The following is a 72,089-nucleotide window of genomic DNA, read 5'->3' as shown; positions in this document are numbered from 1 at the left end:
CATAGATAAAAAAAAAAGACAGGAAAGGAATGCGTTGCTGAGAGCATATAAAACGAAGCACAGTACATTCGAAAAGATATCATTCAGAATGAAGAGCGTGTGCATTCAGGTAAGGGTGGGTTCACACTAGCGTTATGCCATTCCGTTATAGGTTCCGTTTATAACGGAATATAACGGAATGGCCAGATGGAATGCAAAACGGAAGCCTTTGAGAGGCATTCCATTTTGCTCCATCCTAATGGGCAAGCATAACGGATCCGTCTGGTTTCCGTTATGCAGGACGGAAAAACAAAGTCCTGTCGACAAAAATTGTCCCTTATCAGGGCAGATGGTGTTTAAACACACATAGTGTTATAGGGAAAAGACAGTGGCTTGTTGAGACCAAAAATTTGGTTACAACGGGGTCAGATCCGTTATACTTGCCCATAAACTCCTATTAGGATGGAGCAAACTGGAATGCCTCTTAAAGGCTTCCGTTTTGCATTCCGTCTGGCCATTCCGTTAGTTTCCGTTTATGACGGAATATATAATGAAATGGCATAACGCTAGTGTGAACCCACACTAATACTGACTGGGATTGTTCCTGGATTGAAGATTGATGTGGTGTTCCCATCTGGGGGGTCATATGTATGCCATACGTGTCTGATAGGAGTGAGTCCTAGATGTGGGACCTGCACCTATGTCCAGAACGGGACCTGGAAATGAAGATGGATCAAGTTGCAAATGCATGGCGGCTTGCTCTCTCCCTTCACCAACAAGGACTTCTGAAAATAGCCTAGCCCGCTCACTTGATTATTTTTACAAATCCCATAGCAGTGAATGGAGAGGACACCGTGCAGTGTGATGTGCGCTTCGTTCAATGGGGGCCCCATACTGGAGATAGGATATATGAGGGTGGTCTGTGCTCAGATCTATCATATAAAGAATTTTTGCTTTTTCCATGACACCTGTAGCTTCAAAATATTTTAACAAAATGAAGGTCAGCATACAGAGAAAGACAGCTCTAAAGAGGATCTGTCGCCACTTCTGACGTGTTTGCTTTAGTAAGCAATGTTTTTATCCCATAAAAAAGCAATTCTATGTGTGTTTTGTCATAGCACCACATCGTGCCAATTACCACTTATCCCTCCGAGAAATGTAAGAATAAACTGACGATTATGTTTGTACATGCACTATTAGCACTTTATATATTTTTAACCAATCATGACACAGTGATTATATTTTTGTAGTAATATATCATGTATTTGATTGGATTGGAATTCAATTATTAGATTTTGTGCAGGAAGTTATATGGAAGAAGATAAAGAACTAGCTGACTGCCTCAATGAATACTTCTGTTCAGTCTTTACGAAGGAAAATGAAGGAAAAGGACCTCAGTTAGGAAAGAAGACTAATGAATCTTTTGATGCATGTGTCTTTACAGAGGAAGAGGTTCTAAGTCAGCTGTCTAAAATCAATACAAATAAGTCACAGGGGCCTGATGGGATACACCCAAAGCTATTAAAAGAGCTCAGCGGTGAACTAGCAAAACCATTAACAGATTTATTTAACCAATCACTGGCAACAGGAGTCGTCCCAGAAGATTGGAAATTAGCAAATGTTGTGCCGATTCACAAGAAAGGTAGTAGGGAGGAATCGGGCAACTATAGGCCAGTAAGCCTGACATCAATAGTGGGGAAATTAATGGAAACCATACTTAAGGAGAGGATTGTGGAACATCTAAAATCCCATGGATTGAAAGATGAAAAACAGCATGGGTTTACTTCAGGGAGATCATGTCAAACTAATCTTAATGATTTTTTTGACTGGGTGACTAAAACAATAGATGGCGGAGGTGCAGTAGACATCGCTTATCTAGACTTCAGTAAGGCTTTCGATACTGTCCCACACAGAAGGCTTATCAATAAATTGCAGTCTTTGGGCGTGGACTCCCATATTGTTGAATGGATTAGGCAGTGGCTGAGGGACAGGCAACAGAGGGTTGTAGTCAATGGAGTATATTCAGACCAAGGTCTTGTTACCAGTGGGGTACCTCAGGGATCTGTTCTGGGACCCATATTGTTTAATATCTTTATCAGCGAAATTTTAGAAGGCCTCGATGGTAAGGTGTGTCTTTTTGCTGATGACACAAAGATTTGTAACAGGGTTAATGTTCCTGGAGGGATACACCAAATGGAAAAGGATTTAGGAAAACTAGAGGAATGGTCAAAAATCTGGCAACTAAAATTTAATTTGGATAAGTGCAAAATAATGCACCTGGGGCGTAAAAACCCAAGAGCAGAATATAAAATCAGTGATACAGTCCTAACCTCAGTATCTGAGGAAAGGGATTTAGGGGTCATTATTTCAGAAGACTTAAAGGTAGGCAGACAATGTCATAGAGCAGAAGGAAATGCTAGCAGAATGCTTGGGTGTATAGGGAGAGGCATTACCAGTATAAAGAGGGAGGTGCTCATGCCGCTCTACAGAGCACTAGTGAGACCTCATTTGGAGTATTGTGCGCAGTACTGGAGACCATATCTCCAGAAGGATATTGATACTTTGGAGAGAGTTCAGAGAAGAGCTACTAAACTGGTACATGGATTGCAGGATAAAACTTACCAGGAAAGATTAAAGGACCTTAACATGTATAGCTTGGAAGAAAGACGAGACAGAGGGGATATGATAGAAACTTTTAAATACATAAAGGGAATCAACAAGGTAAAAGAGGAGAGAATATTTAAAAGAAGAAAAACTGCTACAAGAGGACATAGTTTTAAATTAGAGGGGCAAAGGTTTAAAAGTAATATCAGGAAGTATTACTTTACTGAGAGAGTAGTGGATGCATGGAATAGCCTTCCTGCAGAGGTGGTAGCTGCAAATACAGTGAAGGAGTTTAAGCATGCATGGGATAGGCATAAGGCCATCCTTCATATAAGATAGGGCCAGGGGCTATCCATAGTATTCAGTATATTGGGCAGACTAGATGGGCCAAATGGTTCTTATCTGCCGACACATTCTATGTTTCTATATATCTTTATTACATTAATTAGTGTTGATTGCGCTTCACCTATATATACCCTGCCATTTGCCTCTGTTGTATGCTTGAAAATGGCTGCATGGATCAGCGGAAACGTTGCTGACGTTGGGTGAATAAAACCTTGCTGCCTTCTTCCTATTTATATGTAAAGTGACGACTGGGTGTTACCAGCTGGAGGTGCCTTCCGTACATTCACCACGGAAAGTGCCAAGCTGTATAGGGCATAGTTGTCAGATTATTCATACATTTCCATACAAGGAATTAAATGCACCAAAACTGTTATTTCATGGAGAAAATGGAAATTTACTAATACAGTAGAGCTGACAGGTCCTCCTTAAAGAGGTTGTGTCACCAAACATGTTCTCAATTTTTCAAACCAGCACCTGGATCTGAATACTTCTGTAATTGCATGTAATTAAAAATTCAGTATAGCCAGCGAGCCATTCAATAAATTGTATCTGTATAGCGCCACCTGCTGTTTGTTCTTTTCCTTCTTTCTTGTCCACTTTACTGAGCTAGTCGAATGTGCTCAGTTTAAATCTCCATCTGCCACCGGCCATATGCTCTGGTAGAAGGTGTGGCAGTTACAGGGAGAGAGCTGCAGCAGAAAGGACACACCCCATAGCCTGCCAGGTTGAAGATAATCTAGCAGAACAATTTGAGCAATGAATGGCAAGATCTATTGATCCGTTTTTATCTTTTTTTAGAAAGGTATTGTCATATTGTAATTTTTATTTTTTGCATCAATCATGACATAACCCCTTTGAGTACTCCTTTAGGTCAGTAATACAACCATATGTTTCATAAATAAGTAGAAGGAAAAAGCGGCACTCACCGAATCTTCACAAATTGTAGCTTTGTTACAGGTTAAAACACAGCGTATGTGGGTCACAATTGCAGCAACGTCAGGCAGCAGCCGTTTTGCGCTAAAATCGCGCTTTGCCAAGCCCACTATGACATGGAAGGGGAGCGCCATAAATTCCTGTCTCCTCCCCACACGTCACAGCCAGACAGGTGTATCAATCATGCCTACGGATCACCTCTACAAGTAAATAAAAGCATTAAAATCATACAAAGAAAGCAAGATCGTTTTTGTCATTAAAACCTAATCCTCCTATAGCATCGGTTTTAATTAGCCATTCGGCCTTTCTCTGCAACACAATACGTTTCCTATCTCCACCTCTCACAGGTAGGTTAACCCTCTCGATGCCTGCACATTTCAACACCTCTTTATTACCTTGATGTACATCTTTAACATGTTCTATAAGGCACCGATACCTGTTACAATCGATCTTTTATGTTCTCTAAATCGCACATATAAAGCTCTGTGAGTTTTACCAATATAAAATCTCTCACAGAGACAAAAAATCGCGTAAACTACATATGTTCATTTGCAGTTGATAAATTGTCGAACTGTCTGTGTTATTTGTCCCATCTGAATATGTATCCCTATATGCGTAGAGTTGCACATTGCACAGTGTTCGCATTAGAAATTTCCCACAGGACGCCATTTGTCCCGCCAGGTGTTACCTGTATCAGGGAGATTCGTATTAGTGACAATGTCACCTATAGTTTTGGCACGTTTAAAGCTAACAATCTGCTTATTTCTAGTTTTTTCAATCAGTTGTTCATCTCTCTGTAACATATGCCAATTGCTTAAGATCACATTTTTGATGGTCTGGGCCATGGGAGAATATTCAAATGTGAACACTGTCCTAGTAGTATCTGGGAGTGCCTCATCATGGTGCGTTTTTTTCTTCTTTTTACATAAATTATTATTTAATCTGCGTATACATGCCCTATCATAAGCTTTGTCAATGATGGAAGATGGATAACCACGTTGCACGAGTCTAATTTTCAGATCCCTGCTCTGTTGTTCAAAATTCTGTATCATTTTTAATAATCCTGGCAAGTCGTACGGATTGGCCGTAAGGGACTGCTGCAGTTAGGTGTGGAGGGTGGAAACTGTTATAATGTAAGAGGGAATTAGTTGAGGTGGATTTCCTATATGTAGTTGTATCAATATCGTCATTAATTACTCTGACTTGCACATCTAGGAATTCAATAGTGTGTTCTTCTATTTTGCTTGTGAAACTCATATTCATGTTGTTATCATTCAAGTATTTCACAAACAAATTGAATTGATCTCGATCTCCTGCCCTTATAATGAACACATCATCGATGTATCTAAAAAAGATTTTGATGTACTGCACAAAGGGGTTATTGGTTGTGAATATATATTTCTCTTCAAACTGCGCCAAAAACAAATTGGCGAAAGTACAAGAGACTGGTGTCCCCATGGCCGTCCCTGATGTTTGATTGTACCATTGTTTGTTAAACATGAAAGTATTGTGCTTCAATACGAAGGACAATGCCTCAGCGACAAACTCAACGTGGGATGCATCTCTCCCTGTCTTTCTCAATAGATCACAAATATTCTCTACTCCTAAATCTTGAGTAATCCTTGTATACAGGCTCTCCACGTCGATTGGTACTAAAAAGTAACCTTTCTGCTATGCAATATCCTTCAATGCTTCCAAAAGAAATCGCTGGTATCCTCTAAAAACGAGGGGACGCCTTTTAATAATGGGTGCAATAGCCAGTCCAAGTACTGAGATAGCGGTTCGGTAAGGGATCCGATACCTGCAACTATCGGACACCCTGGCGGATCTACCGAAGGACAATGCCTCAGCGACAAACTCAACGTGGGATGCATCTCTCCCTGTCTTTCTCAATAGATCACAAATAATCTCTACTCCTAAATCTTGAGGAATCCTTGTATACAGGCTCTCCACGTCGATTGGTACTAAAAAGTAACCTTTCTGCCATGCAATATCCTTCAATGCTTCCAAAAAATCTCTGGTATCCTCTAAAAACGAGGGGACGCCTTTTAATAATGGGTGCAATAGCCAGTCCAAGTACTGAGATAGCGGTTCGGTAAGGGATCCGATACCTGCAACTATCGGACGCCCTGGCGGATCTACCAGCGATTTATGGATTTTAGACCTGTAATACCAAACTGGTTTCACAGGATAGAGAGGAAACAATTTTTCTGCCGTCTTTTCAGACATGACTTTTTGTACAACATATTTCCACAACAAGGATCGATTTTTAAGGGAGAGTATACATTTCTATCCCCGAGCTGTCATTCGGCTTCTCTAATGTATTGATTTTTATCCAGAACCACTATTTTTTCACCCTTGTCTGTTGGTTTCACTATAATATCGGACATCTTTGAAAGTCATTGAAGAGACAACTTTTCCCCTTTGGTGAGATTAGATGACACTGTAGGGTATTGTAAAGCTTAAGGCTAGATCTACACAACGACATTTGTCGTACGACAATAAGTTGCGCGACAGATAGGGCACAACTACACTGCAACATTTGTCGAGCAACATTTTGTTGCACCAATGTCGCGTATTTTTATAATGGCAGTCTATGGTGTCGCACTGCAACATGAGACATGCTGCGACTGTGACAGTCACAGAAAAATCCATCTCGAATGGATTTTCCGCCACTGTCGCATCGCAGTCGCAGCATGTCGCATGTTGCAGTGCGGCACCATAGACTGCCATTATAAAAATTGTTGCGCGACATTGGTGCAACAAAATGTCATGCGACAAATGTCGTTGTGTAGACCTAGTTGTGTAGATCTTTGATAACCTGTCTTTGAAATAGATCTAAGCTACTACCAGCCGACAAAGGTGGAGTGTAAGTGGATCTGATGCCCTTTGTGAATTTATCTTGTTCGTGGGTACTATCTGATGATGTGTTCATATTACAACCCTGTAGCTCAAGTAAAGTCGTAACTACCTCTTTATCTATTAGTTCAATGTCTTTATTGAAATGAAAGCCCAAAGGACCAATTCTACTAGGATTCTCTAACTCTACGGGTCTCTTAGCTGAATCTGGTATATTCCTAAAGTGATTATAAAGATTTCGCTTCCTAAAACCTCTAAACAAATCCACCTCAAACTGTTATTTGTCGAAAACATTCACTAGACTATAATTAAGTCCTTTTGACAAAAATTACAGGCTATCTGCGTCTAGCTCTCGATCACTGAGATTCACGACATTGAAACCCACAGATAAGTCTGCAAAAGACTCCCCATTAAGTCTAAACGTCGCCATCCCACTTGTTTCCTTTTGTAGCTGCTTCTTAGAGGCATTCTTATTTGTCCGGCCTCTTCTAGTACTCCGCCTAAAAGGGCCGCATTCACTTCTGACATGCGCTCCGTTGATGTTATATTATCTCGACTATGAGATTTATTCATTGTGTCCTCTGGAGCACTCGAATCGGCATCTGTTGTCCAACCTTCTTGATTTTTCTTTCTGTTTGGCCGTTTTCTTCTTTGTGATCTCTTTTCTATCTTCCAATCAAGACCTTACCATTCTCATAATAATTTTTATCTCGTAAAAACTAATCTTTCTTTATTTCTTTAATTTCAGCTTGAACCGGAATTAATTGTTTTTCCAATTTATTTAAAAATGTTTGAAATTGGTTGTCTGTCTTTCTTGTTTTAAGTTCATTTTTAGATTTATTTATTTCTATGAGCACTTCATCATATTCCTTCATATTACGTTCCACTGTTCTAGGAAGGTGGAATCATCCTGAAACTGAGAGATTTCTTTATAGACTCTGAGTCCCCGTGGCCATATGTTTAGTTGGAAATTATACACTTTTAGAAGATACATTATATATCTTATTTTATTTTACAAATTTACACTAGTTCAGTCTTATAATTAATACTCGCATCTGGAGTGACTTCTTAAGTTGACAGTGGTAATTACAGCGAGTTCAATGCATGACTGGATCAGTCTATATGGATTCTGGAGGTTTCCTATTCATGCAGTTACCTCTGTCGATAAAGTGCTTTTAATTTACATGTAAACCATACAAGAGGCGTCATGTCATATAGATAAGGCTGCTATCTCTGCTCACAACAAGCTATAACTTTTCTGAAGGTCGCTCAATACTTTGACTTGAGACTGATGTAGACAGCCCATATGCCGTACATTCATGTTTACCACCATAAGACTGAGAGTCCCATAGTGAAAATGCAGAGCGTACGTATCGACAAAGCAGAGTTACAATATGCAAACTGTCTTCTCTTTATACAGGTGAAACTCGAAAAATTTGAATATCGTGCAAAAATCCATTTATTTCAGTAATGCACATGAAAAGGAATTGCATTAATGCAGCTTAAAATTAGAATTTTGTGAAAAGGTTCAATATTTTAGTCAGCTAATTAATCCATACCCCCTGAGCAAAGGGTGCCTGAGATTGTGACTTTGGGGGTTTCATAAGCTATAAGCCATAATCATCCAAATTATAACACATAAAGGATTGAAATATCTTGCTTTGCATGTAATGAGGCTATCTCATATATTAGTTTCACATTTTAAGTTGCATTACTGAAGTAAATTAACTTTGCACAATATTTCACCTGTATGAAACACAAATTTCAATAGTTTTATGCTAAAACATACTTACCGACCTCTGAATCCCAGATCATGAGATATTTGTAAGCTCCACCCTTGTCAGAGAAGAGTGAATTTCCCCAAATTATTTTCACGTCTGATTCGGTCATATCGGGAGTCAGATTTCATTTGGTCGGGATAAATTTGATCGGAATCAAAACTGCCCCAATTTCCTGGAAGAGTCGTGTATGATACTCCTGAGGTCTCCTAGGACTCTATCCAACCCTTTTTAAGCTCTTTAACCTCTTAGAGACTGATTTGGACCTAGTATTTTTTTTATTTTTTCATCATATTCAAAGAACTATACCTTTTTTTCCATCAATGTAGCCATCTGAGGGATTTTATTTTTTTATTTTTTTGAAGAACAAGTTGTAGTTTTTAATAGCACCATTGTCGGGATTCGAACCCGTGACCAGCCACATCCCAGGCGGTAGCCCTGCTTACTAGGCTACCGTCCTCTCTGGACATTACTCCCTGAAACCTATTATGTAACCTCAGTCTTGCCAAGCCTTGCTCATCACCCTTGATTCCCCACACCTGGTACTTCCCTATATAAGTCCAGCCCCTTGCACTCTAGCTTGCTGATTATTGAGCTCCTGAGCCTTGATCAAGCTTCTCCTCATCTGCTGCTTCTGCTACTACTGAAAGTCCACTGCTGACCAGGAATTGCCTACCGACTACTCTTCTGCATGTCCCTACCTACTGAACTGCTACCACCGTTGCCATCCGGATTGTCTGACCACCCTTACTGCCGCCTGCCCTGGCCCACCGCCTGCCTACCGACTACTCTTCTGCTTGTCCCTACCTACTACCTGCCTGAGGTCCTTGCCACTGGGCTCCACTCCTACCTCCAGCCAGCGGTCCTCTGACTCAGGTGAGCCTGTAGGATTGTTACAGAATAATCAGCCCCACTATGGAGTCCGCAATGGCCACTCTGCGTAAGCAGGTCTCCGAACTTCAAGAATTTGGTACTACATATCAGGAGAAATTTGCCTAGCTCCAAGGCGTAGTCCAAAGCCAACAGAGGGAGATTATTGAACTACAGAGGCAACTCCTGGACGTCCGCGGCGCACCCGCAGACACCCGCATGCCACTCCCATCAAGATTCAGCGGCGACAGACACCAGTATCGGGGGTTTCTAAACCAATGCCGCATCTATTTTCAGATGTACCCGGCCCCCTTCACCACCGAGAAAAAGAAGGTGCTATTCGTGGTCAATCTCCTGACGGATGAAGCATTAGCATGGGCATCACCATACATGGAGACTAACAGTCAGCTCCTGGACAACCTAAACAACTTCATCACCGCCATGAGCCAAGTCTTCGATGACCCCAACCGCTGTGCGACAGCCGAGGCGCGACTACATGGTCTGCGGCAAGGGAGACGCTCCGTCGCCGAATACACCGCCGAGTTTCGACGTTGGGTCACGGACACCACCTGGAACCCAGTGGCACAGAGAAGCCAATTCCGGCGAGGCCTGTCAGAATTAATAAAGGACGAACTTGCCAGAGTTGAGGCCCCGGACGATCTGGATGACTTCAGTTATGCATCCGGATAGATCAAAGACTCTCCGAGAGGAAGAAAGAAAGACTCTGGTCCTCGGACCACAGACCCACTTACTCCTTCTCTTCCACCGCCCAGCGTGACCCCCAGTCAGTAACTGAACCTATGCAGGTCGACGCTCTACGTAGGTCTCTATCCACAGCTGAGAAGGAGAGAAGGCTGGCCGAAAACCTCTGCCTCTACTGTGGGGAGCCGGGTCATTTTGCCATCAAATGTCCTCATAAGATCCGAAAGACTATTGCCGTCACGGAGCTAAAGGAGCAACCACAGACTCCAACCCCGCCAGCAGCCCTTGAAAATAACAACACGGCGGCTCATGGATCCCACTTCATCGTCCCCATCCTCATCGACATTGAGGGGCGACAACTCCCCTGTTCAGCGATGTTAGACTCCGGGGCGGGAGGCAACTTCATGGACCTAACCTTCGCCCGCGAAAAGAACATTCCACTGACAATCAAGGCAGCCCCCGTTGACCTGGAAACCGTCGACGGATCCCCACTCTCCTCGGGGCCGGCCACTCACGAGACCACCGAACTACAACTCCTCATAGAACCAGATCACCGTGAAAAGATCCACTTCTCTCTGATCGCCTCCCCGAAGTTCCCAGTGATCTTGGGCATCCCATGGTTGGCCACCCACAACCCCTCGGTGGACTGGGAAACCCGCTGCATACGATTCCCATCCGAGTTCTGCACGCTAAATTGCTCCCACAAACCCGTCCTTCCACCCGAAGACACCACCATCTCAAAACTATCCGTCAAGGATCTGCTACCCCCTCAATACCGCAAGTTCCAGGATGTCTGCGACAAGAAAAACGCAGACAAGCTGCCACCACACCGACCCTACGACTGCCCTATAGAACTGTTGCCCGGGGCCGAAATACCCTTTGGCAGTATCTACTCCCTCTCAGAGCCTGAACTCAAGGCTCTGAAAGAGTACCTGGAAGAGGACCTGAGGAAGGGGTTCATCCGGCCCTCCACCTCCCCCGCGGGAGCCCCCTTTTTCTTCGTAGAGAAAAAAGACTCCTCCTTGCGTCCTTGCATAGACTACAGAAAGCTTAATGACATAACCGTAAAAAACCGGTACCCGCTCCCACTGATTTCCGAACTCCTTGAGAGACTCCGGGAAGCGAAGATCTTCACCAAACTCGACCTTCGAGGGGCCTACAACCTCGTCCGAATCCGCCCTGGGGACGAATGGAAGACCGCCTTCCGGACACGTTATGGTCATTTCGAGTACCTGGTCATGCCTTTCGGACTCTGCAATGCTCCCGCCACCTTCCAGCACTTCATTAACGACGTCCTCAGGGACATGCTGGATCTGTTTGTAGTCGTTTACCTGGATGACATCTTGATCTTCTCTGAAGACCTCGAGCAGCACCGCGAACACGTCCGCAGGGTACTGCAGAGACTCAGACAGAACTCTCTCTATATCAAGCTAGAGAAATGTGAGTTTTAGCGAACCACCACTCAGTTCCTCGGATACATCATCTCCCCAGAGGGCCTAAGTATGGACCCGGGGAAGGTCCAAGCTGTGATGAACTGGCCCGTTCCGAAAAACGAGAAGGAGATACAAAGATTCATTGGCTTCGCCAACTTCTATCGGAAGTTTATCCGGAACTTCTCCAAGGTCATAGCACCAATCACCCAACTCACCAAGAATGCAGTCCCCTTCTCCTGGACACCCGAGGCCCAGGAGGCCTTCACCAAGTTGAAACTCCTTTTCACTTCTGCCCCAATCCTAATCCACCCGAACCCCGAGCTCCCATTTACAGTCGAAGTGGATGCATCAGACTCTGCGGTGGGGGCAGTTTTGTCACAACGGACAGGGGAGAGGATGCTATTACACCCGTGCGCATATTTCTCCCGCCAGATGTCCCCCTCCGAGAAGAACTATGACATCGGGAACAAAGAACTACTGGCGATCAAAGATGCCTTCTCCGAGTGGAGACACCTGCTGGAGGGAGCCACCAACCCCATAATCGTACTAACTGACCACAAGAACCTCGAGTTCATCCGCAGCGCTAAGAGACTCTCAGCCAGACAGGCCAGATGGAGCCTATTCTTTTCCCGCTTAAACTATCTCATCACCTATCGCCCTGGATCAAAAAACGGCAAGGCTGACGCCCTCTCCAGAATGTTTTCCGAGCCCTCACAGAGTAACAAGGGCCAAAATAACATCTTACCCGAGAGAAGGGTCGTAGGGGCCACCTACTCTAAAGAACTCCTGGGCACAATCAAAGAAGGATACGAAAATGACCCCTTCCTCGCCCACCCCACAGGGAATGTCAGCCTTACGTTTAAGAACGGTCATTGGTTTCATCAGGACCTACAACTATATGTACCAGAAATCGCACGGCTCGAAGTGCTCAAACTCAACCATGACTCCAAGCTGGCCGGCCATTTTGGCACAAGAAAGACCCAGGAGCTTCTCTCCCGCTCCTTCTGGTGGCCAACATACAAGGAGGACATCAAGAGGTACATCTCCTCGTGCGCGGTCTGTGCCCGCAATAAGACTCCTCGTTCCTCCCCCGTGGGTCTGTTACAACCCCTCCCTATTCCCTCCCGCCCCTGGGGCTCGATCTCCATGGACTTTGTGGTAGACCTTCCTCCTTCAAAAGGGATGAACACTATCCTGGTCGTGGTCGACCGTCTCACCAAGATGGCCCATTTCATCCCCTACAAAGGCATACCCACCGCCAAACAGACGGCCGATCTAATTCTCAGAGAGGTCTTCAGGCTGCATGGGATCCCGGTCGACGTGGTCTCCGACCGAGGCGTACAATTTGCCTCAAAGTTCTGGAAGAACTTCTGCCTGGCGCTCGGGGTTAAAGTGAACCTATCCTCCGCTTTCCACCCTCAGTCAAACGGGCAGACTGAGAGAACTAATCAGACCCTAGAGCAGTACCTACGCTGTTTCAGCTCCCACCTGCAGGATGACTGGCTTGACCATCTCCCCACGGCCGAGTTCGCCTACAACAATGCTGAGCATAGCTCAACCAAGCACAGCCCCTTCTTTGCTAACACAGGCTCGCACCCGGTGTTCATTCCCCACCTGCCCGTCGCCTCCACCCTCCCAGCAGTGGCCGAACGCCTAACAACCCTACAGGAGGCACAAAAGAACATTATAGACAACCTCCAGCTCGTCCAGATGCGTTTTAAACAGGGAGCAGACAGACGTCGCAAACCCACCCCGGGCTTCCATGTGGGAGACAAGGTGTGGCTGTCCACCAGGAACCTCAGATTGAAGGTCCCCTCCAAAAAGTTGGCCCAAAGATACATGGGTCCGTTTCGGATCACCGCACAAATCAACGAGGTCACGTTCCGGCTCGACCTTCCAGACTCCATTAGGGTGCACCCTGTCTTCCATTGCTCACTCCTCAAGCCATACGTGGAGAACACCTTCACAGGCCGCCACTCGCCCCCTCCACCACCCGTAAGGGTACAGGGTGAAGAAGAATACGTTGTCGCAAAGATCCTCGACTCCAGGATCCACCGGGGAAGACTACAATACCTAATTGGGTGGGAGGGTTACCTTCCCAAGGATAACTCCTGGGAGCCAGAAGAAAATGTCCACGCCCCCAGACTGGTAAAAGAGTTCCACCAACGGCACCCCGGTAAGCCTGCCCCTGCGGTGCCCGGAGGTCACCTTGGAAGGGGGGGAGTACTGTCGGGATTCGAACCCGTGACCAGCCACATCCCAGGCGGTAGCCCTGCTTACTAGGCTACCGTCCTCTCTGGACATTAATCCCTGAAACCTATTATGTAACCTCAGTCTTGCCAAGCCTTGCTCATCACCCTTGATTCCCCACACCTGGTACTTCCCTATATAAGTCCAGCCCCTTGCACTCTAGCTTGCTGATTATTGAGCTCCTGAGCCTTGATCAAGCTTCTCCTCATCTGCTGCTTCTGCTACTACTGAAAGTCCACTGCTGACCAGGAATTGCCTACCGACTACTCTTCTGCTTGTCCCTACCTACTGAACTGCTACCACCGTCGCCATCCGGATTGTCTGACCACGCTTACTGCCGCCTGCCCTGACCCACCGCCTGCCTACCGACTACTCTTCTGCTTGTCCCTACCTACTACCTGCCTGCGGTCCTTGCCACTGGGCTCCACTCCTACCTCCAGCCAGCGGTCCTCTGACTCAGGTGAGCCTGTAGGATTGTTACAACCATTTTGGGGTACACAGAATTTACTCATGGGATGGGAAAAACAGCAATACTGCCACCATCATTTTTGAGACGTTCTTTTTTCAGCATAAATTACACTGCAACTTTATTCTCTGGATCAGTATGATTACACCAATAACAAATACATATATATATTTTTTTTTCTTTTACTACTTTTGCACAACAAAACCCCTTTAAAAAATTGTTTTTGCATCATCACACCCCAAGACCAATAACTATTTACCGTATATTCTACAGAGAAGTAGGTGGGCTTGATTTTTGTAGTTTACATTGATATCATTTTGGGGTACATAAAACTTTTTGATTGCTTTTAATTCAGTTTTTTGTTGACAAACACCAATTTTTTTTTGTTTTTTCATTCATTTTATTTTTCTTACAACATTCACCATCAGGGATATATTTTATGATAATTGTATATTGCGGGTAATTACAGATGCGGCAATACCAAATATGTGGATGAGGATTTTATTGCAATTTTTTTCCTTTTTAAAGCATTTTTTTCAATGGTAAATGGTGTATTTTTTAACTTGGAGATATTTTTTATTTAAAAATATTTAATTCAACTTTTATTTTAACCGTTTACTAATCCCACAATGGGACTTTGACACGCAATCATCTGATTACTTCTATAATAAATATTACTGCTTATGCAGTACAGTGTATTATACTGGCAGGCACCATAAGGCTGTGCCACAGAGGCAAAGCATCATAGGCTTACAGTGCAGGCAGGCCAGGGGGCCTTCATTAGGCCCCTGGCTGCCATGCAAAGACATCCACACAATGACTCCATGAAAGTCGCCTCCATCTAAACCGATTAGATGGTGTAGCACAGATGTAGCAGAGTTGAGAATCACAGTCATAATGCGTTAACTAGATGTGATAACTCACCAAGGTTGACTGTTAACTCAGCTACATCTGTAACTATTGATCGTGGCGCCTAAGGGTTTAAACTGCCCAGATCGGCCCAAATCATCTGTGAGCCTCATCAACTTACCTGTCCGAGCTCCAACGCCACAGTCTGGGGCTCAGGTCCTGCAGTGTGGTGTCAGACGCGCTGCCAGGCTGTGCCTCCCTTTTGATGTGCCACCTATGACACGCCCCTTGGTGAGGCGTTACTTAAGCCATGCCCACTCTCTGTGTTACTCCCTCTGGTGATGCTCCACTTTAGCCACGCCCCATGGTGATGTGACACTTGAGCCACACACTCCGGTGATGTAAACACACATGCTTGCTGGGCAGAGCCAGCTCCAGGTTCATGTGGTTCTTGGGCAATAAAGACACAGTGAGCCCCTCTTGTTGTATTTTGCACAAAGCACTTAGCAATGAAACTGCAGCAGTGGAAGTTTGGCCATAGACCTTACAAGGAAACTTCCCAGTTGGCCGATGCCCAAGGGGCCACCTGGCCCCTCTTCACGGAAGTGGAAGTTTTTGATGATATATTTTGTGCTGCTGGCAGTATTTTGTGCTGGATTGTAGTTTTTAGCTCTGTTGGGGTGGTATAATGTACCACAATATGTTATTGCTGGCCTTGTCTTCCATCAATTTTATCCAACAAACTGAGGCCACTTTTCATATTTTTTTCCAGGGCCCTTAAAGTTCCCAGTCCGCCCCTGAACTGCAGTGGGGGTCATACTGTATAGAAGGGGCACAGGGGGACAATATACTGTATGGGGGTCATTATACAGAAAAGGGAGCACTGGAGGCCATTATAGTCTGTAAGGGAGCCACAGGGGGTCATTATACTGTATGGGTTGCTACTGGGTTCATTATATTAGCCCCCAGTGGCCCCCTCACACAGTATAATGATCCCCCCAATGTCCCCCTCACATATCTATCATTGCTGAAGTGCAGGGAAGCCGTAGCTCATCTCCCTATCAACTTCATTGCAACCTCCAGATCTGGAAGTGATATAGACCATGCACTGTCCAGCAGAGGGGTCCTCAAGGTCACAGTCCAGTCCAGCAGGGTGGATCAGACTCTATGCAGAGTGTCCAGTGGGATTTAGCACCTACCTGCTGCTCTTACAGCTCCAGAGCACGGGATAGCACAGCTCCTGGTGCCCAGCTCCTCTCCTCCCGCTCTACACGAACAGAGTGCCGGTGTCACAATCAGTGTGGGGGGAAAACTCCACACTGAACACAGGAGGGAAGGGGAACAGTAACTGGGCCTGAAACTAGGGAAGGAACAGGTCACCTCCTAAACAACCCTAATCCGGGCCCTAACTACCTATCAATATGAATAGACCTTGAAGGTAGGAATATTCATATGCAGGATACCTAGGCCCTTATGTCCCTATAAGGCCCTGGAATAAGGTTAGGACCAGAGACATCCCATTCCACCACAGATGGACGAAAGGAAGTCTCTGTCTCAGGCCCAAATACAAACAACAGGAAATAAAACAAACGCAACACTTAACTTTTATAGAGATGGACGAGCAGGAACTCCAGAGATGACCACACACCAGCTTAGCCAAACCCAAATGAAGCTATCTACTGCATAGTCAGAAGGGTGGGGTCAGACTATAAGTGGTAGAAGTGATGACCACTGAGCAACAGCTGAGAAAAGGGAAGTGGTCATTAACCCTGTCAACACTGAATCAAGAGAAATCTAGGAGGCTGTTAGATTCCTCCATGCTCAGCCAGTCTCCTTATCTCCTAACATCAGTCACCTGAGGGACAGTGACAGCCGCCATTCAGATTCTCCCCCTGATAGCAGCTCCAATGTGTTGAGGGTGATTACATCGCATAACCACGCCTATATGCAAATATTCAAAACTCCCTTCCCATCTTCTACTATCAAACACGCTCTGTTTGAATGGTGACATCACCACATCCTGCAGAACATGTGTCTACTCTTCAGGGATCGGAACGGGCAGTTTCGGGGCCCCAGCCCTCCCCTCTTGGCACACACTGCGCAGTGGGCCCCGCAGGAGCAGTGGGCCCCGGTACTTGCCCGAGTATGCCGGGTGCTGGCACCGGCACTGTTGCTGGGGGGGTGATTAACTCTTTCACTACTGGAGGTTTTTTCGTTTTCATTTTTCTTCCCTATTTTCCTTGAGCCATAACTTTTTTATATTTCCGTTCACATAGCTGTATGGTATGAGGGCTTATTTTTTGCGGGACAAGTTGAACTTTCTAATGCCACCATTAATTATGGCATAAAATGTAGTGGGAATCTGTAAGAAAATTCCAAAAGGGGTAGAATTGGAGATAAAAATGCAATTCCACCATTTTATGGGTTTTATTCCCACGGCATTTTGTTTGCGGCAAAAATGATGCATTTCATTCTCTGGGTCAATATGATAACGTCTAAATAGTGTAAAAATAAATGTAAACTTTGATTTAAAAAAAATAGTTTTTTATATCACCATATTCTGACCCCTATAACCTTTTTTATGCTTTTGTCTACTAAGCTGTTTAGCGGCTCATTTTTTGCGGGACAATCCATAGTTTGTATTAATACCATTTTGGAGTGTTTATGACTTTTTGATCACGTTATTAAATTTTTTTTGGTAAGAGAACATAGAAACATAGAATGTGTCGGCAGATAAGAACCATTTGGCCCATCTAGTCTGCCATATATACTGAATACTATGAATAGCCGCTGGCCCTATCTTATATGAAGGATGGCCTTATGCCTATCCCATGCATGCTTAAACTCCTTCACTGTATTTGCAGCTACCACTTCTGCAGGAAGGCTATTCCATGCATCCACTACTCTCTCAGTAAAGTAATACTTCCTGATATTACTTTTAAACCTTTGCCCCTCTAATTTACCCATAATCTATGGAAAAAATAGCTAATCGGCCATTTTGACAATTTTTTCCGTTATGCCATTCGCCATATTAGAATATTTTTAATATTTTAATAGTATGGGTATTTTTGGTCACGGTGATACTCATGATGTTTATATTTATTGTTATTTAGGTATTTATTTTTTAATTATACAGAAAGGAGGGAAATGTAAACTTTTATATTTTAAAAAAATTTTATTAATTTTTTATAATTTTTTTATTTTTTGTGATTTTGAAGCTCATATATGAGCCTGTAAATTATGTTATTTTATTTTTTATTATATACTATCAGGGATTTTTAAAATAGGGTTTGGATTGAATTTTGCTCATTTCTTATCCTGGCCTGCCGTCTGGTGGCCAAAATAAGAATTGCAGCATAAACACTATAAGCCTCGTCGGCTAGGCTTACAGTGTTCTGTGCAACTACCGATGCCTCCATTGGCTGCATAGGGCATCGGCAGGAAGCTTCCGGGTTTTTGTGCATTTAGATGCCATGATCTCACTCGATTACGGCATCTAAAACCTTTAAATACCGCGATCTGCATTATTGCTGATCATGGTAATTAGCCGCAAGTCTCTGCTATATGAAACAGCAGAGACTTGCCGGCCATGACGCCCGCTGCACGTGCGAGCGGGCACCATGTTCGCACATGGCTCCAGCGCCATACATGTACGGCGCTGATATTGAAAGGGTTAAAGCACCTGCTGCAATACTCCTTGCCAGTTATAGGTTTTCCCTTGCTGTGCTCCTACTATGCGATTTTGGATTAGTGATATTAGGATTTGACTTCTGCTTGACTTGGACCTTTCTCTCTGCTCTGCGATTTTGCCCGGTTTTGACCCTTTGCTTGGCAATTTGTGACCTGCTCTCTGTGATTAAAGGGGTTGTCTCACTTCAGCAAATAGCATGTATTAGGTAGTGGAAATTAATTCAAGCCATTTCCTACTGTATTGCTATTATCCATATTGCTTCCTTTGCTGGCTGGATACATTTTTCCATCACATTATACACTGCTCGTTTCCATGGTTACGACCACCCTGCAATCCATCATTAGTTTAATGCTTGCACACTAGAGGAAAAAGCGCTGTCCTCTCCTATGGCCGGAAACGTGGTACCGCACATAAGCAAGTGCTTTTTCCTATAGTGTGCAAGGACGACCACTACTGCTGGATTGCAGGGTGGTCACAACCATGGAAACAAGCAGCGTATAATGTGATGAAAAAATGTACCCAGACAGCAAAGGAGGTAATATATACAATTACAATACATTAGTAAGTGCCTTGTATTAACTTCCTCTACATAATAAATGCTATTTGCTGAAGTGAGACAACCCCTTTAAATACTATATTGACCTCGCGGCTTAACATATTTCTGTACGAACCTTCTGTGTGTGTTTGTCAGTTTTGTTTTCTGTTGCATGTGAACAGGTCCCTGCGTTTTTTACTGCGGATGCTTGGTTTGGCTCCCTGCACTTACCAGTATAGGGACGGTTGACTATTTGTGGACTTGCCACTTAGGGCTTCCTCTACAAGTAGGCAGGGATAGCGGTAGGGGCGTTGCTAGGTTAAAACATTCGGGCTCTTTGCCCCTGATGTTTTGTCCTAGACCCTGAATGTCACGCCTGCCAGCTAGATACAACTGTAATGTCGTCCTCAGGATGGCAATACAATTGAATCTAATGCATTGGAAGAGTTGAGGGACCTGTGGTGACATCACAGGTCATGTGACCTGTAAAACAGGCAATGGTTGAAAAGGACCTGCAATGATGTCACCATCATGTGACCAGTGCAGGAGAGGAGGGCAGTGAAGAGGAGAATTCCTGAGGGAAGAAGCTATGGTGAGATCTGCTACATGAGGAGAGGTAAGTGAAGGGAGAGGCAGATCAATGCTGGGAGTTTTGGTTATTTAACTGGGAATGTATGTTAGGGCTGAAGGGAGGGATGTTATTTACATGGAACAGTATGTTGGAGGTGGATGGGGGGGTCATGTAATTTACATGGGACTGTATGTTGGAGGGGGCTAGGGGAGGGAGTGATGGTATTTACATGGGACTGAATGTTACAGGGGTCTGAGCGAGGTAGTGTTGTTATATACATGGCACTAAATGTTGAGGGGGAAATATTATTTAAATAGGACTGTATGTTGAAGGTGGCTGGTGGCGGGGAATGATGTTATTTACATGGGACTGAATGCCAAGGAGGTGATGTTTATATGGGATTACATGTTGGAGGCATCTGGGGAGGGGGTGATATTATTTACTTGGGACTGTATGTTAAAGGTGGCTGGGGAGGAGGTGATGTTATTTACATGGGACTGTATTTAGGAGGGGACTATAGATAGAAAGATATGTTATTTACATGGGACTGTATATTGGAGCTGGCTGGAGAGATGGTGTGATGCTATTTACATGGGACTCTATAGTGGTGGGAGGGAAATAGTGTTATTTACATGGGACTGTATGTTGGAGTGGCTGAAGGAAGGGGAGAGATGTTATTTACATAGGACTGTATTTTGGAGTGGGCAGGAGAGATGGGGTGATGTTATTTACATGGAACTGTATGGTGGAGTAAGGGATATAACTACAGGGGGCACTGCAGGGGGATTATAAATACTGGGGGAACTTCAGGGCGAGCATTATAGAGGCATTATAAATACTGGGGGCACTGTAGGGGTATTATAAATCCAGGCATTCTTATTACTACTGGGGGCCCAATAGGAGGGAATTATAGATCCATTTAGATCTGTATTTTACTAAGAGCACTATGGGGGGCCTTATTAATACTGAGGGGTCTGTAGATAGCTATATTGCCACTGGGGGAACAATAGGGGGCCTTATTTCTACTGGGGGCTCTGTGAGGATATTATTAATACTGGAGGGGTCTTCTACTAATGGGGGCGCTCTTGGGGATCATTATCACTGTTGGGTGCACTGTAGGTAGCAGTATTACTAATGAGGGCATTCTAGACGCCGGCTCCTCCTCCCTCTTTATCAGCGGGACACCAGCGGTGCTGCAAGGAGGGAGCGCACTGCCAATTCCCTGTTACACTACACCAGCGTTGTGCCCCTGCATATGCTGCACTAATTACAGTCATTTAGTGTCTTTGGGGAAAGACCTTATGTACAATGTCCCCATGACCATTTGTGAAAACTGGTGTCAATAAGAACCAGAGGTGTTGCCCATAGTAATCCACCAGATTTCAGCTTTTATTTGTTTCAAAGCAGGTCTGAAAATGATTGGCTGCATGTGTTTTTAAACAATATGTCCATTAGGGTATTGTAGTGAGCAATCTCCTAACATATAATCTACACTGTAATCACTTAATTTATAGAGCAGGAGAGATTAGAGCACTAGAACATATCACATTGATCGTGATTGCTCTGTAGGTGTAGTGTATAGCAGTCTGCTTAAAAGCCATGGACATCCTTCGAGAACATATACTGTATATTTTTATATTTGTTAGTTGTTTGAGTAAAAAAAAAGTACAAAGTTTTCTGTATGCAATCTTATTTTCTACATTTATTTTCAAACCCTAGTTTTCAGCATGCTCCTGGTTTCAAAACTATCCTATGTGGTTGTAACTCTCCTAGTAATAGATGTTGGACATCAGGTCTGTGTGTCTTGGATGCTGCTGTGTTCCCCTACAACTGCCTTGTTAGAGCACCTGGGCATCTTCTTTACCTCTCCACACACTGATCTGCTGTGTACAACCTCCTCCCTCTCCCTGCTGTTATCTCTAACACTGAGAGAAGGGAGTTGGAGAGCATAAAAGCAGAAGCAATGCCCTGATGGGTTTATGTCAGATTCACCAGCTCTGCCAGCTAGATGAAGGACTTACACGCACTCTAAACTCTGAATTTTAAGAACTGTTTGTTTTTAAACTATATACACATTTTTAAATGAAGATTATTTAGAAAGTTGCTTAATTTTGCATTTAGATAAAGTTTAATTATTTGAACTATTAATAATCATTGCAAGGTATAGTTGCAAATAGAGATGAGGAAATTGAGATTTGGATGCTACATCCGAAGCCGCTTCGCTAAAAAATTTATTATAATACTATACTGTTCGAAGTATATTATTCACTAAGTCACACGGGACTTCATTGGCTAACTTTAGTAATTGATTAATACAGTGAAAAACCTTTTCAAAACTTGGAACCAAACTCGGCTTCAGTGGTACCTTGGAACTGAAGCTGAGTTTGGTTCCGAAGTTTTACACTGTAATAATCAATTACCAAAGTTATTCAACAATGTCCTAGTGCGACTTTGTGAATAACTTACTTCGGCTTATCAGAGCCCATACATTCTAATACTGTACAGAGATGAATATCCGGACAGCATTATAACAAATTTTTTAGCAAAGAGATTTCGGATGTAGCAGGTGAAGTCGCTTCGCTCATCTCTAGTTGCAAGATATATTTTGAACACTCAGTAATAATTGCACATTCAACAGTAAAAAGGGCCGGACAAAGTCAAACTTTGAGTTGGGATCCCAGTCTCTAAATGCATATTCCGATTATGATCCATCCCCCCCTGTTTTTGTCACAGTTGGTAGATAAATTTTAATTTGCGTATATTCATTTAAAATATTAGCAAATATGTGTGCAGCGTTAATAATAAGAACAATAATACTAATAACAATAATTTATAATATCCAGGAAGTGACAACTATGACAATTTTGCACATTAATCCAAATGTGTTACATTTCACAGCTTCTTAGTTTTCTGCATTAATATTGACTGTTTTGACACACATCTTTATTTAAAAAAAAGGTCTCTTTAGTAATTGCCATTTATTCTTCATAATAAAAAATGCAAACCACCGAGAGAATCCATCTAAGACAATCTCAAGTCTGCACTGCAGTGTGAGCATTCTATCAAGATGACGTCACAATCTGCATGTGTGTTTACAGCTGTCTTCTATGGGTTTTATGTCACACTAGTTTGTGTAGTTGAACTTGTAGGATGTACAGTACTTTACTGTGTATATACAGTATATTTACTCTAGACTGCATTGATATTAGGATGTTGGCATACCATTGTGCATTTATAGATGTAGATTTGCAATTGTAAGGACAGAATGATGCAAGTATGAGATAGATTGGAATAAGGGGCATGCAGATGCACATACATTACTGTACTTTTCTCCAGCAAGGGGCCCAAATACATAATGATAACAAGTCTCTCAAACACAGAGGGTACATATGCTTGGTGGTTACGGACTTATAGGGCACTTAGCTTTACGGTTACAGTCACTCAAAGAAGGGACAACACTTGTAGCAGTACCAATGGAGAGGTAAAGTTCTTGTAGCCTAAATAGTTTACATAACAGTCCTAAGAAGGACTTCACAGTTACAAGGGCAATATAATACTATACAGCCAGATGATTATGCCCATGGTCAGCCGCAGTCCCAAAACTGTTCTGTGGCACCTACCCCCTTGCAATCTCATTTGGCTTCCTGCAGGCAAGCCGGATATCTCTTACCAATCCTGCTGCACACTTCCCTGCTGCAACACTGTGCATCCTCCGACCCACACTCCTGCTAACTCCACTGTGGTGCACCATCTCCTTCAGACATATCCTGGTAACCACCGCCATGGAACCAGACTTCCCAGTCAGGGCCCTTATTTCTAGACCTGGTCTGTGGCTTGTGCTTCTGGGCCTGGGCAGCAATCCAATCTTTGGCAGAAGACTGCAGTCTACATCTGGAGCTCTCATCGCACTCAGTAGCTGCTACACAACTTCTGTAGTACTCCCAATGTATCTCAATGCAAATCTCAGTTCTACTTTACCACTTTTCTAGGGGGAGATTCTCTATTCTGTAGCAGGCTGCCATCACACTTCAGCAGCCTTTCTCAGCAGTCTTGTCACTCGGTTGCTCTCCCATGCCATAGCAGCCATGTCCACTTCACTTCCACACTCAGTGGATGTAAGAATCTCATCAGGCATATACCACATCGTCTGCTCTAATGCCGCTGGGAATGATGATGCTGGCCAACACTTCACTCTGCTCTGCTCCTGGCGATGGAGCAGTGCAAAATCTCATTTGCAGTGGGATTTGGTCACATTGCACTACAGCCCCTCTACCTCTACTCTTCAGTTAAGGCCGATCTGTCACTAGTTTTTATTTTTATATCTCCATTTTTACTCTCCCTGTATAGGCCACAGCATTTAGTTAAGGAGGGACACTTGAACAGTTGTGGGCCGTCATGTAGGACGGATCATGCAAGTAGGTAGGGACAGTGGTTAAGTTTAGGATCTCGCTAGTCCCTACCGTGACTCTGTCTATGTAAAGGAGCCTTTAAATCTCCAAACATTTCCAAGTGCTTTTTGTTCCAATGGAAGCGGGATGGCTAATAATAACAATGCCATGACAGACACTTTAGTCATCATTACCTAACTTTCCCAGACTCTTGGTGTCCTATGCCAGTGATATTTAAAGGGAACCTGTCATGTGGATATTTGATTATAATCTAACTAATTATATACAATCATTAACTACTAAAAAGTGCCTTAGATGTATTCACTTACTGGTGTGACAGATGGTTACCTCATAATATACACACAAAGATGCCACATGCCGCATGCTAATGAGCTGATTTGAGTCCGGTGTGATGTCATTGAGTCCAGCGTTTATTTAATTCAGAGCTATAGTCATTCCCCTGCCCTCCTGCTGCTGATTCATATGGAAAATAACTGTCAATCAGCAGCAGGTGGGCGGGGAGAGTCAGGAGCTCATGAATATTCAGGACTCATCATTATCAGCTGGAGCTTTTCAATACAAGATGTTGGCAGATTGACTGGGTCAATTAAAGAAAGTGACCCAGCATTGTGCTAAGAGAATCAGTCACTTATTTATGTTGCCCTTAGTTAGGACACCATAAAACTGGTGACAGGTTCCCTTTAATTCTGTATTATTTCATTATATCAGAATTTTTGAGTTCATACCCCTGTAAAAAGTATAATGGCAGCGATGTTTTTGCCAGCCTGCTTTTCTAGAAGCAGATTTAATAAAAGGTTGCTGGAATTGTATTTTTACCAGTCTGACAGAATACTTTTACGGAGGGGACAGGACAATATAGATAGCGAGGTCAAGTAGACATTAGAACAATCACTGCAAACTCAAAAAGTAGAACTACTTAACCAAGTTGCTCCATGAACATTTTTTATTATATTCAGAATGTTATTTCAAATTTCATTGTGTTCAACCCTGTAATAAAAGCAATAAAATGTGAAGTGCTGTTCTCAGAAGGATCCAGATTTTAGAATAAAGTATATCTTTCATTTTCTGTAGGAGGTTCGATATCTCCAGTCTCTGTCACTGTCACAGTGCTGGAACACTATGGTGCAATGAAGTTTAGAAGTGAGGTTATCTTTTTTGGTCAATGTTGTCTGATATTTTCACATTTAGAAAATGCATGACACCTTTTAATTTGTAAAATAACCTACTGCATGCTATTAAATGTATTAACACAGTATAGTCTAAGGCTCTGCTTGTTCATTTATCCGAACGCTCGCTTGCCCATAATGTGTGGCTCCATCTTGGTGCCGGCATCTTCTATTATGTAGCAAGAAGAATTAAGCAGTGGGATACTTTGAGAGGCATAGTCCTGAGGGCTAGCCCTTGGCCTCTTTTTCTCATTTGTGGTCTTTCATTTACAACATATGTTGATTCTTCAATAAAAGTATACGATAAGAATGGTGTATCCTCTCTAGAGAGAAGTGTTTCTGCTAAAGAGGAATTTTCAATTATGGACACCATATAACCCATAGAAAGGTCTGGCAGAACTATACACCTTTAAAGTGCCTTTTTTTCTCCTTCTTCATACAAAGAAGAGCAAAAGAAAAGTTTCAGGTATTGAAGTAAAAAATAAAACCCTAATTGTTAATCTCTCTCCATGACCCTTAGAGATCATTCTTCTGACCACCATGAGATTCTGTTAAAAGAGGTCTGCCCAGAAGAGATGCATTGTCTGGGCGGATAATGAATTGCACAACACCAGCCTTGTAGTTTGTGTCCGCACTCATCTTTTGAAACTTTTGCAGTCAGCCATGACCCACCTTGTAATTTATTGTCATTTTAACTTTTTTTTTTACACAAGGATTAACCTATACTTCATGTTTCACACATTTTGCAATAGTATGTAAGATTCTCATCACCTACAGTGCTTTCAGAAAGTCTTCAAACCCTTTCACTTTTTTTTCACATTTTGGTATGTTGCAGCCTTGTGCTAAAAAAATTTAAATGTTTCCCCATCTGCACTTAAAGGGGTTGTCCAAGTTATTTAAAAAAATAAAGCAGTGTCAATTTGATGATCATATATATATGTATTAAGGCCGATTCATTGGCCTGCATTTGTGGGAGGGGCGCCCAGCCCTATATCTAGCACGCACCTCTCTCCAGGGGACGGACGGCAGCAGTCTTCCTGTTCCGTCCGTCGGCGTCAGCGTTTCCCAGACAACAGTGCGTCACTTCCGGTCAAGCGCTTCTTCCGTGCTCCGGCGTCCGGTTTGCTCCTCGTGTGGCGGGTAAGTGACTTCTGCCTCTCCGTACGTCGCCTCGCTAGTCCGGTCGGTGGGGTCGGTCTCTCTAAGGTAAGAGAGGGACATCCCCACACCGGCTCGACCGTCTGGCAGCACGCCCCGCTCCCACGTGACTGGCACGCAGGCAGCAGGAGTCAGCGGCACTCCGTTCTCGTTTCATTTACAAATGATGTTAGTCACACAGGGGAGTATTGTTGCATACCGGACCATAGGGGGGTTAGTAGGAGTTTAAGTACATGAATGCAGTGATATAAAAGGGGGGAGTGGGGGGCTATTTGTCACAGCGGAGCAGTAGCGCACCAGTTTCTATGCTCCAGGTGGCATACCGATGACAGTGACGTCATCTGTGGCACGGTGAGCTCAGAGGCGCTGGGGGTAGTTTTCAGAATCCAGGCCTTAACCAGGCGTAGCCTCCTAATAGTACTTTGGCGGCAGGCCACGTGGCTGCCGGAGGTGTGTTCTTTGGTTTGTTACCTTTCACTTTTAATTGTACTTCACTGAAAGATAATGATGCCTGGGAAACTGGTCATAAGGGGATACACATATAGTGTTTTAGGAGAGTCAAAGTCTGGCACGGGCCGCCGTGCTATCAAATAGGTAGGGGGTAATGCCGTGCTATGTGATGGTGAGGAGTTGGTGGGGGTAGCCCCATAGTAACAGGCGCCCCTAGGCCTGGCTAGTAGGGGCGCGCCAGACCCCTCACGTTGCATGGCATTTCTTCAGTTGCTTTTGTCTCAGGTGTGCAGTTTTTCTCGTTACCTATACACCTGTCGCAATTTGCTTGCTAATTAGGTAGTTGTGTGTTTATTTGAATGTTGGCCCGTCAGCCATTCAGACGACGCCACGGCACCGCGGTGATCTGACTCTCAGGTCTTGTCGTCCAGCTTCAGGCCGTTTGAACGCAAGCGCCAGCACTGTTTTTTTTTTTTTTTTAGAAAGAAAAAAAATAAATTATAATTTTATACTTATTCTGCTTAATTCATGCGAACAGGTCTATTTCTACGGTTGATTCCTTGTTGCTATTCTCATAGCATCGTGTCCGGTTCGGTAAGGTCCTCCTTCTTTGGCTCCTATTATTTCACTGTCACGTCTCCTCTTTCTCCTTACCTCCGCTGTCAGGTGGTCACCAGGGTTGGTTGCCTTTGCATGACGGTTTCTGCAGTACCGGTGGTGGTGTCTAGGCACGGGGTTAGTTAATTGGTGCCAGACAGTGTTAGTGACGGTCCGTCATTTTGCTTGTTTTTTCAGTCTGGTCATGTCCCACGTCTCAGATATCGTGGATGCTTCTGGCGAAGACTTGGATTCCAGGGCATCGGAATCCGGCAGTATGCCATCTCTGCGTAATTGGACTGTGCCCAAGCTCATGTCTGAACTAAACAAAAGAGGCATTCCTTTTCCGGCCGCTGCCCGGAAGGCGGAGTTGTACTGACTGCTGGGGTCCACCCCTGCAGAGCCAAGTCATCAGGTGGTCTCTATGGCCACGGTTCAGACCTCCCTAACGCAGCTCCACGTCATGCTGAATAGCCTCACCTCCTCTATGTCTGGTGTGCAATCCAGGTTGGAGTCGGTTGAGACTAGGGTCACTGCCTTATCTTCACCCACCACTCTGTTACCGATAGCAACGGCACCTGTTGCCAGTACCTCAGGTAACTTTGTTTCAGTGCCCAATGTCACTCCAGCCCATTTCATCCCGGCAAATATCAAAAAGGACATCCTCGATGGCAGGGACGTGAACCTAGCCTCCCTCCTAATTGCCACTCGTGACCTGTCGGACAACAGGGTCATCGCATGCGGCGATGTTTCTGTTGTCCTGAAGGGACGCGATCTTAGGCTTAGCAGGAAATTAACAATTCCAGAGTTTGTACTCGCCTTTAGTCTCTACCGAGATATCGTCTGTTCTGTACGGCCAGATAGGAGAGAGGAGTTGGACCTGTATTTGTTCAGGGTCACTGAGTTGGGCTACAAGTACGCAGGCTTCGGGTTTTATGACTACCATTGCTCGTTCTCCGCAAAGGCGGCAGCAGCGCTTTGTCAGTTCCAGTTTACCACCAACTGGGCGAACATTGGCACCGAAATTTTCTGCAGGCATTTCGCTGGCCTTAAAGCCCCAGCGTGTTCTTCGTGCCAATCTATCTATCACACAGGAGAATGGTGTCATAATGCCGCGAGTGCCCCGAGGTCCAACTCTTCTCCCCCTATCCCTGATCGGCTGGCGTCCAGCAGAACTCTACGGTTGACAAACTCGGCCGCCCAATCAAGTACCTGGGCAGGTCACAAATTTGTAATAACTTTAATTTCGCAACTTGCAATTATAGTCAGTGCCGTCTGTTACACATTTGCGTTAACTGCTTCCGAGCCAACCCGAAGGTTGCGTGCTCATTAAAAACCGATAAACATTACATGAGTGTGGTAAATGTAGACCTCCTTGAACTTTACTTGCAGGAGCATGAGGATGCTTCCGTTCGCGACTTTCTTGTGTCAGGCTTCACTAATGGTTTTCATACAGGTCTTGTAGCGTTACCGGACGACACTTATGAGTGTAGAAACCTGCAATCTGCATCACATAACCCAGGGTCCATAGATAGACTCCTCCAGTTGGAGTTAGACAAAGGGTACATCATCGGCCCCTTTTCGTCTTCCCCGTTCGAACGCTGGAGGGTCAGCCCCATAGGGGTAGTCACGATTTTCGATCTGTCAGCACCTCATGGGTTAACTACACCAAGTCTGAATTCGCTCATTCCAGCCGAGGAAGTCAGCATGGTGTACGCCTCCATCGATCAGGCTATTGCACTCATCCTTGCCACAGGCCCTGGAGCGATCCTGTCTAAAGCGGACATTTCCGACGCTTTCAAGTTGATGCCGATCAGGCCAGAGCTATGGCAGTGGCACGGGATCAAGTGGAATTCCCTTTATTATTTCGCAACTAAGTTGACTTTCGGGTCCCGTAGCAGCCCTTGGATTTTCGATCAGCTGGCGAAAGCTTTGCATTGGATCCTTGAGAACAGGTTTGGTTGTGAACATGTTATCCATTACTTGGACGATTTTTTGCTGATCGAATCTCCACAGGGCTCGCGGCGCGATCTCCAGAGCCTGTTAGCATGCTTCGCTCAATTGGGGATCCTCGTTTCCCCCAAAAAAGTGGATGGTCCTGCGACCACCATCACCTTCCTGGGCATCGTTTTAGACACAGAGAGCATGTCAGCTAGGTTGCCGGAAGATAAGTTGGTTAGGGTCCAGGCAGTCATTCACGGTTTCGTCACTGGTAGGGTCACCACCAAGGTAGAACTGCAGTCCTTGTTAGGCATGTTGAATTTTGCGATGCGCGTCATCCCTCAGGGTAGGTCTTTTGTAGCCAGATTGTTACCACTTCTCTCAGCAGCCCCCTGTCAGGATAGTCCAGTATTCCTGGACAGTCAAGCGCAAGCAGACTTGAGCATGTGGGACCATTTCTTGAGCCATTGGAACGGCGTGTCCATGTTTGTCCCGGCGGTCTCGCATAGCTCCCCCGTCATATTCTCCAGCAGCGGGGTCAGCACTGGTTTCGCTGCTATTTTTGGCTCCCACTGGCTGAATGGGGCGTGGCCGGAGGAGTTGTGCGAGGCCGCTGGAACTTCCCAGGCAACGGAGGCCAGGGACTTGTATCCCGTGGTAGCAGCAGCGCAGGTTTGGGGTAACCTTTGGTCAGGCTGTACCGTGGTCTTTGTCTCGGATAGCCCCTCCACCGTGGCTATCCTTGACAGTGGCAAATCCAGGTCTCAACTGGCCATGTCCTTGATGAGACGTCTGGTTCAGCTGTCACTCCTACACAATTTCTTGTTATGTGGCTCCCTCGTACATGATGCGCAGGTAGTAGCAGTCGACGCGCTAGCTAAGCAGAATTACTCTTTGTTTTCTCAGGTTTGCCCCGAAGCCGATACGTCGAGGACCCCGTCTCCTCATCCGTCCGCGCTCATCCTCAGCTGAACAAATTCTTGGCTACGGCTCATGGGCTGTTTGCCAGGTCACTCTCGGCTAATACCGCCAGGGCATATAACACTGGCTGGCGGTTGTACTGCAAATTCCAGCGGGAACACCCTCAAGGCGGCCTTGACCATGTTGATTTCATATTATCATTTATCGGGTACTGTCATGAGCACATGCACCTGTCTCACGGTACCGTCAAAACCTACCTGTCGGGGGTCCAACATCATTTGTCCTGCTCCCATCCAGGAAGAACATCGTTGTTTTCCAGTCACATGGTCAAGGCCACGCTGAGGGGTCTACAGAAATGTACCCCAGGGGTCAGCCCCCGTAGACAGCCCATTTCCGGCCCAGTGTTCCGAGGCATGTCCGATCTGTTAGATCTAAGCCCTTTCGGAGTTCTACAAAGCTTAGTGCTCAAAACTGCCATCTACCTTGCCTTTTAAGGATTCATGAGGCCGGGGGAATTCACGTCACTGTCACTTAGTGGCCCCTTCCTAGCCCGCCGTCAGCTGGCCCCTAGCCCGCAGGGCTTCATCTTGTCCTTGCCTGTGACCAAGACCTCCCAGTCAGGTCCCCCCATCCAAATCAAATTCTTCCCCACTTCTCACAAATGGTGTCCGGTCCACGTCCTGCAGAAATTATCAGGGGCACTGGCCGATCGCGGCGCTGATACCCCCTTGTTACCCTTCGGGGCAGCAGCTTTGTCCACCTCCCAATTCATAGCGCACACGCGTATACTCGCGGCCAACCTAGGGCTGGACCCCCTCACGGTGTCAGGACATTCGTTCAGAATAGGGGCAGCCTCGGCCGCTTCCAGGAATCGGGTGCCTACGCACATTATACGTAAGTTGGGTCGGTGGCGATCCTCTTGTTACAGCCGATATGTTCCAAACCCCGTTAGCGAGATTTATTGTGCCTTTCAGAATTTGGTGTTGTGATTTGTCAATAAACACGCTTTGTATTCTCATGCTGGGTTTTTGGCCTCTTTCAGGTGTACTCTCGACGGAAGCGGTTATGGCACAACTCAAGCCGCTAGTTCTGTTGGGACGTACCTTAGAGGGATAGGTTCTTTCCACATATAGCCCCGGCCACAAGTATTAAGGCCGATTCATTGGCCTGCATTTGTGGGAGGGGCGCCCTGCCCTATATCTAGCACGCACCTCTCTCCAGGGGACGGACGGCAGCAGTGTTCCCCTCCCAGCCCGCCCTTTTCCTTTTACTCTCCCATAGGGTATGCCCTCTTTCAGGTGTACTCTCGACGGAAGCGGTTATGGCACAACTCAAGCCGCTAGTTCTGTTGGGACGTACCTTAGAGGGATAGGTTCTTTCCACATATAGCCCCGGCCACAAATATATATATATATATATATATATATATATATATAGAAAGGAAAAAGTCCAGTGGGAGCACCAACCAGAGTGCGGGTGCACGGTCCAACGCAGGGCAGCGGCAAACCGCAATAGAATAAAAAACGAAGAAGTAGGACTGCACTCCAAATATGTGGTAAAAAACAGCAGTGATTTATTCACCCATAATATGGCAAGTCTTGCGACGTTTCGGCTCACAATAGCCTTCCTCAAGCCTATATATATATACACTGCTCAAAAAAATAAAGGGAACACTTAAACAACACAATGTAACTCCAAGTCGATCAGACTTCTGTGAAATCAAACTGTCCACTTAGGAAGCAACACTGAGTGACAATCAATTTCACATGCTGTTGTGCAAATGGAATAGACAACAGGTGGAAATTATAGGCAATTAGCAAGACACCCACAATAAAGGAGTGGTTCTGCAGGTGGCGACCATAGACCACTTCTCAGTTCCTATGCTTCCTGGCTGATGTTTTGGTCACTTTTGAATGCTGGCGGTGCTTTCACTCTAGTGGTAGCATGAGACGGAGTCTACAACCCACACAAGTGGCTCAGGTAGTGCAGCTTATCCAGGATGGCACATCAATGCGAGCTGTGGCAAGAAGGTTTGCTGTGTCTGTCAGCGTAGTGTCCAGAGCATGGAGGCGCTACCAGGAGACAGGCCAGTACATCAGGAGACGTGGAGGAGGCCGTAGGAGGGCAACAACCCAGTAGCAGGACCGCTACCTCCACCTTTGTGCAAGGAGGAACAGGAGGAGCACTGCCAGAGCCCTGCAAAATGACCTCCAGCAGGCCACAAATGTGCATGTGTCTGCTCAAACGGTCAGAAACAGACTCCATGAGGGTGATATGAGGGCCTGACGTCCACAGGTGGGGGTTGTGCTTACACCGTGCAGGACGTTTGGCATTTGCCAGAGAACACCAAGATTGGCAAATTCGCCACTGGCACCCTGTGCTCCTCACAGATGAAAGCAGGTTCACACGGAGCACATGTGACAGACGTGACAGAGTCTGGAGACGCCGTGGAGAACGTTCTGCTTCCTGCAACATCCTCCAGCATGACCGGTTTGGCATTGGATCAGTAATGGTGTGGGGTGGCATTTCATTGGATTGCCGCACAGCCCTCCATGTGCTCACCAGAGGTAGCCTGACTGCCATTAGGTACCGAGATGAGATCCTCAGACCCCTTGTGAGACCATATGCTGGTGCGGTTGGCCCTGGGTTCCTCCTAATGCAAGACAATGCTAGACCTCATGTGGCTGGAGTGTGTCAGCAGTTCATGCAAGACGAAGGCATTGATGCTATGGACTGGCCAGCCCGTTCCCCAGACCTGAATCCAATTGAGCACATCTGGGACATCATGTCTCACTCTATCCACCAACGTCACGTTGCACCACAGACTGTCCAGGAGTTGGCAGATGCTTTAGTCCAGGTCTGGGAAGAGATCCCTCAGGAGACCGTCCGCCACCTCATCAGGAGCATGCACAGGCGTTGTAGGGAGGTCATACTGGCATGTGGAGAACAAAGTATTTCAGAAGAATATTTATTTAATTCAGATCTAGGATTGGTTATTTTTGTGTTCCCTTTATTTTTTTGAGCAGTGTATATATTTATATTTATATATATATATATATATATATATATATATATATATATATATATATATATACACAGTGGGGAAAATAATTATTTGATACACTGGCGATTTTGCAAGTTTTCCCACCTACAAAGAATGGAGAGGTCTGTAATTTTTATCGTATGTACACTTCAACTGTGATAGAATTGTATGACTTTTACATGTCGTATTTTTCACTTTATAAGATGCACCTGACGATAAGACGCACCTAGTTTTCAGAGGATGAAAATGGGGAAAAAAATAATTTTAACTAAAAGGTGGGCTAAAACATTTTAATAAAATAACATGTAATGTGTAGACATTACCAAACAGCCAACAGCAGCATTAAGAAACATTATTACTGTAATTAACGGTAACAGATGAGGAAAGATTTAGAAAAATGCACCTACGGTATAGACATCTGGAAACCCCAAAAAGTCCTCACTACTGTCCGAAATCAAGCTCAGTGGCTCACTATCAGTGGTATCACTGCCACTGGTGTCTTCATACAGGACACCATCCTCAAAACTGTCCAAGGCATTACTGATGCACATTTTTTAAGGATTTTAGAACAGTTTCATCCTTCACTGACTGCCATGAAGACTTCACCCACTCACAGACTTAGGTGATTTTGGGCCTTTTCATCCGTCCACTGGGTGGAGGATTGTGATTCCCAGCAGCCATCCACTTATTCCACTCCTCTCGCATGAAAACCTTAAATAGCTTGTTTAATGACACATCCAAAGACTGTAGGTGGCTGGTAAGCCCCCCAGGAATCACCGGTAGATGAGTGTTCACGTCATTGAATATATTTTTTGTGGGTTCACTGATATGTGCCCTAAACTCGCCTCTTTTGGCATGTTCTTCCTCTTGAAAATCAGCATTGGCAGCAGTTTGGTCCCATCTGCGCAGCAGTACAACACAACCGTGTAATGGGTTTTTTCGTGTTCTAAGGTCTTCACCGATGCGGTTTTTGCACCTCTCACATCAACGGTCCTGTTCGATGGAACATCAAAGGTTAATGGGACTTCTCTATTTATACAAACTGAAAAGAATGGTGTGGTATTAAACAGGCAGGAAATGCTCAAACCCACATGCAGTTGTGCATATATAAACAGGAACAAAATGTACTGATCTCCTAGGGGACAAAGGGGGAAAACTTAACATTTAATACAAATGCTTCTAAAATAGTAGGCGCTAGAGGGAGAGCCTCTAATACAGACAAACATGAGACAGCCCAAAGGGCCTAAACTAGCCATACATAGTATGGTGACAAAAACAATGCAATAAAAAAACAGGAACGTTCTGATCCATGTATTGAGATGGATGGTGGATTTTCTCTGATGTTGCTGATGTCATCAATGGACATTACTGGTGTGTCACCATACTGGATAAGTGCCAACGTGTTCGCCCCTGCATAGACAGGAATCGGGAGACAAAAGCCCTAGAAAACCCTATTAGGGTGACAGGGGCTAGTATGCCCTACCTGTCTATACGAGGTACTTGCCCCGCAAGGGGCGTCCCCGTCCGGATACCTTTCCTTGTTGGGGGTCGGAATCCCTAGTACACCCTATTCAGGTAAATCAGTAGCTCGGGTCCAAACACTTACCTACCTGAGCCCGAGCTACTTGAGAAACCTTGGCGCGGTGCTCGGGCTCAGACATGTCCTACACCGTAGGACATGTTGGCTAATCTCTCCATTTTAAAATCAGTTTGAGGGTTTAGTAAGACCGCAGAGTGCACCTGTCTTTTCTATTATTTTGTTAATGGGACTTCATAGCCATTTTTCTTTCTTGCATCCAGCACATATTTGTGAAAAGAATGAATCTTGGACTCATATTCTTTTGGCATTTTTTTTTCCGCAATTCTAGTTTTGGTGTGCATAGCAAGGCCACATCTCCTCCTCATGAATCTGTAGCACCATTATGGGGATCCAGTAAACTCATAAATGCCTTTCTCTGCAGCTAGACGCTTGGCTTCATACTGTATGTGATCATTTTTGTACATACTGAGAAGCCATTGTTTCTGTGACGTGTGACCCACTCTTTCATTTCCACGTCAATCTGTGGCCATTTTACAGTACGCCCACAAAGAGTGTGTTTGCTTTTATCTCCTTTTTGCAGATGATCCCAAAATGTCTCTCATCAGCCCTGTTTCCATGTTCTTTGGTGTGATTTATCACCTCCAGTTTAAAAAGGATCTTTTCTGCTTTGACATCTTTCTAAATTTGGATGCAGCAGGAGATTACAGTACAGTAGTTTTCTACAACAAAATACAGTAATAAAAGAGCTGTCATCATTGTGTCCTTCATAGTCATGGGGACACTAGCTGAGAATATCAGTGGATGAAACTGGTATGGGGGATCTGTGGATGACACACTGTTATGGGGGATATGTGGATGACACTGTTATGGGGGATCTGTGGATGACACACTGTTATGGGGGATCTGTGGATGACACACTGTTATGGGGGATCTCTGGATGACACTGCTATGGGGTAATCTGTGCTTGACACTTATAGGGGATCTGTGGATGACACACTGTTATGGGGGATCTGTGGATGACACTGTTATGGGGGATCTGTGGATGACACTGTTATGGGGGATCTATGGATGACACTGTTATGGGGGATCTGTGGATGTATCCTAAAGAATACACTGATGTACTGTAGGTACTGTACATTGGTGCATTCTTAAGTATGAGAGGATTGTACCAATATTGGCTTTCGGTAACTGATATGACTACCGTATAACCTCCCTCATCCATAGGAATCCACCCATATACTGCATAATATAGTCATATTTAATATAGACACATGGCAATTACAGAACAGTCCCTGGACAGTGTTTATATTACAGTAAATATAAGTATAACCCCCCTCATCCATAGGAATGCACCCATGTACTGTAAGCTTCCCTTTTTCCTCCAAACGTAACGATGGTCATTATGGCTAAAAAGTTTGATTTTAGTTTCGTCAGACTACAGGACATGTCTCCAAATATGTAGGTCTTTGTTCCTGTGCGCATTTGCAAACATTAATCTGGCTTTTTATGTTTCTTTTGGAGTAATGGCTTCTTCCTCTCTAGAGTGGCCTTTCAGCCCATGTTGATACAGTACTCGTTTCACTGTCGATATTGACACAATCCTACCAGCATTCACCATCATCTTCACAAGGTCTTTTGCTTTTGTTCTTGGGTTGATATGCACATGTCAGACCAAATCACGTTCATCTCTGGGACACAGAACCTGTCTCCTTCCTGAGCGGTATGATGGCTGGACATTCCCATCTTGTTTGTACTTGCGTATAATTGTTTGTACAGATGAACGAGGCACCTTCAGATATCTTGAAATTGCACCCAAGGTTGAGCCAGACTTGTGCAAATCCACAATTCTCTTCCTGATATCTTGGCTGATTTCTTTAGAATTTTCCATGATGCTACACAAAGAAGCAGTGTGTTTCAGGCGTGCATTTAAATACATCCACAGGTGTGTCTCTAATTAACTCAGATGTTGCCAACAAACCTAACAGAAGCTTTCAAACACAGGATATAATCATATGGGCAGTCCAGAATTGTTTAAAGTCATAGTAATCTTAGTGTATGCAAACATTTGACATTACAGAAAGTAATAAAAATGCCTTAAAACATTCTCTCTCTCATTATTCTGGCATTTGGCAAATACTAATTATGGTAATCCTAATTGACCAAAAACAGGGAAGGTTTATTCTGATTTCATGTCAGATATTGAGAAAAACATGCATATGTGTCTTTTTATATAGTGTATGTAAACTTCTGGTTTCAACTCTATATATACAGCCAGGTCCATAAATATTGGGACATCGACACAATTCTAACATTTTTGTTTATATACACCACCACAATGGATTTGAAATGAAACTAACAAGATGTGCTTTAACTGCAGACTGTCAGCTTTACATCCAAATCAGGTGAACGGTGTAGGAATTACAACAGTTTGCATATGTGCCTCCCACTTGTTAAGGAACCAAAAGTAATGGGACAGAATAATAATCATAAATCAAACTTTCACTTTTTAATACTTGGTTTGCAGTCAATAACAGCCTGAAGTCTGGAATGCATAGACATCACCAGACGCTGGGTTTCATCCCTGGTGATGCTCTGCCAGGCCTCTATTGCAACTGTCTTCAGTTCCTGCTTGTTCTTGGGGCATTTTCCCTTCAGTTTTGTCTTTAGCAAGTAAAATGCATGCTCAGTCGGATTCAGGTCAGGTGATTGACTTGGCCATTGCATACCATTCCACTTCTTTCCCTTAAAAAACTCTTTGGTTGCTTTTGCAGTATGCTTTGGGTCATTGTCCATCTGCACTGTGAAGCACTGTCCAATGAGTTCTGAAGTGTTTGACTGAATATGAGCAGATAATATTGCCCGAAACACTTCAGAATTCATTCTGCTGCTTTTGTCAGTAGTCACATCATCAATAAATACAAGAGAACCAGTTCCATTGGCAGCCATACATTCCCATGCCATGACACTACCACCACCATGCTTCACTGATGAGGTGGTATGCATAGGATTATGAGCAGTTCCTTTCCTTCTCAATATTCTTTTCTTCCCATCGCTCTGGTACAAGTTGATCTTGGTCTCATCTGTCCATAGGATGTTGTTCCAGAACTGTGAAGGCTTTTTTAGATGTCGTTTGGCAAACTCTAATCTAGCCTTCCTGTTTTTGAGGCTCACCAATGGTTTACATCTTGTGATGAACCCTCTGTATTCACTCTGGTGAAGTCTTCTCTTAATTGTTGACTTTGACACACATACACCTACCTCCTGGAGAGTGTTCTTGATCTGGCCAATTGTTGTGAAGGATGTTTTCTTCACCAGGGAAAGAATTATTCGGTCATCCACCACAGTTGTTTTCCGTGGTCTTCCAGGTCTTTTGGTGTTGCTGAGCTCACCGGTGCATTCCTTCTTTTTAAGAATGTTCCAAACAGTTGTTTTGGCCACGCCTAATGTTTTTGCTATCTCTCTGATGGGTTTGTTTTGTTTTTTCAGCCTAATGATGGCTTGCTTCACTGATAGTGACGACTCTTTGGATCTCATCTTGAGAGTTGACAGCAACAGATTCCAAATGCAAATAGCACACTTGAAATTAACTCTGGACCTTTTATCTGCTCATTGTAATTGGGATAATGAGGGAATAACATACACCTGGCCATGGAACAGCCGAAAAGCCAATTGTAACATTACTTTTGGTTCTTTAACAAGTGGGAGGCACATATGCAAACTGTTGTAATTCCTACACCGTTCACCTGATTTGGATGTAAATACCCTCAAATTAAAGCTGACAGTCTGCAGTTAAAGCACATCTTGTTTGTTTATTTCAAATCCATTGTGGTGGTGTATAGAGCCAAAAATGTTACAATTGTGTTGATGTCCTAATATTTATGGACCTGACTATATATATATATATATATACACTCACCTAAAGAATTATTAGGAACACCTGTTCTATTTCTCATTAATTCAATTATCTTGTCAACCAATCACATGGCAGTTGCTTCAATGCATTTAGGGGTGTGGTCCTGGTCAAGACAATCTCCTGAACTCCAAACTGAATGTCAGAATGGGAAAGAAAGGTGATTTAAGCAATTTTGAGCGTGGCATGGTTGTTGGTGCCAGATGGGCCGGTCTGAGTATTTCACAATCTGCTCAGTTACTAGGATTTTCACGCACAACCATTTCTAGGGTTTACAAAGAATGGTGTGAAAAGGGAAAAATATCCAGTATGCGGCAGTCCTGTGGGCAAAAATGCCTTGTGGATGCTAGAGGTCAGAGGAGAATGGGCCCACTGATTCAAGCTGATAGAAGAGCAACGTTGATTGAAATAACCACTCGTTACAACCGAGGTATGCAGCAAAGCATTTGTGAAGCCACAACATGCACAACCTTGAGGCGGATGGGCTACAACAGCAGAAGACCACACCGGCTACCACTCATCTCCACTACAAATAGGAAAAACAGGCTACAATTTGCACGAGCTCACCAAAATTGGACTGTTGAAGACTGGAAAAATGTTGCCTGGTCTGATGAGCCTCGATTTCTGTTGAGACATTCAAATGGTAGAGTCTGAATTTGGCGTAAACAGAATGAGAACATGTATCCATCCTCTGATGGCTACTTCCAGCAGGATAATGCACCATATCACAAAGCTCGAATCATTTCAAATTGGTTTCTTGAACATGACAATGAGTTCACTGTACTAAAATGGCCCCCACAGTCACCAGATCTCAACCCAATAGAGCATGTTTGGGATGTGGTGGAACGGGAGCTTCGTGTCCTGGATGTGCATCCCTCAAATCTCCATCAACTGCAAGATGCTATCCTATCAATATGGGCCAACATTTCTAAAGAATGCTATCAGCACCTTGTTGAATCAATGCCATATAGAATTAAGGCAGTTCTGAAGGCAAAAGGGGGTCCAACACCGTATTAGTATGGTGTTCCTAATAATTCTTTAGGTGAGTGTATATATATATATATTGTGGGGATTTGCTCTGGTAGAAAGGTTAGCGGACGCAGTATAGAGGCAAGGAACCAGGTTGTAAATGAAACTTCAGTGTTTTATTTACACTCAGCAAGATATAACAGTCTTGGTGCTTGTTCACACACAGCAACACCTAAAGGGTTAACAAAGTTTTTAAAATCAGTTTTGAATACCTTGAGGGGTGTAGTTTATAGAATGGGGTCATTTTTGGGTGGTTTCTATTATGTAAGCCTCGCAAAGTGACTTCAGACCTGAACTGGTCCCTAAAAATTGGGTTTTTGAAAATTTCTGAAAAATTTCAAGATTTGCTTCTAAAATTCTAAGCCTTGTAACATCCCCAAAAAATAAAATATCATTCCCAAAATAATTCAAACATGAAGTACACATATGGGGAATGTAAAGTAATAACTATTTTTGGAGGTATTACTATGTATTGTAGAAGTAGAGAAATTGAAACTTGGAAATTTGCAATTTTTTACAAATGTTTGGTAAATTTGGTATTTTTTTATAAATAAAAATTATTTTTTTTTACTTCATTTTACCAGTGTCATGAAGTACAATATGTGACGAAAAAACAATCTCAGAATGGCTTGGATACGTCTAAGCGTTTTAAAGTTATCACCACTTAAAGTGACACTGGTCAGATTTGCAAAAAATGGCCTGGTCCTTAAGGTGAAATAAGGCTGTGTCCCAAAGGGGTTAAGATTGTACTGCAGTGCATACTGTTATACAGTAATCATTTACTGTATTTTTCGCCCCATAAGACTCACTTTTTCTCCCCCCAAAACGGGGGAAAATTGCCCCTGCGTCTTATGGGGCGAATGCTGGCAGTTTTACATCGCTGGCTGCGATGTATGCGAGAGCGGGGGGCCGGCAATAGCGGCGTGGCGGTGCAGTCAGTATACTATAGCCCCGCCCCTCCGCTCCGGTATACTATTATAAAATGTCTTATTCAATTAATAGTTATTAAACATGCCCCCTCACTCCTAATAGTACCTTACATCCTAACCGCATCAGTAGAATGCAGGCAGGCAGGCCGGGCGGGCGGCAGCGTAACTCCCTGATGTCACGTGCCTGCGCCGCCTACTTTATGAATGAAGCAGGCGGTGCGTTGTACTGAAGCGGTTAGGATGTACGGTAATATTAGGAGTGAGGGGGCATGTGTAATAACTTTAATTGACTAAGACATTTTATATTTGTATATTGGAGCGGCGGGGTGGGGATCTGTGGATGACATTTTTATTAGGGACATCTGTGGATGGCACAGTTATGGGCTGGGGGGTCTGTGGATGGCACATATATAACAGTGCCATCCACAGATCCCCCCTGTAACAGTGCCATCCACAGATCCCCCTGTAGCAGTGCCATCCACAGATCCCCCCATAACAGTGTCCGTCATCCACAGATCCCCCCCATAACAGTGTCCGTCATCCACAGATCCCCCCCATAACAGTGTCCGTCATCCACAGATCCCCCCCATAACAGTGTCCGTCATCCACAGATCCCCCCCATAACAGTGTCCGTCATCCACAGATCCCCCCATAACAGTGTCCGTCATCCACAGATCCCCCCATAACAGTGTCCGTCATCCACAGATCCCCAGTAATAGTGCCATCTACAGACCACCATTAGTTCCAAACCCACCAAAAGCACACCTTCTGGTTAAAAATATTTTTTTTCTTATTTTCCTCCCCAAAAACCTAGGTGCGTCTTATGGGCCGGTGCGTCTTATAGGGCGAAAAATACGGTACATCACTAGAGATAGTGCCATGCAGACCTTACAGCAGATAAGATTGTGTCCTAAATGTCATTTCTGGGACATTTAGGACATATCCACTGAACATGCCATGAATATCCAATAGATGTGGGTTCCACCTCTGGGACCTACTCCTGCCTCCAGAATGGGAGATAATTGTGCCCAGCCAGGAATAGAGAGATGGGTGCACATGAATAGTTCTCTCTATTCATCTCAATAGCACTTCCAAATAAAGCTGAGTCAGCATGCTCTGCTATTTGTATAAGTGCTGTTGAAGTGAAAGGAGAGGGCCAGGCATGCAGAGACATCTCTCCATTAATGGCTGGTTGTGACTGGGCCTCATTCTGGAGCTAGGAGAAGGTCCCACACGGTCATAAATGCTAAAAATGTGCCAGAAGGGACAACCCCTTTAAGCTCACAGTAAATTGATATCAGGGGTGCACCACCAATGAGGCCAGGTGAGGCGATCTCCTCAGGCAGCACCAGGTAGGGGCAAGGGGGGGGGGGGGGCAGTGGAAGGGCCATGGGCAGTGAGTGCTTTCATTGTGGCAAAGGGGTTAGGTTAAGAAATTGGCATGGGGGGGTTCAGTTTTCGCCTCAAGCGGCAGAAAGGCTAGGTGCACCCCTGATTGATATAAATGAATTACAGGTACAGGTATGGTAGAATTAAAAGACACTTCACTGTAAAACCTGAGCTCATATACAGTATATGAAACATTTTCTTTTAAGTACTTTTTTCTACTTTTCTATTTTTAGCAATTTTTTTTCTCTTCAATGTGCAAATGTAGTTTCTATCTTTCAACTGAACATTCAGCTGTAAACTGAGCATTTTAACCTGTTTTTATGCCTCTCTCCTTTTTACGATCAATAACAATGCTTCTTGATTTCAGTACTTGATGCTTCCAAAAATGAAATGTTAGGTATCTTTCCTATTCATTAAAAAACGCTGAGTGAAAATGATTGAGTTAGTTATTGTCTCCTTTCAGCATTGGTTCTGGTATGATGCTGTATTCTGTCTGTAGATGTAGAATTCAAAGTTGATTTTTGAACATGTTTCATTTATGCATAGATGCCTCACCCAAACAAAAAGACATACAAGAATGGAGCAATTGATGTGTAGTGTTCCATTTCAACTGTCTGAAGATGAGCGAAACGTTAAAATGTGTTCTCCATAGATTCTGCCAAATACCAGGACTTGGATACCATAGAGATAGCATAGACAGCTTCTATAGGGCACTTTAAAAGAGGAGACTCAGTCCTGGATGAGCACATTGCCTTTGCATTTGGATAGCTAGAACCTACCCTAGACTTTTTTCTCTAGTGGAATAACAGTGTTAACAAGGGGATGAGGAACGAGTACAAAGATCACGGAAAGAATGTAGAGGTATAGATAGCTCTTATACACTGGTTCAGGATGCCAGTAACTTTTCCCAACAAAAAATGCAAGCCAAAATTACATAGTCAAAAAGCGATTGTGTGTGTGTGGAGGGGGAGGAGGGGGAGGAGGGGGTCGGTGGTTGGGAGCGTATCTTAATATTGGGTATTATTTGAAACCAACAGTTTCTCTATACTTTACGTATTTTTTTTATTTTTAACAAATAGTTTTTCTTGTAAGTTTTAAAATATGTATAGAAATGCATTTGTGTTTTACTATATTTTATGCATTTTTACACTTAGTAAGATGTCCCTTTATGTGCCTCCATACAGTATAATACATCCTTACGTGCGTCCAGCACAGTATGTGCCATGAAAAAAACTAAGTTAGACCAGCATTTTAACAAAAAGGGTTCTTCTGGTGCACACTACCATGGTTGTAATGTAAAAGCAAACAAGGACTACAAGTAGTAGCACACTACCATGTGCAAGGGCGCAAGAAAAACCTGAAAACATGATTAAATGTAAATTGCATTGCTGCTATACTTAGAAAAATTAGAAGCTCTTTGCACATATTTTTGATCAAATTTGTGTTTTGCACCATCTACCAGAGACAAAGTGGCTTCCGTTATATGCCCCCATATAATATAATGCCTCCCTAAATGCCTCGAGCACAATATGATATCCCTTATGTGTCCCCATACAGTATGATGCCTCCTACTATTATATCTCCACAAAGTATGACGCCCCAGTTGTCCACCAAATACAGATTAATACTGTTCTCCTGCAAAATGTCTTGATAAACTTGGGAATTCATTTTTCCTTCGATGATAGCAATCCGTCCAGGCCCTGACGCAACAAAGCAGCCCCAAACCATGATGCCCACACCACCATACTTAACAGCTGGGATGAGGTTTTGATGTTGATGTGCTGTGCCTCTTTTTCTCCACACATAGTGTTGTGTGTTTTTTTTTTTCCAAACAACTCAACTTTGGTTTCATCTGTCCACAGAATATTTTGCCAGTACTGCTGTGGAAAATCCAGGTGCTCTTGTGCAAACTGTAAACGTGCAGCAATGGTTTTTTTGGGACAGCAGTGGCTTCCTCTGTGGTATCCTCCCATGAAAACCATTCTTGTTTAGTGTTTTACGTATCGTAGATTCACTAACAGGGATGTTAGCATATGCCAGAGACTTTTGTAAGTCTTTAGCTGACACTCTAGGATTCTTCTTCACCTCATTGAGCAGTCTGCGCTGTGCTCTTGCAGTCATCTTTACAGGACGGCCACTCCTAGGGAGAGTAGCAGCAGTGCTGAACTTTCTCCATTTATAGACAATTTGTCTTACTGTTGACTGATGAACAGCGAGGCTTTTGGAGATACTTTTATAACCCTTTCTGCTTTATGCAAGTCAACAATTCTTAATCATTGGTCTTCTGAGAGCTCTTTTGTGCGAGGCATTATTCACATCAGGCAATGCTTCTTGTGAAAAGCAAACCCAGAACTGGTGTATGTTTTTTTATAGGCCAGGGCAGCTGTAACCAACACCTCCAATCTCATCTCATTGATTGGACTCCAGTTGGCTGACACCTCACTCCAATTAGAACTTGAAGATGTCATTAGTCTAGGGGTTCACATACTTTTTCCACCTGCACTGTGAATGTTTACATGGAGTGGTCAATAAAAACATGGTAACATTTAATTCTTTGTGTGTTATTAGTTTAAGCAGACTGTGATTGTCTATTGTTGTGACTTAGATGAAGATCATATCACCAATTTGTGCAGAAATCCATATCATTCCAAAGGGTTCACATACTTTTTCTTGCAACTGCAGATAGTTGTTGAAATTTTGTTTCAACTTGGTATTTCAGATGTCTGGTAGAGAAATTCTTAACACATAGACATGGGCAATACACAGAGTATACCTGAGGGGTACAAATTAGCCAAACACATTGTCGAAGATGTAGAAGGAAAACAAGACAAGAAAAATACAGAGACCGTGTTACAGAAGGCAGCTATGAAACATGGTAATTTAGATTCTGAAGTTTGGGAAAGGTTCAAAAGAACACATAGTGGTTAAATGAAGGATCAGGAATGTGAGGAGATTGTGGAATGTTGGTGTCGGGTAGCAGAGAAATTGAAGAACGTCGCAATGGCCAAGCGTAGTATTTGGAGGAAATATGTATTATGATAACAATGTGAAAAAGGATGACGTGGACGGACTGAAAGACAAAAAGTGGCCAGTACCCTGTGCCCCACTGCCCTCTTATCCGATGGTCACGGGTAGGCCGGGATACTGGACATATGGTGTTTGTGGAAATCAGGACTCTGACTATACTGAGAAATGTAGAGTTTGTGGGGCACCGAAGCCCAGACCACGGACAGGACTGTACCCAGTGACTATCAGAAATTTTTTTATTCCACGACCACCAGCATCACCAACAGTTTATGGGGCTGCACACGGAGTAGACGGGGCAGACAATCAGGCTCCCCAAGCCCCACCAGTGAGATGTCAGTATGAACAACAACACATACTGTCATATTTACCTTAAAGTCCTAAGGATAAGATAGGACTTTTAGGTAGAATTCCTGACCCACTGACAAGACCTTTGCCTGCCCAACGTATGTCACACCAGATACAAGCCACATATAGGGCAACATGGGCTGACTTAAATGAATTAGTGGCTTTAAAAATGGGAGAATCACCATATAATCCTCTAAAAGAACAGTTACTGGTTGAAAGGGTAAAAACTGACCAGTCCTCATGGTCTGACTGGGAAAAGGCTGACGCATCGGGCATAGAATATTGCAGGATTTTTGGCAGATGGGCCAGGACAAAGGAGGATGACAGCGCCCATAGTTTAAAAGACATAGTACAGGAGACTAAAGAAGATGTAGTGGCATTTGAGTCTAGACTGCGGACAGTGTGGACAGACATGGGCTGGGATACCACTGGACCTATGGGACATAAGTTTCTGACATCCGCTTTCATGGAGGGACTGAGACCTGCCCTCCAGACAAAACTGAAGGCATGTAAGCCTGAATGGAGGGTGACAGCACTACCTCAGTTAGTTGCTGCTGCTAAGGGTTTAGAACTAGACATTTCCACTACCAAATCCTCAAAAATCAATATGGTAAAAGGACAACAGAGACCATGGTCTTGTCAACAGGGACATACCAGACAGAGGAGGGGTGACTTCTGTCGGGGGGTAATAATTCAATTAAGAATTATTAACTATGGTCATAAAAATAATTAACCATAAAAAAATAAAATTTATACAATTTGTCATAAATTCTTAAAATCATGACCTGGTGAATTGTAGACAACCTAATTGATACAATTCACATCTGAGTCCGACTATTTCCTCAGATAAATACGGTAAGTTTTTTTTTACATGAGATGACGTTAATGGTAAAATGTAGTTCTGCATTATACAATAATACACAGGTATTATAAAAATATGCAGATTTATTGGTTACAAGGTTATAAACATATATAAGTAAATAAACAGAATGATACATGCAAATGTATATATAGCGTTAATATAAAGCATTACAAGCTTAACAATACATGTGAGTGGAAATAACTTGTCACATTATAACCAAGCTATTATTAGGTTAGGATATCAAAATATGAACATAAGTTATATACATTACTTCTGTTCATAGAAAACCTCATGATATCAAGATGAGCATGTCTAATCCTAGACATCATCATAGAATGCTAAATACATTCTGCCCCTTCCTAACCAACTACACATCACATGACTTCACGATGGGCAAATCCATTCAAGGATATAACTTAGAAGAGACAACTGTATCCTTCCGCCCCATCCTGGACTATTTTCACATATATAACTTTGGTAAGAATATTAAGACAAATAAGATCTAGGATCTTGCTAGACCATATCTTAAATGAGAAGGACTTGAAATAAGTATTTCCTGTGGGAATACATCACTTTAGCTTGGCGAAGAATGTTATATCTGACTTCTCCTCAACGCCACTGATGGTCCCAACCCCATTTATAAGGCAAGAAATTCCACTTATTAAACCTGACAGGGCACACCTGTGAAGTGAAAACCTTTTCAGGGGACTACCTCTTGAAGCTCATCAAGAGAATGCCAAGAGTGTGCAAAGCAGTAATCAAAGCAAAAGGTGGCTACTTTGAAGAACCTAGAATATGACATATTTTCAGTTGTTTTACACTTGTTTGTTATGTGTATAATTCCACATGTGTTAATTCATAGTTTTGATGCCTTCATAGTCATGAAAATAAAGAAAACTCTTTGAATGAGAAGGTGTGCCCAAACTTTTGGTCTGTACTGTATATTTCAATAATAAGTTAAGTGAATGAATGAATAAATAAATAAGAGGTTCAATAAATTAATGAAAAAATTGATGAATAAAATCATCGATTGATAAAAATAAATTAATCGATAAATAAATACATAAATAAATTAATCGATAGAGAAATAGATAAAATAATTCATTGATAGAGAAATATATAGAGTCATCAATAAATAAATACTTAAATAAATTCATCAATAAATAAAATACATGAATAGATTCATCAATAAATAAATACAAAAATTAATTCTTCAATACAGAAATATATAAATAAATTAATCTCCAAAAAAAAAATATTAATTCATCCAGAAATATATACAGAAGTTAAAAACATTGATGTTTTGGAGGGAGAGCCAAGGGGAGGGATTGACAAGGGACCCTTCCGCGCCCTGAATAGATGGCAGAAGCCAATAAGTCGCCGCCAATCCAGGACTCATTCATTTTGATAAATGTGAGTCTATCTACGGAGTCTGTGGACAGACTGGTCCGCTTGTTGGTGACCACCCCACCTACTGCGCTGAATGTCCGCTCAGTGTGCTAGAGGGGGTGCAAGACAGTTCCTCCAGCGCATACTGAGCGAGCTCATGGCAGGTGTCCAGTCTGGCAACCCAGTACTCCATGAGGTCGTCAGTGATCACGCTGTCGTAAGCACCGACGGACCCCATGTAGTCAGCCACCATGCGGGCCAGCCGCTGGTGGTGACTGCTGCTGCTACTAGATTGCTCGGGCTGGTAGAACAGCCTCATCTCACCCATAAGATCACCTGTTCGGCTGGAGCTGCTTGGGCCAGCCACCTGCTGGGTGAGATGTGCGGGGAGAACTGGAGAGTGAGACAGAGGGCTGGCCTGGCGGGGATGAACTGCTCCAGTTTCCCCTTGCAGTGAGAGTCTAAAAGGATGGCCAACCAAAAATCATATGTCTCCTTAATTTTCCTGATTCAGGGGTCCCTCCGGAAGCAGCGCAGCATGTGGGCAGACATGGGGAAGAGGACGGCCCACTGAGACTCTTCTTGGCTTCCCGGACAGGACGTCTTAGTCCTCCATCTGCTGCTGCTGATGCTGCTGCTTCCTCTGGTAAGTATTCAACAATTTAAACAGCACTCCAATGTTGATTAATGATTTTTATTGACCGGACATAGTGGTCCTTTTTAGGACTGAAACAACATTTCGGGCAAAAAGCATGCCCTTCATCAGGCTGATGTAAGAAAAAATAGACAAATATGTATAAATACAATATTTGTGAAATACATGATTTTGTAGTACAGAAATAATTTATATACTACCAAAAGTTCATAAGAATACAGATCACCCCCCAGGCAGACCAATAGTTTCTGGTTGCGAATCTATCTTCCAACCAGCTGCCAAGATGTTAGACAACCTTTTAAGGGTCTATGCACAGCAAGATGTTTCCTTTATCCAAGACACTACAGATTTTTTGAATAAAATTCAATTTCTGGTTCTGGAGGGTGATGATATTCTTCTTGCAACAATGGATGTCAGTAGCCTCTATACTAACATCCCCACCGATGATGGCATTGAATGTGTCAGAGAATCCATTCGCCTACAAGCAGAGTTTTCTGCTTTGGAACAAGAATTTATCATCTCTCTCTTATCATTTGTACTCAAAAGGAACTATTTTCTCTTTGAAGACCAATTTTACTTTCAGATCTCCGGGACAGCCATGGGCTGTAATGTGGCGCCTACCTTTGCGGTTCTATATATGAATTATTTTAAAGATTCTTTTGTATACACAAATGAGTTGTTTTGTAAACACGTAAAAAAATGTTGGTATAGATATATTGACGATATCTTCTGTATTTGGCAGGGCCCAGCAGAAGACCTGTATACATTTCATAGAATTATTAATTCGGCCACAGACTCCATCTCTCTCTCCTTGACCTGCAGCGACACCGAGATTTCGTTTCTGGATGTTTTACTTAAGGTAAGGAACAACACATTACAAACCGACCTTTATACCAAACCCACAGATAGGAACAGCCTTTTAAGGCACGATTCATTTCACCCCCCTGGACTCATTCGCTCATTGCCACATTCGCAACTCATGCGAGTCAAACGTATTGTGTCGGATCCTGATATTGCAAATTCCCGACTTATAGAAATGTCCAATAAATTCCTCAGAAGGGGTTTCCCACAATACGTTTTGGAAGAGCACATTGAGAGAACCAGTCACCTTTCCAGAACCAATCTACTCCAACCCAAACCCCCTAGACTTGACCATGCACAAACACGCATTCCTTGTGTTACTACATTTTCCCATTTGAGTTCGGACATCAAACGAATTATATACAAACACTGGTCCATATTATCTAACAACTTCCCCAATATCTTCCCAGACAAACCTTTAATGTCATACAGGAGGGCCAAAAATATCAAAGACAGAATTGTACGATCTGACCCTGGTTCCAATAAGATACATAGCATACAAAGTACAATCACTGGCTCTGCTATCAAAGGAACTTACCCCTGCCTGTCTTGCACACAATGTGGGAACGTCACGAAAGGCCCTACCTTCACTCATCCATCTACTGGAAAAGGATATAACATCAATGGTCACTACTCTTGCCTTTCCAATTACGTAGTGTACCTGATCAAATGCCCTTGCGGCCTAGGATATGTTGGGGAAACAATCCAGAAAATCAAAGAACGCATATCCCAACACAAGTCAAATATACGCACTGTCAAGTTAGAGGCACCCTTAGTCCAACACTTCATTGAACACAGTCATTCAGTCAGTCAGCTTCGATTTCAGGTTATCGATTGGATACCACCTCCCAGACGAGGGGGTAATCATGAGCTGCAGTTACAGGAGAGAGAGATGTCTTGGATCCGATGTCTCAACACTCTTGTACCTAATGGTCTTAATAGAGATTATGTTTTAGATTAATAATTCATCCTCTTCGTCAATGTTAACCTTTTTTCTTTATATTTCATTTTAGGGCCAGAGCCGTCTAATAATGGGTGGCGACACTCGTGAAGCACGCCCTAGCCGTTGGTATATGCTTTATGTGATGTCTATATTCAAACTATACTGAATTAATGTACTACTGAGGTTTCAGTCGACCTTTTCCCTCTCACTCCTATGACGTTACATTTCTTCTATATGTCTGATTAAACTATGCTCATTGGCCTCATATTAGGGCCTTTATACATACAAACACCTATACTGTGCACCCTGGGGTGACATAACCACAAATTAGGCGGTCATACACCCCATATACCCCTATTGGCTAATTGATATCCTCTATCCAATTATGCAACACCAATACATGGTACTCATAATGTCATTTTTGGAATTATATAGACCGATCCATTCCAGCTCTTCATATACCAACCATTTCCCTATTCCAAGATGGCTACCTGCGTCTATTCGGCTCTAGGGCGCATGCGCGCAGAGCAGAGCAGACCGGAACGTTTTTCCCTAATCCAAAATGGCCGACCCCTGCCATTCGGCTACTATATGCATGCGCGTATAGCCAATGATGGACTATACGTCATCTCACCAGACTGGCGCTCGATCATGACACTCGCAATATCGCGAGATTTCGAGCGCCAATTACATGGCGGGAGCCACTTATTTAAAGCGCGGTTCTACGTACCCCAATTATGCCGGCCATTCACTCCCAAGAGCATGCAACTAGGTAAGCAAGCTAGGAGCAGACACTTTTTGTTCCCCCATACTCTTAGCCTGCATTTCATTCTCTCCCTTTCCCTCACTACTTCTAATATGATAGAAGACTGCTCCCTATATATGTACACATACAATGCTTATAGTGTATATATCTAGTGCCCTCACTTCTATTACTCACCCTCTTTCTACTCTATCTGCCACACTTTCTTTCAAGTGGTCCAGCTTGTTCTGACGTCTGATGTAACTGCTGTACTTAATGCTTATGTATGTCCTCTTGACATAATATTTGATATCATGAATTTATATAGCCAAAACTGGTCCCATGGAGTAAATGGAATCGCTTATGTTATGTTTTGTTAATTTATTTTTATTTAGAATCATGTATCTTCATTACTTTTTGAATCATGAATATACTATATATAAGAATTATGTACCCACAGAAACCTTTATTTATTTCTGTACTACAAAATCATGTATTTCACAAATATTGTATTTATACATATTTGTCTATTTTTTCTTACATCAGCCTGATGAAGGGCATGCTTTTTGCCCGAAACGTTGTTTCAGTCCTAAAAAGGACCACTATGTCCGGTCAATAAAAATCATTAATCAACATTGGAGTGCTGTCTAAATTGTTGAATACCGTATTTTCCGGCGTATAAGACGACTTTCTAACACTAGAAATTATTTTCAAAAGTCGGGGGTCGTCCTATACGCCGGGTATACTCAGATCCGATGGTATATTTTAACCCCCAGGCGTTCCCATGGTGACAGGGACGCTTGCCTGGGGGTTAGACTATACAGGGACCCGCGGCTCAGAGGAATATACATTTATTAACTGTAATCCGTAACTTTAACTTTAAATCAGCGCTCATCTCTTTACTAGGGTACCTTACTCTCAGCTCCGGTAACAAGCAGTGCTGGCGGCGCTCACTCACTAGGCGGCGCAGGCGTGTGACGTCAGTGAGTGAGCGCCGCCCGCACTGCCTGTTATCGTAGCTGAGAGTAAGGTACCCTAGTAAAGAGATGAGCGCTGATTTAAAATTAAAGTTACGGATTACAGTTAATAAATGTATACTCCTCTGAGCGGCGGGGAGGGGGATCTGTGGATGGCACATGGGGAGGGGGTTCTGTGGATGGCACATGGGAGGGGGATCTGTGGATGGCACATGGGGAGGGGGATCTGTGGATGGCACATGGGGAGGGGGATCTGTGGATGGCACTGTCATGGGGGGGATCTGTGGATGGCACTGTCATGGGGGGGATCTGTGGATGGCACATGGGGAGGGGGATCTGTGGATGGCACTGTTATGGGGGGGGATCTGTGGATGGCACTGTTTAGGGGGGATCTGTGGATGGCACTGTTATGGGGAGGGGGATCTTTGGATGGCACTGTCATGGGGGGGAGATGTGGATGGCACTGTTATGGGAGGGGGATCTGTGGATGGCACTGTTATGGGGAGGGGGATCTGTGGATGGCACTGTTTAGGGGGATCTGTGGATGGCACTGTTATTGGGAGGGGGATCTGTGGATGGCACTGTTATGGGGAGGGGGGTCTGTGGATGACACTGTCATGGGGTGGATCTGTGAATGTCACATTTAGCATAAGATGCTATATAGTGTCATCCACTGATCTCCCTCCCATAACAGTGCCATCCACAGATCCCCCCTCCCCTAAACAGTGCCATCCACAGATCCCCCTCCTCATAACAGTGTTATCCACAGATCCCTCTCCTCATAACAGTTCCATCCACAGATCCCCCTCCTCATAACAGTGCCATCCACAGATCCCCCTCCTCATAACAGTGCCATCCACAGATCCCAGTCAGTTCCCTGGACTGGAGAAGATCGTCTTGAGAACAGGGAGGGCTGGGCATTCAGGGGTAGTCTTATACGGCGAGTATAGCCCAAACCCTATATTTTAAATTGAAAAGTTGGGGGTCGTCTTATACGCGCAGTTGTCTTATACGCCGGAAAATACGGTACTTACCTGTTCCAAGAGGTGGAGCAAGGAACACACCGAGACGTGCACCCAAAACCAGTCAGTACAAGATAGAGTGCCGTGATCAATATATAATTCTAATACTAAGCTGCTTCCTCTGGGAGTCGCCCCACCCCCAGACTAACAGTTCCCCCAGCACCTGCTCTCCCTCCTGACCAGACCCAGACTCCTGAACGTCAACAACCTCCTCAAAGAATTTTTCCTCCTCGTCCTGGGCCTGGTCTTGGTGGAGCAGTGTTGCCTATTCTTGCTCCACCAAGGCACTCTCCCCAGCATCGAGCAGGCGATCTTAGGTCCTGTCCAGCAAGAACACTATGGGGAGCACGTCATTGAGGCCGACATGCTCCCTGCTGACCATCTTGGTTGCCTGCTCGAATGGGGCCAACACGTGGCAGACCTGGTGTATCTGCCCCCACTCTGCATTGGTGATGTAAGGGAGTGGGTGTTTGGCCTTGGTCCAGCAGGTATTCTTTCACCGCCCGTTGCTGCTTCCACAACCTCTCCAGCATGTGGAGGATGAAGTTCCACCACGTCAAGCTGTCAACAATCAGCCTGTGAGATGGCAGACTATTGTCTTGCTGCAGTTTGGACAGGGACGCGGTGGCAGTTGGGGAGCATCGGAAGTGGCTGGCAATTCTATGTACACATTGCATGATGTCCATCAACCTTGGGTATGTGCATAGGAACTTCTGTACAACAAGGTTGAGGACATGTGCCATGCAAGGTACATGTGTTAGACTGCCAGCATTGAGGGCGGCGAGGAGGTTGCTGCTGTTGTCACAGACAACCATACCTGCCTGGAGCCTTTAGGTGTTCAGCCACCTGTGGACCTGAGCCTGGAGGGCAGCCATAACATCAGGTCAAGTGTCGTGTCTACTTTCCCCTAAGCTTACAAGCTGAAGCATGGCCTGGCAGCGGACGTGCCCCACACTTGCGTCACTATGGGGACGCTTGCTGGGGACCTCAGCAGCAGTGGAGACAGTGGCTTGAGGGCGAGCAGCAGTTCTCCCCTGGACACCCCGAGATGCCGCCACATCTGATGATCCCTCCCCGGTGCCTCGGAGGGACACCTAATGGGCTGTAAAACTGATGTATCGTCCCTGCCCATGTCTGCTGGTCCAGGCATCCATTGTCAGATGCATCCTGTTGCTGACAGCATGATCCAGCGACAAGGATGCATTCTGCACAATGTGCTGGTGTAGGGCAGGGACGCCGGTCCTGGCAAAGAAATGGCGGCTGGTGACATGCCATCTGGGTTGGACCTGCTCCAACATCTGCCAGAAAAGATTGCAGTCCACAATATTGAAGGGCAGCAGATGTTGGTGGGCGATAACTCTTGCCAGGAGCCTATTGAGTGAACGCACCTGTTGGTCCCCAGGTGCGTAGGCTGTTGTGCGTTTAAATGCCTCGGCGACCGACGGCTGGCGCCGGATGGCAGTGCAGGCGACAGAGGAGGGTGCAGAGGAGGCAGAGGTCTGGCTGCCAGTACCAGTACCTCTAGGAGAAAGAGTGGGGGAGAGGGAATGCATTGTTGGAAGGGGGTGGGGTGGCTGCAGGACAATGGCAGGAGCTGCTGTCCCCTGTGCTCTGCTGCTGGCGCTGCTGCGACCACCCTGCATCTGGTCCCACTCCCGCCAGTGGTTGACTCTCAGGTGCTGGGTAAGGGCAGTGGTACCCAGCCGAGCAACAGACCTCCCTCTCCTCACCCTGGTGTGGCACAGCTGACAGATGGCCATTGTCTGATCATCTTTTGCCAGGGTGAAGTACAAGTTGGAAGGGATGTCACTGGGGTAGTTATGGGCGGTACCCCTCCTCCTCCTCCTCCTCCTCCATCCCTTCTAAAAGGTCCTGAGAATCCGGACCTACCTGCAGCTCACACTCCTGCATTACCTCCCCCAAGATGTCCCTCTCACTGTCGCTGTCAAACAGCAGCAGGAACGAGTCTTGGTGGCTGGTACTGCAGGAGGTGGAGAGCTGCTGCTGCTCAGAGCCGGGGCAGAGGACTCCATGCCACTGGCTTGTGTCACAAAATACACTACTGCCTCAGCGTCCTGAGACAAAATGAGGCGTCTGCCACGCCCCTGCCAGCTGTGCCCGCCCCTCCGTGGGTAGAGGAGTGGCCCTAGGCTGGCAGTGGTCCAGCACTGGAACCGACTCCCCTACCACAGCTACCGGCATGCCCACGACCACTCATGATCAGCACACAATGTTTTATAAACACCAAAAAAATATAGGAAGAAAATAAAGAGGGAATCTGAGTTAACTTTATTGGGTTTGGGAAAATGGGGCAAAAATGAAATAAAATAGACACGAAACCCTAAGACAATAACAGAAAACCAGACAGCAAAAGATTTTTTTTTTTTTTTTTACAGACGAACGAAGCTGACACTAATCCCTCCCTAGCACATGAAACCCTAACACAATGACACTAAAAAAGCAAGGAAAATACTTTTTAGCAGCTACACTATTCACTAACTAAGCTACACTAAGTATCTCCCACTAACTAACTATCTGTATCTGTTATATAATATATATGAGCTATCTAATGTAATAAGTCTGACACAGCAAAGCACAAAACTCCTCTCTCTCTCACAACTGCTAAAAACAGCAGGAAATGGCTGCTGGGGAGGTTCTTATATAGTAAGGAATAGGCATCTTTGCTATTGGTTGCTAGGGATGTTGCTAAGCTCTGACAAAAATATTGCAGCCTTCTCATTGGCCCACAAGCTAGAAACAGGGAGGGATCATGTGTGCTGTTGAAAAAAAAATCTTGACTATTCGCTATTACGAATATATAGCACTATATTCTAAATATTAGCGAATTCGTGAAGTGCCGATATTCGTGATAGAAATTTGCAATACAAATATTCGCGTCTCAACACTTATCAGGATGTACATAGTATGCATAAATGTACACTAAGACCTGACGCTGTGCGAAGTCAGAGTGCAGAGCTGCAGGAAGAGTGAGCTGGATCTCTCAAGTGGTTTTTAAATAATATGAGGTCTGATGAGGATTAGGGGTCTGATGAAGATTGTTGGTCTGATTTGTGGGTCTGAAGAAAATTGGGAGTCTGATCTGAGGTTTGATGAAGATTATGGTCTGATGAAGATTATGGTCTGATGAAGATTGGGGGTCTGACTTGAGAGTCTGATAGAGATTGGGAGTCTGATCTGAGGTCTGGTGAAGATTGGGGATCTGATTTGTGGGTCTGATAAATATTGGTTCTCCGATCTGAGGTCTGATGAAGACTATGGGTTTGAATATAAGGTCTGATGAAGATTGAGGTGTGATGAAGATTAGTGGTCTGATTTGAGGTCTTATAAAGATTGGGAGTCTGATCTGAGGTTTGATGATGATTTGGGTCTGATGAAGACTATGGGTTTGACCTGAGTGTGATGAAGATTGGGGGCCTGATCTGTGGTCTGTTGAAGATTGGGGGTCTGATGAAGACTAGGGGTCTGATCTGTGTCTGATGAAAATTGGGGGTCTGATCTGAAAAAAATAAATAAAATTATATATATATATATATATATATATATACACAGTATATATATATATATATATACATATATATATACACACAGTATATATATATATATATATATATATATATATTCCCTCCTCAACAACCTAGGTGCGTTTTATAGTTAGGTGCAACGTATAGAGAGAAAAAACTTTTACCAGCTCTGGCAACCAGATGTGAATATTAGCTGATTAGTGTAATGACCGGCGTCACGCACAGGGAGGAAAAAGGGAATGCCTTGCCCAAGGGAGAGGTAAAGGTGGTGACCCCTAACTCACCTTGCGGCTGGCACCTGACTGCCCTGACGTCCCTAGACGGGTTCCTCACCCGTGCGGCGATCACGTGCCTAAACCCTGGCTTTCCCTAAAATGAGCCCTAGATAGTGAACGGGCCGGTGGGATCGCTAGTCCGCACCACTGTCACTAAGAGGGAAACACCAGGGAGAGGACAGACAAAACAGACAAACACATACACCCAGGTGGGCGACCACAATAGACCACAAAGGTCCAACAGGGATCCGGAGGGTAGCGTTCTGGACCAACTACCAGAGAACGCAGCAACACAGCTCCAGAGGGTCAGAATAGATGTCCAGGCAGGAAGCTCTATATCTGGCAACCAGAGAAGTGTGAGAGGGGAATATAAGGAGGTTGGGAGTGCTGGACAAGGAACAGCTGAGGAGAAGGAGCTACGGATCCCTGAGTGAGCCAAAAGGGTTTGCAAAGCAAACCCAGAAAGCTACCATAAGGAAACAGCCCTATCTTACATAGAGCGTGCAGCCAACCGCTGCGACTTCCTGACCCCGGGTATAACGGAGTCAGGCGTGGTTCTTGACACCCTCGTGACAGTACCCCCCTCTCTACGAGGGGCCTCCGGACACTCAGGACCAAGTCTCTCAGGATGAGAGACATGAAAAACCCGAACTAGCCTGTCAGCGTTTACCTCAGATGCAGGAACCCACATTCTTTCCTCGGGACCGTAACCTCTCCAATGCACCAGATATTGAAGAGAGCGGCGGACCCGACGAGAATTAACAATTTTGGATATCTGAAATTCTAGATTACCATCCACGACAACAGGAGGGGGTGGCAGCGGTGACGGTTCTAGAGGTGGAACATATTTTTTGAGTAACGACTTATGAAAAACATTATGGATTTTAAAAGTCTGAGGTAACTCCAGGCGAAAAGCCACGGGGTTGATGATGGCTACAATTTTGTAAGGCCCAATAAACCTAGGACCCAGTTTCCAAGAGGGAACCTTCAATTTAATATTCCTAGTAGACAACCACACATAGTCATTCACTCCTAGGTCCGGACCTGGCGACCGTCTCTTATCAGCCATGCATTTGTATTTACCTCCCATATTTTTCAAGTTAGCTTGCACCTTCTGCCATACCGATGAAAGAGATGACGAAAACCGTTCCTCTTCGGGAAGCCCAGAAGACCCCCCCTCTTTGAAAGTACAGAATTGTGGATGAAAACCATATGCACCAAGAAATAGTGACTTGCCAGTGGATTCCTGACGACGATTATTTATGGCAAACTCAGCTAACGGTAAATATGATGACCACAACTCTTGGTTTTCAGACACAAAACATCTTAGATATTTCTCCAGGGTTTGGTTGGTACGCTCAGTCTGTCCATTCGACTGAGGATGGAAAGCTGAGGAAAAGGACAAGTGTACCCCCAAACGGGAACAAAAAGCTTTCCAAAATTTAGAAATAAACTGGGTACCCCGATCCGAAACAACATCGGAGGGGACCCCGTGAAGCTTCACGACTTCACTGACGAATACCTGAGCAAGAGTCTTAGCATTAAGTAGTGCGGGTAACGCAATGAAGGGTACCATTTTGATAAACCTGTCCACTACTACCAAAATAACTGTTTTACCCGCAGACAAAGGTAAGTCAGTGATAAAATCCATTGACAGATGTGTCCATGGTCTATTGGGAATGTCGAGTGGTAATAGAGACCCTGCAGGACGTGTATGTGAAACTTTTGCGCGCGCACAGGTAGAACAAGAAGACACAAAATCCAATACATCCTGACGCAACCTTGGCCACCAAAAACGACGAGACAATAGCTCCAAGGTTGCTTTACTACCCGGGTGCCCAGCAAGTGCCGAATTATGATGTTCCTTTAATAATTTGAAACGTAGGTTCAGCGGTACAAACAATTTCTCTGAGGGGCAAGAGACCGGGGCGTCCCCCTGGGCCTCTAACACCTTCCCCTCCAGAACAGAGTGTAGCGCAGAAACAACCACTCCTCTTTGAAGAATGGGCACCGGATCACTCACATTACCCCCTCCAGGGAAACAACGAGATAGTGCATCAGCCTTGGTATTCTTTGCCCCAGGACGATAGGTAATCACAAAGTTAAACCTGGTAAAAAATAGCGACCACCTAGCCTGTCTAGGGGTGAGACGCTTAGCTGATTCGAGGTACAGAAGGTTTTTGTGGTCCGTAATCACAGTGACGGGGTGGACTGCGCCCTCTAAAAAGTGACGCCACTCCTCAAACGCAAGTTTAATAGCTAATAGTTCCATATTGCCAATATCGTAGTTCTTTTCTGCTGCAGATAGTTTTTTAGAAAAGAAAGCACAAGGACGCCATTTGCCAGGAGACGGACCCTGAGACAGCACCGCCCCCACTCCCACCTCTGACGCATCGACTTCAACAATAAAAGGCTGAGAGACATCAGGTTGGACTAGTACAGGTGCTGAGGTAAACCTCTCTTTTAGAGAGGAAAAAGCAACTTTAGCGGCGTCAGACCATTTAGAAAAATCAGTCCCCTTCCTAGTCATGTCAGTAAGGGGTTTTACAATAAGTGAATCATTTTTAATGAATTTCCTATAGAAATTCGCGAAGTCCAAGAACCGTTGTAGTGCTTTGAGGTTCTCAGGAAGATCCCAATCTAAAATTGCCTGGACCTTCATAGGATCCATACGGAAACCTGAAGCAGATAAAAAATAACCTAGGAATTGTATCTCCTGAACGGCAAAGACACATTTTTCAATTTTAGCATATTATTTATTCGTCCGTAGGACCTGCAGTACTTGTCTGACATGCACCTCATGTGTTCTCAGATCAGACGAATAAATTAAAATATCATCTAGGTATATTACCACAAACCTGCCGATTAGATGACTAAAAATGTCATTAACGAAATGTTGAAAGACGGCAGGAGCATTGGTCAGACCGAAAGTCATAACTAGATTTTCATAATGCCCCTCAGGGGTGTTAAAAGCTGTCTTCCACTCATCCCCCTCCTTAATACGAATCAGATTGTAGGCCCCCCTAAGATCAAGTTTGGAAAACCACCTAGCACCCGCAATCTGGTTAAACAGGTCAGGAATGAGAGGAAGAGGGTATGGGTCTCGGATGGTTATCCGATTTAATTCGCGAAAATCTAGGCAAGGACACAGGCCCCCATCTTTCTTTTTAACAAAGAAAAACCCTGCAGCCACGGGTGAAGAAGAGGGTCTGATGTGTCCCTTAGCCAAGCTCTCGGAGATATGATCTTTTATGGCTTGTCTCTCTGGACCCGAAAGATTATATAACCTGGTCTTGGGTAATTTTGCGCCAGGAATAAGGTTAACCGGGCAATCATAAGGACGATGAGGTGGTAACTTCTGACAACCCTTTTCAGAAAAAACATCCTCAAAATCCGAAATAAATGTAGGTAGGGTAGTTATGGAGGCGACTAAGCAATTGCTATTTAAGCAATTTTCTCTGCACTGCTCACTCCACTCCAATATCTCCCTGGCCTGCCAATCCACCACTGGATTGTGCGCTACCAACCAGGGAAGACCCAGCACTACCGGAGTGGGAAGCCCCTCCAGAACATAACATGAAAGCATCTCGTTATGGTGGTCCCCTACCCGAAGGTGTAAATTATGAACAATGTGGGTGAGGTTTCTCTGAGACAGAGGAGCAGAATCAATAGTGAATATGGGAATAGGTTTCTGTAGCGTACAGAGAGACAAACCCATAGTGCGGGCAAAATGGGCATCTATCAAATTTACCCCTGCTCCACTGTCTAGAAAGAAAGAAATAGTCTCCGTCTTATCACCAAAAACAATAACCGCTGGCAACACAAATTGCAATGTACGTATGGAGGAAACGTATACCCCCCCGGCTGACATCCTCCACACAGCCTGGGGTTAGTAGTTTTCCGACGGTCTTTTGTTTCTGAGGAAAGAAGGACAGACATTAATGAAATGACCCCTCTCCCCACAAAAAAAACAAACCCCACGCCTACGGCGAGCCTCAGGGGGATGGACCTGACGAGTAGTTCCTCCTAGCTGCATAGGCTCGTCTAAGTCCGTACAGACTAACTGCTGCTTGGGAGGGGTTACCAATTGCTCCGGTTTTTTCAACCTGTCCCTACGGCGTCTATCTATTCGGATAGAAAGGGACATAACCGCATCAAGGGAAAAGGGGGTCTCATATAATGCAAGCGCATCCTTAACCCTTTCGGATAACCCAGAGCAGAACTGACTCCTGAGAGCCGGTTCGTTCCATTGGGTATCCGTAGCCCACCTACGGAATTCAGAGCAATACTCCTCTACCGGCCGCTCTCCTTGCAAGAGTCTCTGTAATCTTGATTCAGCCAGTGCGACTCGGTCAGGGTCGTCATATATGAGACCCAAGGCCCCGAAAAACTCATCCACTGACCGAAGAGCCTGGGAATCAGTAGGTAAAGAGAACGCCCAGGACTGCGGGTCCCCCTGCAGCAGGGAAATAACAACCCCCACCCGCTGTTCTTCATTACCAGAGGAGTAAGGGCGCAGTTTAAAATATAATTTACAGGCCTCACGGAATGTCAAAAACTTGTCCCTTCCCCCAGAAAATCTGTCAGGTAGAGGGACCTTGGGTTCCGCAACAACCTGGTTACCAGTAGCAACCGCTGGGCTTGCGGTCAGTTGTAATTGCTGCTGTTGCTGGAGGACCGACGCCTTCAATCCTGCCACCTCCAAAGACAGGCCATGAAAATGTTTGGACAGAGCAGCAATTTGATCCATACTGGATTCTAAGTAGGTAAAAATATATATATGTTTTTTTTACCTACACAAAATAAGGGCCAGATATAATGTAATGACCGGCGTCACGCACAGGGAGGAAAAAGGGAAAGCCCTGCCCAAGGGAGAGGGAAAGGTGGTGACCCCTAACTCACCTTGCGGCTGGCACCTGACTGCCCTGACGTCCCTAGACGGATTCCTCACCCGTGCGGCGATCACGTGCCTAAACCCTGGCTTTCCCTAAAATGAGCCCTATATAGTGAACGGGCCGGTGGAATCGCTAGTCCGCACCACTGTCACTAAGAGGGAAACACCAGGGAGAGGACAGACAAAGCAGACAAACACATACACCCAGGTGGGCGACCACAATAGACCACAAAGGTCCAACAGGGATCCGGAGGGTAGCGTTCTGGACCAACTACCAGAGAACGCAGCAACACAGCTCCAGAGGGTCAGAATAGATGTCCAGGCAGGAAGCTCTATATCTGGCAACCAGAGAAGTGTGAGAGGGGAATATAAGGAGGTTGGGAGTGCTGGACAAGGAACAGCTGAGGAGAAGGAGCTACGGATCCCTGAGTGAGCCAAAAGGGTTTGCAAAGCAAACCCAGAAAGCTACCATAAGGAAACAGCCCTATCTTACATAGAGCGTGCAGCCAACCGCTGCGACTTTCTGACCCCGGGTATAACGGAGTCAGGCGTGGTTCTTGACACCCTCGTGACAATTAGCTGTCACGGACACTCTCGTGGTGCCAGAAGATCAAAGAGACTGGCAACATGTGGGTTAATCTGACTGGTTCCTTGTGGATCATTTGTGTCTGTGTTGTTTTGGTAATGACACTAGTGATGGACGAACATCGGCCGGGACGGCCGCAAGTTCGCGGTGGGCCCCATTCACTTTAAAGGCAGGCAAACCTGGAATACCTTCAGGTCATATTTACAGCCACCAAATACTTACTAGAAGTGCACAAATAGTCCCACAACATGGACAGTGACATACCAGATGTATTATTCGAATTTGTATTCATTATTTTTTTCAATGCAAAATATCGGCAATGTAATTTTTGCCTATGCGCATGCGCAAAATACGCAAGACCTACTACAGCAACTGCGTTTCCACCAGACCGAAGTTGGATGCGATCAGAAAAGATGGTTGGCAATAATTTTTCGCGACGTTGAGGAAGAATTTCTGATCACTATAAGTAATTTGACATTAAAGCAGTGTATTTGAATACATTTCACATGCATGTTATAACAATCGCTGTATATGCAGATCGAGTGTTTAAAAAAAGCGCCATTGCGAAAATCCCTAATGATTTGATTTATTTTTTCGCGGTACACACAACTTCACATTTTATAAGGTCTCATGTCATGAGATATTAGTGATTGGTGCACTAAATATTGTTGTGAGAATTTGCCACTCCAGTACAGGCCCCAAAAATTAGCCAATAGGCATTCACCTGACAGCACACAATTTTGTAGGATTCTGTGGCTGGAGGTACATTAGGTGGTCACAGGATAAAAATGTATCTGTTGGCCAGTGCAGGCCCCACAAATTAGCCAATAGGCATTCACCTGACAGCAAAGAACTTTGTATTCTGTGGCTGGAGGGACATTAGGCGTTTAAAAGAAAAATATGTAACTGTCGGCCAGTACAGGCCCCAAAAATTAGCCAATAGGCATTCACCTAACAGCAAAGAACTTTGAATTCTATGGCTGGAGGTACATTAGGCAGTCACAGGATAAAAATATAACTGTCGGGGGGGGGGCGGAGCTAGCACCTGAACTGCATGGCAGCGTTCGGGTAGAGCTCCTGCTTACAACCTGCTATGGGGACGGCAATCTTTAGCCTAAGGAGCGAATAATGGTCAAATACGGCAGCCAGAAACAAGGGGATGCTTCCCTGCAAGCTAAACCGTCGCATGCTGTATCAGACATGACGAAGTACCTGAAAAAGCAGCAAGCAACAGGTCCAGCCAAAGATCCCAAGATGGCCGCGGCTTCTGGCGGTGCTACACGAGGACGCACATCCAGTCAATCTGAAGGGGAAGATGAAACAGAAGACGCGGGTGAGTCGCATAACCTCCCGATTTCACGCCGCTTTATTAAACAAGCTTTAGAAGAAGCTATGCACCCTATATACTCCAAACTGCAGGAGGTGGCGCAAGACATCCAGCAAATAGGCCACAGAGTGGACTCTCTGGAGTCTATCCAGATTGCGGCGTTGGACCATAGCACCGCAGTTACACATTCTCTGTCAGCCTGCCAAGCTCATGTAAATCAGCTTTATGCTTCCCTGGAAGACCAGGAAAACCCAAGCAGGCGTAACAACCTCCGGTTCAGAGGTATCCCTGAATCGGTGTCGGCCTCTGAAATCCCGAGCGCCATCATGAAAATAGTTGCCTCTCTGCTAGATGGCTTTGATCCGGCCATGCTCATAATTGAACGGGCCCACAGAGCCCTACGCCCGCGTCCTAAGGACACTGAACCCCCCAGGGACATCATAAGCCGTTTCTTGAATTTTCAAGATAAGGAAGCGATTTTGAAAGCGGCTAGAATTGCTCCCACGATTCTCCTGGAGGAGGCTCCCATACAAATATTTCAGGACTTATCTCCGTCAACCCTACAAAAACGGAGGCTTCTCAGACCTCTCACATCTCTCCTCAAAGAGAAAAAAATCCTATATAGATGGACTTTTCCGTTTGGGCTTTCCTTCATGCTGGCTGGAAATAGGATCACTATCTCCTCCTATTCAGATCTCTTGAAAGCTTGCAAAGCTCTGGACTCCCCTCCATTAGATATTCCAGATTGGGATAAAGCACAAGACATTTCAACTTTGCCTCCTCTACCTGTCTTACAGCCTTGGGAGGTTTCTGCAACTCCTAAGATGCAAAGATCTAAGAAGTCCAAGGATCCAACAACACCTAAGAAGACCCTCTCCTTCCAAGATGGTTCCTGAGGACTCTGTACTTACTCCAATATCTATGAGTGAAAATGCTTCTTAAATTGTCTTTCACTTATCTCTTCCATGCATCTGATACTGTTCCCCACTTTCTTACTCTGTGGCCCATTTAAGAACTCTTCTCATTTTTCTCATTTATTACTTTTATTTGTCTCCTTCCTCTGTTTTTACTTCTTTTATTCACTTGTCATCCCCACCTTGATGCAGGTTACTAGTGAATCGGAATTCACTTTTCCCCTATTCGTTACAGGTTGCTATCCGTACAACCATACTTTATGTTCTTTTTCCACTTAAAGTGGACTCAAGTTTTAGTTTTTTCTTTATATTGTTATATTGTTGGGCTTTTCGAGCTTGTCATGCTATCTGCTCACAGCTACACTAAATGCTTTAAGATACCAGAAATATGTCAGACTTAAACATAGTTTCATACAATGTGAAGGGTTTGAGGTCCCCCTCTAAGCGTAGCCAAATCTTTTCTCTTCTTTGGAAGGAGAGAGGCTCTGTTATATTTTTACAGGAGACCCATTTCAAGCATAACAAATATCCTGATTTATCCTTCTCTAGGTTTCCCACTTGGTTTCACTGTGGCGCCAATGGGGCGGCCTCTAGGGGGGTCAGCATTGGTTTCCGCAGAGGCATCCCTTTCTCTTACATAAGTCATATCCAAGACCCAGAGGGTCGCTTCATCATTTTAAAAGGCAAAATAGGCCAAACGCTTTACACCTTTGTAAACGCCTATGCCCCCAGTGCTGACCAACCTAGATGGCTTGCTGAACTTCTCTCCTTGGTGGAGCTACACAGAGAGGGAATTCTCATTCTTGCAGGCGATCTAAATATGGCTCTTAACCCCCTGTTAGATACCTCCTCGAAAAAAATCAGCTATATCTGCAAAGGCAATCCGCGCTACTCTGGCTAGACTGTATAACCTAGGGCTTACTGATGTTTGGAGATGTCTCAATCCTAATACTATTGACTATTCCTTTTTCTCCTCAGCCAACAATTCCTATAGCAGAATCGACTACATACTGATCTCAAAGGAATATTTACAACTATGCTCCTCTGCAAAAATCGGGTCCATGACGCTTTCAGATCACTCGCCTATCCTCTGCGCATTCCGCCCTCCTCTGGGTCTGGGTAAGAAAACAGGTTGGAGGTTCAATGAGTCTGTTCTGAATAATACAACACACAAGAACCGTATATCATCCCTATTAAGAGAATACTTTCTTTTAAACCAATCTCCTGACACCTCTCCCAGCACTTTATGGGACGCCCACAAAGCTTACATCAGAGGACAATTAATTAGTCTTGGCTCACACTTAAAAAAGGAATCTGAAAAGAAGTTAAACTCCCTTCTCTCCAAAATTAATACATTAGAAAAGACCCATAAAATATTCCTACTCCAATCACACTTATCAGAACTATTACTCCTAAAAACTGAGCTAAAAAATATGCTAAATGAACGCTCTGCTAAATTTTTCTTAAACTCCCAACAAAAAATCTTTGCCCATGGAGACAAAGCCACTAAATACCAAATCCAGAGGATTAAACATAGAAAAATAGCAAGCTATGTGCAAAGTATAACCTCCCCTCATGGTTCCAAGTATCTGAAATCTGAAGACATTGCAGAACAATTCAGACTCTTCTATGAATCCCTCTATAACCTCCCCTCTCCAACACTCCCACACCCTAATTTAGACAAAAACCAAAATATATCCCTCTTTCTCAATTCTTTAAAGCTCCCAGTCCTCTCTAAAGAACAACATGACCTCCTCGCTGCTCCCTTTACCTTAACAGATATTCAAACAGCACTAAAATCCTCCCCTATGGGGAAATGCCCAGGCCCTGACGGACTTCCCTTATCCTACTATAGAGCGTTTTCAGATATACTACTCCCTCAACTTCTTCCAATATGTAATAACGCCCTTCTGAACACCCCGGTATCCCCTGACATGTCTAGAGCCACAATCACAATTATCCCTAAAACAGGTAAAGATCCCTCATTATGTTCTAACTACCGGCCCATATCGCTGCTCAATACAGACTTAAAATTATTGGCTAAAATGCTAGCAAACAGACTACAATCATTCCTCCCCTCTTTAATTCACTCAGACCAGGTAGGTTTTATTAAGGGTAGAGAAGGGAAAGATAATGTTATGAAAGTATTAAACGCTTTGTTTTTCTCCTCCCTCAAAAAGATCCCTATAGTTCTTCTGGGTACTGATGCTGAGAAAGCATTCGATAGAATAGACTGGGATTTTATTAGCCTCACTCTTTCCAAGTTCAATATTCCGGAACAATTTTCCAACGCGATAGCAGCTATGTATCACTCTTCCTCAGCATCAGTATCAGTTAATGGCATCTTATCCCCTAGCTTCCGTATACAAAATGGTACGAGGCAAGGCTGCCCCCTTTCCCCCCTTATATTTGTGTTAGTAATGGAAACACTTCTTCAGGCTTTGAGACAACAAAAAGATATCTTGGGACTTAGAGTTGGGGATCAGGAGGTCAAACTAGCTGCCTTTGCAGACGATCTCTTGATCCTCACAACTAATCCGAAAAAATTCCTCCCATCTATCATATCCCTATTAGAACTATTTGGTTCTTTATCAAACTTCAAGGTCAATCCCACCAAATCCCAACTCATACATAAGGGTTTCTCCCCTGCTGAAATTAAATCCCTCAAACTTCAATCACCATTCAATTGGTCCACACAACTACTTACCTATCTAGGGATAAAAATCTCTCCTAACACGGCGGATTTATACAAACTCAATTTTGTCCCTCTCCTACAGTCCATTATTGCTCAGATAGACTCATTGGACCTCCCTTTCCTTTCATGGTTCGGCAGAAAAAATCTGGTATCTGCTCTGATCTTACCCAGATTAACATATGTCATGCAGACCCTCCCTATCAAGCTTCCGAAATCTTTTTTCAATAAGTTCAATAGGGCGGTTCGTAAATTTATCTGGAAAAATCGCAGACCCAGAATCTCCTTTGACACTCTCGCAAAGCCCAAATACCTAGGTGGCATCAATCTTCCTGATCCTGAAAAGTATTTGAAAGCTATACATCTAGCCAGAGTAGTGGACTGGATTAGAGCTCCTCCTCATAAGTCTTGGGTTTTAATGGAAGGTTATTTCCTTCCCTCCTCTCCTAGAGCTTTACTCCTTGCCGGAAGACCCTTTCCTCTACCCCAACATATTCAAAACCCATTGATAAGATGTACGTTAGCAGTATGGGATTGGTTTCTTTCATTTAATAAGGTATTAACCATTCCTTCACCGCTCCTCACCCTTAAAGATATTATAGACTTGGCTCCTTCGGACTTAAAAGAGACATGCCACCCTCTGATTAGTCGCTCAGACTTACTTATCGCTGACATTCTGAACACAGAGGGTAAAGTTCTCCCTCTATCATCTCTCTTTACGAATCTGAAGGATTTCCTCATGACCGAAACTACATCTATACTCAATTCTTCCCCTCTGCAACAGCTTTCCTCCTGGTTTGACACTATAATTGGATCAAAACTTCCACCACAAAGAATCATATCATCCCTATATAAACGATTGAAAACTCCAGGATCTCTTGTCAAACCAGCTATAGTTGGTTTATGGGAAAAAGATCTTGATCGCTCATTATCACCCTCAGAAATCAAACTGATGTTCTCTATACCTCACAAAATCTCTAGATGCGTCCGTATACAAGAGAATGGCTACAAGGTTATGATGAGATGGTATAAGACCCCAGAAAACATTGTTTTATACTTCCCTAGCGTTTCTAACGTTTGTTGGAGATGTAAAGCCTCGAAGGGCACCTTTTATCACATATGGTGGAGTTGTCATATCATCAAAGATTGGTGGATTAATATAATTAATAAATGTAATAGCATTTGTAACACAGCCCTCTTGTGCTCTCCTGACCTGTCCCTACTTAGTCTAGGATTAGGTAGGGTTTGCAAAAAAGTTAGGTCTCTGTTTCTTACACTATTAGCTGCTGCCAGAATTCTTATTGCCACGGCTTGGCTCTCCAGTGAGGCTCCGGCTGAAGCCGCATGGGTCCAAAAAGTTGACCAGATTTATAGACTAGAAGAACTCTCCCATTGGGAAGCACATACACGCTCCTTCTTTGTAGATGTATGGTCCCCATGGAAGAGTTTTAGGGGTTTCTCTTGATCCCCCTTATTTTCCTTTACCCCCTCCCCTCAACGTCTCCTTTTTACTTCTGCTACCCCTTCACATATAGAGGCATACATTGAATATCTGTACACTGTAGCTTTTTATTAATAGCTAGACACTTTATCTATGAGCATAGTTGCCCACACCTTTGGTTTATTTTTTTGTTACTTGCAAAACTGTTTTCCAAAAAAATATGCCATTGAATACGACGTGACAACAACTGCCTTCAATTGATCACTCTATGAATGTATTCATCCCATATTGTTATTTCTTTTTCTTCCCTTTTGTATACCATACTTGTATACTATATCTGCATACCATTTGATTGTAAGATCTTATTATTTAAAACAATAAAAATTGTTAATAATAAATAAAAAAACAAAACCAACTTAAAAAAAAAAAAAATTTTAACTGTCGGCCAGTGTAGGCCCCAAAAATTTCATACAGGACACTGGACGAGGGGCAAGCCAACAGTTCCATGGAAAATTGTGCCAGCTCTGGCCACAGTTCAAGCCTGCACACCCTGTAGTCCAGGGGTTCATCGCTTCTCAGAGCGTCCACATCAGCCGTTAACCCGATGTAGTCGGACACCTGACGGTCTAGGCGTTCCCTGAGGCTGGATCTGGAGGACGGCTGTCGATGGGTTGGTTGCAAGAATGAAGTGACCAACACATCTTCAATCCGCCCTCTTCTTCCATGCACTGTTGGATTGGTAACAGCAACTGTTTCTCTGTGAGTGGAAATTTCTCTGCCAGCGCCCGCAAAAGCAGAATGCATCATTTCTCGAAGCAAAGACTGGAAGTGTTGCATTCTGACAGCCCTCTGTGATGGTGGTAACATTTCCACCATTTTGTGTTTGCCACCCAGTACTGGTCCTTGCCCTTTATGCTTTTTATACAGGGGTCCCTCTTGAAATACTGGAGCATGAAGGACCCATTTGCACTAAATTGGAAGTGGTGGAGTGCCCTGGCTCCTGCTCATCATCCAGGATAATGTCATCCTTGTTCTCCTCCCCCCATCCACGGACAACACCAGGGATCCCAAAAACGTTTAAAGCATGCTCTTCTTGCTCCTCCTCTGCCCGGCACCATCCTCCTCTGACTCCTCTTCAGACTCCTGTTGTTGACTTGTCTCAGATGGAGTAGCCCCCTCTGGGAATTCATCCAGCATTGCGACTTCCTCATCTTCCTGCTCCTGCTCCTCGACGGATTGATCAATTACACGACACAATGCACGCTCCAGAAAGAAGGCGTAAGGTACGATGTCACTGATGGCGCACTGGCTGCGACTGACCAGTTTGGTGATCTCATCAAATGGCCGCAGAAGTCTGCATGCGTCGTGCATGCACGGCACGTGTGTCATTTTGCCCTGTTTCAGCGCTTAGCAGATTGGCACCGTTGTCGCACACCACTTTACCAACTGTCAAATTGAGCGGGGTTAGCCACAGATCTGTCTGTGACCGCAAAGCTGAAAGGAGTGCAGGATCGGTGTGGCTCTTGGCTTCCAGGCACAACAGACACAGCATAGTATGGAAACGTCTCACCTGGCACGTCGAATAGGTTCTGGGGATTTTGGGGGGCACAACGGAAGAGACGGTAGCAGCGGAAAAGAAGGAGTCAGCCGAGGACGAGAGGGAGGATGGAGTAGGAGAAGAAGCAGGCCTGCATGCAATCCATGGCGGTAACACCAAATCTACATGGGTGCCATGGGTTGCATGCTTGACAGCCGTCAGAAGGTTCACCCAGTGAGCAGTAAAAGTTATGTACCTTCCCTGCCCGTGTTTGCTAGACCACGTGTCTGTGGTCAGATGTATCTTGGCACCGACACTGTGTGCCAGAGATACATTCACTTGCCGCTGAACGTGGCCATATAGCTCTGGGATGCCCTTCTGGGAGAAATATTTCCTTCCGGGGACCTTCCATTGCGGTGTTCCAATGGCCACAAATTTTCTAAAGGCCTCCGAGTCCACCATTTTATATGGCAGTAGTTGGCGGGCTAGCAGTTCTGATAAGCCAGCGGTCAGCCATTGAGCAAGAGGGTTATCAGGCGTCATCACCTTTTTTCACTCGAACATTTGGGGCAAGGAAGCCTGCCTTACTCGCCAGATGAACGCGATGACGGCACGGTGGAAGGTGGAGTGGAGGATAACTGGGAGGAGAGAGGAGAAGAGGCAGGGCAGTGAGCGCCGATAGTGTGGCTTTGTGGGTTCTGACGGTGTTGCTCCCACCGGGCTCGGTGATGGGAGGCCAGGTGCCTTCTTAAGGCGGTCGTCCCTAGGTGAGTGTTGGGCTTACTGTGACTTATGAGTTGACAGCAAAGGCTGCTGATTGCAACACTATTGTCAGCAGCTGACACATAAAAAAAAAGCCCACACTGCGGAGCCATGTGCCAGCGTCCTGGGAGCGCCAGGTGTGACTGTGCATGGTGGATGTTTCATTCCAGATACATTAGCAGTCTGCTTTTTGCCTCCTGTGCACTGTAAGTTATGCCTGCTTCTCCTCCCTATCTGCTGCTCCATCTCTCCCTCTGAACTCCCCTCCTCTTCCTTTCTTGTGGGCACCCACGTGACGTCCATCGACACGTCATCATCGGATTCGTCACCTTCACCACCACTGACATTATAGATCTCGGAGTAGGCAGCAACAGCGGGGACCACCCTCCTTGGGCTGATCTGGGTACTGTTGTCAGACTGCTGGGTGGTGACCGTTTATACATCCTCTTCCTGATCCTGCGCATCGGTAAGGTCTAGGAATGTATGGGAAAATGATTCCTCTGACTCGAGCGGAGGGGATATGGTTGTGGTGGTGGTGTCTTTCGGGGTGGACACAGCAGAGAGTGAAGAGGATGCAGATAGAGAGGATGAGGAGGGTGCAGAAGCGGAAGGCTGAGTGAGCCACTCAACCAAGTCTGGTGCGTCCTTTGACGTAATCGCACGCACCTTCTGCAACTTCCTACTTAGGGTCCAGCCTGGTGCACCTGCCCTACCCCTACCACCCCTGTGGAATGGCCTGCCCCTTCCTATGCCTGTCATTTCAAAATGACCCTGTGACAAAAGTCCATATAGAAGAGCAGTATTTGTGGAAGAAGGTATATCACACCCCTGCCTCAAGCAGTTTTTGGGCGGGGCACCTGGTAAATCACACCAGTAAAAATTATTGGTTCCAATAGTGTTTTTCACTCTGTGTAGATGCAGTAACACAGCAAAACCGCAGACAAATGCT

The sequence above is a fragment of the Bufo bufo genome, chromosome 1 (assembly GCF_905171765.1).
Source record: "Bufo bufo chromosome 1, aBufBuf1.1, whole genome shotgun sequence".
NCBI lineage: Eukaryota > Metazoa > Chordata > Amphibia > Anura > Bufonidae > Bufo > Bufo bufo.
Note: the sequence above shows the minus strand (reverse complement) of the source record.